This window comes from Micromesistius poutassou, assembly GCF_964030765.1.
Source record: "Micromesistius poutassou genome assembly, chromosome: 20".
In the NCBI taxonomy this organism is placed as follows: Eukaryota; Metazoa; Chordata; class Actinopteri; order Gadiformes; family Gadidae; genus Micromesistius; species Micromesistius poutassou.
Window position 1 is genome coordinate 14,636,740 of NC_140290.1, and position 52,500 is coordinate 14,689,239.

The following is a 52,500-nucleotide window of genomic DNA, read 5'->3' on the forward strand; positions in this document are numbered from 1 at the left end:
GTGTGTGTGTGTGTGTGTGTGTGTGTGTGTGTGTGTGTGTGTGTGAGTGGCTGAGTGGCTGTGTGTGTGTCTGTGTGTGTGTCTGTGTGTGTCTGTGTGTGTGTTGAGGGGTGGCTGTCTGTGTGTGTGTGTGTCTGTTACGAGTGGCTTTGTGTGTGGCTGTGTGTGTGTGTGTGTCTGTGTTGCGCATGCGTGTGTGTGTATGCCTGTGTTGCGCATTTGTGTGTGTGTGTGTGTGTGTTGCAAGTGGCTGTGACAGTGTGTGTGTGTGTGTGTGTGTGTGCGCATGTGTGTGTGTTGCAAGTGGCTGTGTGTGTGTGTGTGTGTGTGGGGGCGGGGGTTAGGGCGATACACTGGAGACTTTGCAGACTTTCTAACGTCGTTCATCCCGCGTTTTTTTTTGTCGGACAATTGAAAAAAAAAAATAAAGAATGTTTAAAACAAGCACATTTCTAGACCTCTACGGGCATTCCCCTACATTTAACGTCGGAGCGTACTACAGCTCACAGTAACATACTAACACTACTCTAACTTGTTCATCTCAATGCTTTAGCTTTATGCTACTTCCTCTACTAAAGTAGTGACGGAGTGTCCTCCGGCTCCGACCAATGAGGAGAGCCCCTGAGCCTCTGTCGAGGAGCCTCCGTGACCAGGTCTGTCCGTAGTGAGAGGCGTTCATGTTGCGGTGCACAGGGGTGGATTCGCTGTGATGAGGAGGAGGAGGAGGAGGAGGAGGAGGAGGAGGAGGAGGAGCCTTGTGTGTGGGGGGGATATACTGTATGAAGGTCTAGGGCGCCTCCAAGACTCCACCTCCCATGTAGAGACGCCGCTTCTGTGGACGGGGTGAGGGGGATGGAGAAGGGGGGTGGTGGTGGGGGGGGGGGGGGCATGCTTTCTTCAGGGGGTGCGGGGGGGTGAGGTCCAAAGTCCCGTCCATGTACCGGGTCAAGAGGGGTGTGACGGCGCCCCCCCCCCCCCCCCCTCTCTGGTTAACCCCCTGACCCCTAGTGTCTTGAGGGAGGGTCAAACGACGGCATCCTGTCCTTTGTCCCAGAGTCTCATCGGGTCGTTGAAGGTCCTCGATTGGGAGGTGGGGTTAGAGGTCGTTGGTAAAGGGTGGGGGGGGGGTTAGAGGTTGTGGTAGGGGCCAGAGGTTAGAGGTCAGTGGTAGGGGCCAGAGGTTAGAGGTCGTTGGTAAAGGGTGGAGGGTTAGAGGTCGTGGTAGGGGCCAGAGGTTAGAGGTCAGTGGTAGGGGCCAGAGGTTAGAGGTCATGGTAGGGGCCAGAGGTTAGAGTTCAGTGGTAGGGGCCAGAGGTTAGAGGTCAGTGGTAAAGGGTGGAGGGTTAGAGGTCGTGGTAGGGGCCAGAGGTTAGAGGTCAGTGGTAGGGGCCAGAGGTTAGAGGTCGTTGGTAAAGGGTGGAGGGTTAGAGGTCAGTGGTAGGGGCCAGAGGTTAGAGGTCAGTGGTAGGGGTCAGAGGTTAGAGGTCAGTGGTAGGGGCCAGAGGTTAGAGGTCAGTGGTAGGGGCCAGAGGTTAGAGGTCAGTGGTAGGGGCCAGAGGTTAGAGGTCAGTGGTAGGGGCCAGAGGTCAGAGGTCGTGGTAGGGGCCAGAGGTTAGAGGTCAGTGGTAGAGGTTTCAGGAGTGTGTGTGTGTGTGTGTGTGTGTGTGTGTGGGGCCAGGCTGGCATCTTGTTCTCCCGGCCTGAACCGAAGCGTCAATCTTCAAACGGGGGCCAATTCCTGCTCTGCTCTGAGTGTCTCTCCCTCCCTCTCTAAGCCCGGGGCCACGGGGTCATCGGTCCCGTGTTTCTAGGGGAGCAGGTGGAGGTGGCTGCCGCTGGGACTCTCACAACCTGTGCAATGCAAAGATACAAAGAGGTCAGGGCAGCACCCCTCACCCTACCCCCACCCCGCCCCCTAAGCCTTCAACACCCTCAAACGCTGCCCGATGCCAAGACCACGAGACGGGTACAAAGAGAGGAGCAATACTTATGACATAGTTTCTGTTGTTTGTCGAGCAAACCAATGGAAATGCATGGATGTGTTTCTTTATCGCGTCGAGGTGCCGATACGTTGCAGTGCAACATATCGCAAGCAGCAGCAGCAGCATCAGTGCTGGCAGACCGCAGGTCTCGCGTTGGTAACAGCTTAACACCGAGTGTGCTTTAGAAGAGAGAGAAGGAGGGTTCAGGCCGTACAAATGATCTGGGGTCAGACCTAGGGTTTCAGTTGGCATTCTGATTAAGCCAACATGCAAACTCGAGCCTATGGTGAACGGCCGTCGTTCGGGTGAGGCTGAGAAGAGGCTTCAATATTTCTCAGTGAGAAAGACCTTCAGTCAGCCGTGCGGGTTCTGCGGGGCCAGCTGTGGGCCAGATGTGATAACAGCGGACAACTGCAAGCTAGCTACGCTATTAGAAGGAAGGCTGACTATAAAAGGAGTTTTGTTGTTGTACTTCTTACACAGCTATAGGGAGTCAAACTATTCTTCCAGTCGCGTTACTTTGTATTAATTTTGTATTCATAAAAAAAAAAAAATACTTTACGCCCCCATCGCAAAAAAAATAAATGAACTTGTGATGTAATTAACGATTTCACGATACACTGCATCGTTTTCCGAAAGAATCATAATATCGTAATGGTGCTCGTAATCAAATCGCTGTGAGGTCACAGATGCACACCTCTTATATTTCCAATCGGAGCGGACAATTATCCGTTTGGGAACAAAACGCGTCGCCAATTCAAAGTCAGTCAAGAGTAAAATGAGAGACTTGCCCATATGTAAAGAGCCACACACGAACACAAACACAAAGAGATGGAGGTGGACGTCAGGCGCGCGCGGTCTAGCCCCGGAGGCTGCCTCCCCCGGAGCTGAGATAAAAGTGCATGTTTATAAAGAGTTCCCCGACACCTGAGATCCCCCGGCAGAAGGAGCAGAATAAATTGTACTGTTCATTACGTCTTAATGAACTGTGCAAATGTATGTGGCAGTCCAATAGTGTTGGGGTGTGTGGCGGTGGCGGTGGTGATGGGGGGGGGGGGGGCGGGGGGGCGGAGCAGGTATCACCCCCCCCCCCCCCCCCCTCCCACCTCTCCCACCTCTCTCCTCTAGTCCTGTGGCGCCGAGGCAGCGCTCCCCCTAATGAAGACTGAACTTTAATCATCAGGAGGATGTGGCTCCCTAGCGCCAGCAGCCCCCCCCCCCCACCCCCATCCTCCACCCCCCCAGACCCCCACTTACATCCACTCACGGACACTGAACCCTCCCCCCCTCAAACCCCCCCACCCGTCCATTCCCCCAATGCAGCGTTGCGCACACACGCACACACACACACACACAGACACACACGCGCACGAGGCTCACCTGACGAGGTTATCGTTGTCGCCGGGGCCCTGGCACGTGGTGCACTCGGTGCGCGTGTCTTCTGCTTTGGGCGGCTGCTGCTGCTGCTGCTGCTGCTGCTGCCTCTTCTGCAGTGCGGACTGCCGCTGCCGCCGTTCCCGTGGAGGCGGTTCCTATGGAAACAGCGGATCACCAGTGAGGAGAGGAGAGCAGAGGAGGCGCTGGCGTGGCTGAAGCCTGTCTGTCTGTCTGTCTGTCTGTCTGTGGAGGCCTGTGGGTGTGGGGGACGTTGTGTGGGGGGGGGCGTGGTGGCGGTGGTGTCGAAGGGGCGATGGTGGGGCTGCGTTGGCCGACGTGCGTGTCGTCTGCTACGTCAGTGCCCTGGACCAAACGCAGACGGCCGGGTGGACGTGCTATGTGAAGCATCGCTCTCTTATTCATCCTTTATTGAGCCAGGTGGATCCCGTGGAGACACTAGATCTCTCCTTCAGGGAGTCTGGGTCAACAACAACGGCACCACGAATAGTGACTTAGATCACGTCCAAACTAGTTCACATGACACAACAACACACACAAACACATCAGAGGAACGTCTAAAAGATACGACATGAAAGCTAGCCAGAAAGAAAGAAGGAAGAGAGGGAAGTGAAGCATTCGGGGCCAATGTTTGATGCTGGCCATGCGTCGAGCGGCTTCCACAAACCTCGATCTTGTCGTCGCGGTCCTCACACATGGGCGGCCTCTTCCTCTTCTGTCCCCGTGTCCTCTGAAAAAAGAACCACACACACACACACACACACCTTTTACAGCACAGGCAGACCCAGCCCTCACTCCCCCGTTCCCTCTAAGACCGCACGCCTCTAGAGCAGCGTGCAGACCCAGCTCTCCCCCCCCCCCCCCCCCTCACACGCCACAGTATTTGGATCTTTTGGCCGTCAGAGCCGGGACCTCACGCCTCCTCAGCGCTGAGGCGTCCCCTCACACCGCGAAGCCGCTGAATCACCCAGGAGGCTAAAGGAGCAGTGTGGCTCTGTGTGTGTGTGTGTGTGTGAGTGAATGCGTGAGTGAGTGGCTCCTAAGGGGCCTCGGCCAGAGAACGGACAGCTGCCATTGTGTGTGTGTGTGTGTGTGTGTGTGTGTGTGTGTGTGTGCGTGCAGCGCGGCTGCCAAGCGCCCGGAGGAATCAAAAGCTTTTCCTCTCCGTTCTCTTCAAAGACTGTTGGAAGAGGAAGGACAAGAAACAACAACAACAACAACAGTACCGCCGCCGCCGCCGCCACCGCGACGTCTTGATGCTAGCGAGAATGTGACGGAGCTTGGTGGGTTTTTAAAAGGGGGGGGGGGTGGTGGAGGGGGGGAATAAAATCGACAACATATTTAAACAGATTGTGAAAACAATTCCATCTGCCTCCTTTGGCTTGCCACCACTCACCAGATGGAGCACTTATCATTATGAACGCTAACCGTGAGAACTCTGCCAACTGGCTGCCGGAGACCGTTTCGCCGCTCCTCTCCAGAAACGGTTTGGTGGCGGCGGCGGCCAGACCGGCCGTCGACACCCGCCTCTTTTATCAGAATTACGCATTTAAGATATTTATGGACGACGTCAGCATCGCATGGGACGCATGAGTCAGCTGAAACACGTGCACGCACACACACACGCGTTCAGGTAAAGGCACTAAGACATGTGGGTAGTTCATAATACCGGGGCTAAAATAAATCAATCTTTTAATTAAGTACACCGTCGCATATTTAACGAGCGTGAGTCATTGCACGCAGGATTAGAGAAGTGAAACGGAGCGTGGGATCGGGGCGGTAACTAGCTGCGTCAACGTGACTCGGGTCATTTTTCATTGACAAATAGCAGAGGCAAGCTCCAGGGTGGCAGGTAGCGGTGCATCATGCTCAATTACTGCGGGTCGGGATCAAATGAATGGCTGTTGTTTCACCGGGTCGACTGCGCTCTTTAAACCCGCTGGTAGCGTTTCTCCCCCAGATAGATTTGTGTTTTGTTGACCCAGCTCTTATGCTGGGCAATGTTCCCTTGCAATGTCCCTGAAGCACCGTAACAGAATTTGGACATTGCGGATAGGTAATGTTTTTTTATGGTTTGCAGTTTTATGACGGTAATTGCGGGTCGTCATCGATCACGAATTGCATTGTACACCCGTTGGTCATGAAGCTTGGGCATTGTTAAAGAGTGCCGTGCCCACTTCTCAACCAGTGCAACCGCCGACTTAATAAACCGCAGAGGATGCTTTTGGCTGAGCAATGTCCAGCCCTTGCTTATCTGTCCACCTCCATCTTTCTTGGTTTCAATTAATGAGCAAAAAAAAACGACTGGCTTTGGCCGACGTTAATCTCAACGTCCGGCACCCGAGAGAGTCAAGCTCGGAGAGAGGAAGAGACGCAGACATCCTCCCATGATGCACTGGAGACTGAGCCGCGATAAGACGAATCATTAACAAGCTATGCTCCGATTTTCCCTTTCGCCAGTTTGCGCATTAAATCTGTTCGCCCGTGTGTAATTCCTCATGTAAAAAACGCCGGGGCGATATCCCGCCTGCGCGTGCCGACTTGAAGATAAGGAGTGTGTGGGGCGCTCCACACACATACACACACGCACACACACGCACACACACACACACACACACACACACCTCCCCTCTGCGCCGTACCGGGGGACCAGAGAGCGGCGACGGCGCGCGCCATTAACTCCCTTTACTGCTACAACTTCCCCATGTACGCGAAATAAAACCCGGCTAACAGGTGGACATTAAAGGTTCCCCTCGGGTGGCCCGCACCCACCGCAGGGCGTAAACACACCCTGCGGTGGGCGTGGCAGGGGCATGATGGGTACCGGCGGTTAGCCATGTCAGCCCCTAAAAGAGAACGTGTACACATTCCGCACGCACACACACACACATACACACCCACCAGCGGGGGGGGGGGGGCGCGATCAGCTGGCCCTGATAAATTGAAACACGGCTTTAGAGAAATGCCAGCGCCCGGCCCGCCCTGGTAGAAAGAAAGTCATAATAAAATAAGAAAGCATTAAACATGCAAAGCAGCCCCCCTTCAGCGGCGGCCGCGGCGCCGCCGCCCGCAGTCGAGGGAAATGCCGCAGTGAAGCGTTTGTCGGGAGGCGGGCGGAGGAGGGAATAAGCAGCTTAATCCTCCAGAGGACCCCCCACCGGGGCCGCTGGGCGTCTCGGGGGCCCGGGGCTCTCAGGGACCTGAAGCGGGAGGGGCCCGGGAAGGGGGTGGGTGGGGGGGGTGGGGGTGGGGATACATAAATCCACCATTAACCACGAGCGTCTGCAGAGCCTCACCTCTAGCGCGTGACTTTCATGTCAGTCGGCTCTCGGCTGCACTCAGACATCGTCCGGAGGATAAACAACGGTTTGGGGAAAGTTCGGCATGCGCAGTTTTTCAACCCAACTGTATTTATTGGTCGACAAGGTTTTATTGGTCATGCAATAAAGTCGTCTAATAAGACAGTAAAATGGATCCGTCGTTTCATTTTTTAAAATGAAAACATTTCAAAATGCTAGTCAAACTGCGATACGACACTGAATAAATGCATAGCATTACAACATGACATATTGCATTCTGTATAGCATTAGATGTTGCATCGCTGCCATAGGGTGACATATTGCCAGATTCTTGCCAACCCCCACAAACAAAAGACACACAAACAAAAGCCGGAGAGGAGAGCGCTCCCCCCACGCCCTCCCACCCCCCCCCCCCCCCCCCCACCCACCACCCCCCCCCTGTCTACTGAGATATCATCTGGAGCTCTCCTTTGGGAGGCATGGAGGCAGGTCTGTATCGTGGCATCAGAGCATGGCCAGCACCGATAAGAAGGATCTGCGGTGGGGTGGAGAGCCTGTATATCCAACCCCCTCCCCACCGCCGACACACCCTAAACACACCGCCTAGACACGAGTCCACGCAGTGCGCCGTGTGTGCGTGTGTATATGTATGTGTGTATAGGTAGGTAGGTAGGTAGGTAGGTATGTATGTATGCGCGTGTGTGTATATGTATGTATGCGTGTTTGCGTGCATGTATACAGATACACACGCGCATAGATACATATACACATATACACAGACACGCACATGCATGTATAGATATACACACAGACGGGCATGCACGTATGTATGTATATATGTATGTACGTATGTATGTGTTTGTTTCCGTGTATGCATATTAGGGCTTTGACTCCAAACTTCGTTATTCAAATATAATTAGAATATTAAAAAAATATATAATATTTGAACAAATATTAGGCAGCCCTTAATATTCAAACCTTTTATGGGCATTCTTTTTTGTAAACAGGACGTAGACCGACTCATTTCACGGATTCCTGTGAGACCAGTTTGCCTTAATTACATCTGTCGCATATTTAAGGTGAAAACTAAATGTCAAGGGAAAGCGGTGGTTGCAAAAAGTATTTCGATCGCTTATTAAGTTCACTCGTTGCTTATAATGGTTTATTCGTTTCCCACTATCATTTCCTTTATTTAGAAGACAGTTATGTTCATTTTTGAATTATAAATAAATAATAATTCTAAATAAAATAATTTTTTGAAGTTGCAAGTTTTTGAAATTATTGGAAGCGAGTCGAGCTGACCTTGCCTCCTGTACCCACGGCCCAAAATAAAGAACAGCCGAGACAATATCCTTAATTCAAACATGCCGTTTCATTTGGCCTCAATTGGCTACGGATGCAAACTTGGAATGAACATGCGCAACAGGGATTTCTAAAGGTTACTGTACAGTGGCGGAGACTAGCATCAGGAGCTGAATCATCACTACGGTAGAGCCAAGAAGGTTCTACGAGTGCTTCAGACCAACCTTACCAACGAACGACGTACGAAAGAGATTCGTAGCAAAGAATGTTTTGGGAAACACGCAAAATGTTAAGGTAGAATTAAAGAAGAGGTTACGAATACTGGTGCTTTTGCACATGGGAAGGCTATGTGCGCAGTGCACTAACTTTTTTTTATGAGATAGAGAGATCCCCTTAAAGATAAAAAGATAATTAGAACCCTTTGCCGGCAATTTAGCCTACTATCGAGTTCACTCACCATGTGCCTAATGCTTTACAACATTTACACCCTCTCCATCAATCAACATATTAGGCTTCAGTGAACTATGCTATTGCTTTTATAAATATATAAACAGTTAGGTTTAACAAAAGTTAGGCGCGGCGTGATACGGACTGATTGGACATCATAGCAGTTATGTATATGCCCATTATACAACAGTTAAGAACCAATCAGATCACTTGATTTAAACCACCTGTTTTATAATAATACATATTTGAATATATTCAAATATTAATAAAGAAACAAACTTTGAATATGATTTTTTGGGCAAAAGTCAAAGCCCTAATGCACATTGGCAATTGATTTAGGAAAAGTGAAAGAATAAAGTTCAGTCAGTACAAATATGCTAGAATAAAAACTATATTGATAAGGACAACACATTGAGACACTTTAGGCTACATACAAAATGCTTGCCATCTATAACTTTGTGAATGGAACTGAAATAGATCTTGTAACCATTTCAATGAGGTTATGGGATCACCATTGCAAGGTTTCAGAGCCAATGGGGAACTTGGTGATGAGGCCAAGTATTGTGTTGATGTCTGGTTCAGAGAAAGAATGAAACTATTTTTAACAATCTGACGCAAACGGTAGTCTGTCTGCAATAATATTTACACAGTTCCAGTATTCCAGAGTACAAACTACGCGCATTACAGTCTCTTGAATAACCCATAATGAATTTCGACAGGAGGATGACGTCTTAACCAAAACGTTGACATTTTATTTCTAACCGCTACAACCCTAGACCAGCAACCACGATTAACAGGGAGCTCAAATAATAATACATATACTATTGTATAAATAGATAACCTAAGTAAAGCAAAGTATCACAGATAAAATTAATGAGGTGGTTAAGCTGCTGACCATGCAGACATCAAGCACAAGAGAGCTAATGGTTTGGGTGTGATGGGGCCATGGGACCTAGGAAAACTGTAGCACATAATGTGTGAGTGCCCTGCTTGCACACACACTTTGGTTCCAGGGGAGCGACGCTAGAGGTCAAGCACTATGACCTTGGCACTGCACAGGTGACCTTGAAAAAGGAGGATCATCTCGAAACCCAAGAGGCAATAGAATTGGTCAAACCAAACCCAATGGGAAATGGATTGGTCAAACCAAACCCAATGGGCAATATAATTGGTCAAACCAAACCCAATATATGCATACATACAGTATATGCATGAAAAGGTAAGAAACACAGACTCTAAAGTCATATCGACTTTATATTTGTTGTGCACTTTCTACAGTTGTAGTAGTGCTGTAAGAACAGTGGTTGGTATGGAAATGAAAGTGAGGGCAAATTAATGCAGGGACGTGCAAGCAGGCAAACAATCGGAACAAATGAGATTGGCTGGTCCCCGGGTGATTGCACTATTGAAACACGGGCATTTGGAAGAAACGCAGCAAAAGGTCATGCGTGGAGAAAAGACTCAATGCAAAAGTGCATTCATAAGCTTTACTTGCAAATGCTGTATTTGCTTTCACCCAAATAAACCCTGCTGTATTCTTTTGTTGCAAAATTCTCGTTTGCAAACCATGGCAGTGAACAGTTGTTTGTTGCACAGCAGGAGCCTCTATGTTACGCTACGGTTTGCGTCATGTATCAAGATCACCTAAGAAAACATCCCTGTTACCAGGACCTCCCCGGGACATTCGGCGTCGTACATAGCGCGTGCGTACACCATACACCGCGAGCCTCACTTGATGTTTCTTGGGCTCCGGCGACATCTCCTGCGGGATGAATTTGATTGGTCCTTTTATCTGCCTCCTGGACCTCTTGGTGCCGTCGGGCAGCGTCTCCATGGCGATGTCCGCCTCGTCGCTGCTGGCCTGGTCACACTCGGAGCACTGCCTGCGGGAGGAGAGAGGACGGCGTGAGACCAGCGCGCTCTCTGGTACCACCTATTGATTCTGCTATCTCACACATCTCTGCTCTTCAGCGTAGTAAACACACTTTGATGGTGTCATCCTGATTGAAAAAAAGGGGGGGAAAAAAAACTCAAGACTTGGATATAATTCGGAAATAACAACGGGTATTGACAATCGGACCAAAAAAAACTAAGATGGTATCCTCTTTGGATGTATTTCATTAGAAAAATACCGTACCTTAAATGATACCCTCCGACCTTCAAGTCTGTGGTTTATTTTATTTATTTTGGTTGAATAGACGCTACTTTTTATAGGAGCAATGTTTGCCCGGATTCATGATGTCTAGGATCCCAATCAATGACACTGGTGTAACCTGTATTGTTTTTATTTATTTGTTTTACTATGTCAATAACGGCTGCACTGTTGTAATGTATTTTTACTGTTAAAGTTGTTGCATATGGACTGTACTGAGTATTACTTGTTGGAATGTGGATTTGATGTGGACCCTAGGAAGACTAGCGAACTGCTAGTGGTGAATGGTGTAGGCGTTGTGCCCCAGTGTACTGTCGCACTTGCAGGAAGCAGCATTCCTTTGGAGACCCAGAACCCTTCCTTCCTGCATGGTAATGAGGGAACGACAGGAGGCGCCTGCTTACAGGTGTCCATGACTCCCAACTCCCCGCTGCTAGAAAACCATCACCGTATATTCATTCATATTAGTGGGTGACATCATCCCGTAGAAGGACTCCTCAGCAGCGGGGTGGTGCGCTGGAGAAGCTGCCTGATGAGAAGGGACATTACGCCTCTCAGAGACGCTCGGAGGAAAGGGAAAATGAAAGCGGCACAGTGGCAAAATGAATAAAAAAGTGGTACTTTTGGACTTCTATCAGCACCATTTTGACAGTCCCTCACAGCGGATGATTGACAAGACGGATGATTACTGGATGATTACCGGTTAACACCTAGGAGGAATGTGTTTTGCTCACCTTTAATCATAGCATAAGAGCAAATGCTGTATCTAACGCATCAGAGATGGATTGGCCAGATATGCACCTGTGGTCTCTGGTATGCTTGGTTGTGGAGGATTGTTTTTACATTTGCTGGACATTATTACCCACATGGAGAAATTATTGTCCCCTCTTTCTCTGAAGGCTCTGCTTGTTGTATTGTTTTGTCCAGAGCTCTTTGCTCACCTACATCTCTATCAGCCTCATTTGGACCATGCGGTCCAGAAAGATCTACATATTTTTTGGTGGTTGAAGATTGGTTGAAATGACATGAAAATGTGTTTCCCTAAATAGATCCATTAGTTTACAGCCTGTGTTTCTGTGATCTGTGATCCTTTACTTCCCAGCCATGACTATGACGTGTATAAGTGTTCCCCCTGGGACCCTGCCTCCCTGGGCTCTCACCAGTAGCTGTTCTTGGTCTTCTTGGGCATGCGTGTGAGCGGGGGTTCCAGGCAGCCCAGGTGATAGTAGAGCTTACAGGTATCACACAGCAGCAGCAGATGCTGGTCCTGGTTCTTCTTGCAGATCCCACAACTGTTGGGGGGGGGGGGGGGGGGGGGAAACAAGTCTTCAGTCAATGTAGTCGCGGTGGGCATTTTGAAACGGGCTAGGTTTGAGAAACGTTTCAGAACGTTTTCATGGCCCCACGTGTGCATTATTTTTGCATGAGACTTGTGGCATTTGAATCCAGGCTATAGGCCTGTATTCTGCTGTGGTGTGTTGTGCTCCACGGCCGGGCTCCTGGTTACCTGTAGAGGATGGCCGGGAGGCTGGAGGACTTGCCGGGGGCTCCCCCGCCGCCTTCCTTCTTGTTGGGCTTCCTCTCTTTCGGGGCTTTCAGAATAGCCGGAGCGTTCAGCTTCTACAAAAGAGAAACAAACACAGACGAATGCTGCGGTGAAGCTACGACGTCCAGGAGGTCCTCGTCTCTTCCACCTTGAGGGGGTCTCTGACCGGCGGAGTTTGACGATGCGTAAATACAGTCTGATTGATTGACTTGCCAAGTAATGGGAAACTGGAAAACCAAATCGGACGCAGTATTCCAACAACAAACAAAGAACAATAGGTTTTTGCGTTTCATCAACGGTAGTCCAAACAGCTCCAAGCACCCCCCTCCATCATCATACGTGTGTGTGTGTGTGTGTGTGTGTGTGTGTGTGAGCTCCTTGACTTGCATGAACTACAGAATGCAGTAGAGTAAAGTGTTGCAGCAGTAGCTCGTGCTGGGTGGCCCTCCCCCTATATGCAGAGTGTATGGAGTCACTACACAGACAGCCACCTCTCTCAGAGAGCCTCTAATCAGGGAGCTCTGGATCTGCCGGCTGCCTGCTCGGGGGCCAGGCCTCCCTCAGAGGTGTCTGATAGAAGAGGGGTGCGGCGGGGGGGGGGGGGGGAGGATGGGGGGGGAGGATGCCCCAGGGAAGCACAGGGGCTATCTCTCTCCACTGTGGAACGCCAGGCACTCTCGCGTCTCGGGAGCTGGGAAAAGGGCTTCCGCAACCTGATATGGAGCCGCCTCATCTTTAATTAATCAAGTTTAAAGGAGAAACCCAGCATCCCCAATCCGGAATTTCCATTCCCGGGATTAATAACGTGTGATCTTATCCCGTCTTATCTTCAGTTCATCATCGTGGTTTTTAAACGTCACAGGATACAACTCGACGGCGAGGATATCGCAGGCCGTTTTTAATGAAGAGCCGTGTAAGCCTTCGCGACACCAGACTAGATATCATGTGGGATTTTCCCGGGCCATAACGTTGTACTTCATCCACGTCTCCTCCTCCCTGGTACATTACGGTGAGGTATGAACGCCGCACGCTGCTAGCGCGGGAAACAGTTGTTGTTTCACTTTCCCTAATACTGGGAGACCCAACAAAGTCACGTTGGCAATATCAAGCGGCAGGGTCGACTCGGAGGCCTTGCGATACCATCAGGGCGACCACTCAGTCATGGTACCGGGTACAAGCCCTCACTCAGTTCCATTACACGTACATCTCCCCGCTCAAAATACCCCTATCCAGAGCAGCATTGAGGGAGTCCTTTCCTCATTTATATGCAGTGGGAAAGGAAATGTTTCCTAATGTTTTCTACTTGAGTTCCGAGAGCAGCCGGATCTCCCAGGGGCGATGCGATGGGGGGGAAAACAGCCACTGTGCCGGCGAATGAAAGATGTGGGGCCCGGCTGGGGACATCAATAATTTCTGGTAATGCATGGGGGCCAGGGATGACAAATAGTGGATGAAAATGTATCAGATAGATGACGGAAGGAAAAAAAAAATAAAGCAAAGGAAAAAGCGCGTGGCGGTCCTGAGTGATGTGGCTACTTAAAAGCTTGCATGTTTCTAATTAGGTGATTTATGGCGCTCATTGGGTGGATTCACCGTCTCCCTTTCCCGCCGATCCACATCCCCCCCCTCTCGTACCCCTCCATTTAAACTGCACTGCCCGTGGTCTTCACACCACTCTTTTAATCAAGTCCCTTTATGCATTTGGGGGAGATGGATGTCCAGACGAATGATTACACGTGTGGTTCCGGGCGCTGGTGGGGGGCGGAGGCAGGGGAGAAGGTGTGTTAGCCTTAAATAACCTTCTGTGAAGTCCCGGCGAGGGAGGGAGGGAGGGAGGGAGGGAGAGGGGGGGGGAAACACACTATTACCTAGCTGCCCGGACACGCTGGCGGTGGGAGGATATGCCAACAGGAGTGCTGGTGAAATACGGCCCCGATGCAGAACCCTTCAGCAGGGCTGTCAGTCTGCCGAACGCCGCGGCGGTAAGACAATGGCAGCGCTGCTTTGTTGAGGTCTTGAGGTTGAGTGAATGTGACGGCGCGCCCGGTCGATCGCTAACAGACATTGAGTGGCGTGGCGAGGCACGCGGCGCTCGCAGTTCTGGCCGAAAAAAGAGCATTTACGGCTTGACTTGAAGACTTTCGGAAGACGGATGGAGTGCCACGGGTGGCGGCGGCGGCGGCAGCAGCAGGAGCCGTCTGACCGGGGACCAGGTCTCTGTCAGACCAATAGGTCAGAGAGCTGTGGTGGGGGTGTCAGCTGTAGAGCAGCTGCTACGTCGGGCTGAAGCCACCCCCCCCCCCCCCCCGTGATAACCTTGTTCCTAGGACCCCCTGCCCGTGTAACAATGCATGTCAGAGTCCTGGTCACCTCACTGCTCCTTCCGCTTGGGCAATTAACATGGTGACAAAGCAGAGAGCCCCGGCCATACCTCCACCGGAGACAGCCCGTCGTGTCTGGAGCAGGGCAGGGTCAGAAGAAGACCCCCTCAGCTCAATATGCTAATCACTGGCTCCACGTTTCAGACAGGACTCCTTTGGATCACTCCGCGAGAGAAGCAAGAGAGATTCTGCTTCCTGTCCGAATGCCTTTACTTTAATATGCTCGGAGGCCAATTGCTCTTTCATGTCGTCATTATTGAGGGGATGGTCTGTGACTATCAAGTGTCTTAACACAACGCTCGGCATATTGTTTTCGTAGTTCAGAGTTACTCGCTGTCAAAAAATGCAATTGTTTGACACAGACATACAATCGATTGTTAATTCACAGGTTCCCCCTCGAAAATGGAGTAAAGATAGAGAAATGCAAAGATAAAATAACTAAGAAAAAAAAACTGAGAGTTACGACTATTTCTGAAGATTGCATTTTAACTCTCATTAAATGACCCGTCAGCCGCCGTGAGAGATCTTCACGGTGCGGTTGCCATGGGAGCAAGGAAGCAGAAGACAGCTTTTACCTCCACAGTCAGGTCTGACTTCATGGCAAATGACAGGTCAATCAGTTAGTGCAAATGAAAGGATTTTTACAAACAGCAAGGCTATTACAGACTGCAGAATTACCCCCACTGCGGGCCTATGTGGGTTGCTACTAGCAATCTGGATTCCTCTCCATCACGAATCGTTACAGCGCTCAGTACGGATATGCAGAAAGGGAAGATTGTGCCTTCCCCGTCGCAGATTAGAATTCTCTTTTTTTCCGCCATCGCTTACAGAGGAAGCAGAGGAACAGGTGGGGACGTTGGTGGCCAGAGAACCACGAGCAGCCAGAATACGCGGTGCGGGGTGGCGGTGGTGAGAGACTTAGCTGCGGATGCGCTGGCCACCCTCCTAGCGTGTTCAACGCCACCACGCGGCTATGCTAATTAGCACCAAACCAGCCACACAATGAGTGACGCGGAAAATCATCTCCCATGGAAAATGCAACAAAAAAAAAAAAACACAGCGAAATGCCAGGACATTGTGAACCTGGGATTGTCCACGTCTGAAGATAAGCTGAGCGGTTATCGGGGCGTACCTGGCCCAGAATGTTCCCCAGCAGCGTCCACACCGTCTGGCCTTGGCTCCGGAGCTCTCCATTGACATTCAGCAGCTCCTCCAGAGACTCGCAGAGCTGCATGGCAGATAGCACGGCAGGAGAGCACAGATAACATTAAGGCAAGGACGCCCCCATTAAGACAGACACACACACACACACACACAGATGCATGCAAACACAAACTAACAGACCTACAGGCTGGCGCACACACACACACACACACACACACACACACGTAGACACAAGCAAAGACATGTGGGCACACACATGCAATTTTGGAATTCCATGACTTACATTGTCCTTTATTTAACACAATTTCACACACTTATTCATGAGCAAATATCATCATTGTTTTCCGAAGACCATATGGCATTTACATTTATTCACATAGTCTCCCTTCTGAAGCGACACACAGAAGAGGAGGCGTGGATGAGGGACGGGATGAGAGCCACAGAGGGGGTGGGGGTGGGGGGGGGGGGTGGTAACCAATATGTGCAGAAGAAGATTCTAGAGAAGGCTCTTCAAACCACTCCAGATCTGACGCTTGTCAGAACGGCGATGTGCGATGCTGAGTCAGAAGGCTCCCGTGCGTCAGTGCGGTGAGGACCACAGAGACGCAGCAGCAGCAGCAGGCGCGCACGGTGGAACAGACGCAGGGCCGCAGGGGTCAGAGACCCAGGGAGGCACTGAGGACGTGCACTCTGGATCTAACACAGGGGACAGAGTACGCTCCACCCCACAAAAGAAGTAGGTCAAATATGACACCGCAGACGTTAAGACGTCAACGTCAAGGTAAGGGTATTTGTCGAAATGCCAACTTCCTCGAACCGAAGGGCAATCTGATGAATGTTAACGTATTCTATAATGCCTGGAAGCATAATCACAGTCTAATGAAGAAAAGAAGGAATATTGAAAGAAATAAATAAATCGGACACAAAAAGAGTGATGTGTTCCGGTACATCGTCCCTTCATTTCTGTGTGTTTGCGGTCTAAATCTGAATCCCTCAACCACCCCCCCCCCTCGCACCCCTCCCACCCCTCCCCCTCCGAAGGCCGGGCCGTCTGCGTGGGGGAGAGCGGGAGAGTTGAGCGCGGCACAATTAGCAACCCACACTCCATTAATAACGGCTAACACGCACAAAGCGGACGACTGAACGCAACATTAACTCCTCTCAAACTTTTAACTCCACCGCATTCTCCTTAATACCCCCGGCGCCCCGGGCAGACAGAGCGGGACGTGGGGGGTGGGGGGGCTTTTCTTACAGGGAGGGGGGGGGGGGGGGTCCCAAGTCTTTGGCCGGCTTTATTACCGGCATATTGCCCCAGTGAAGCGGGGTTAATGTGGCGGAGCGGCGCCACTGCACATTACGTGGCCCCGTGCGCGGCGCGCTGGGCTGTGACCGCACATGCCTGACGTGGGGGAAAGATGATGGAGCGGAGGGCCAGTGTGTCACGTCGCTACGTTTGATTTGTTTACAACTGGATCAGGACGTGGCGTATGCGCAATACCGCTGGAGCGCGGCGCGGCTTTCGTTGGGACTACGCACGGGGGCCGGTGTAGGACTGGGATTGGCTGTTGGTGGATGGATAATAACAGAATAGGCTTTGCATCATTTTAATAGTAAAGTGGATGTACATGAACTGATAGGTTATTTTTTATTTTCAAGTTATGAAGTTTTAAGTTGATGATACAAGTTTGGAGACTTGCTGAGTAACAGGAACGCCACAACCACAACAATCATCTCAACAACCAGTCTCACACCTACAAATCAATACATATTATTTGTGTCCATGGGCCAAAACTTACTGTGTGTGTGTGTGTGTGTCTGTGTACGTGTGTGTCTGTATGTGTGTGCGCGTGCGCGCTAACCTTGTTGTACTCCACATGCAGCTTCTCCTGCTCGCTCTCCAGCTTGTCCTTCAGGCTCTTCTGCTCCGAGATGTTGTCCTGGATCTGGATCATGCGCATGTTCCTCTCTGTGAACGGACCCCGGGAAAAAAAAAACAAGTTCAGAAACGGAGACGAAAACAAAAGAAGTCAATACTGCGATCCCAATCTGTGTACAAGGGATAACAGAGAACCACGGGAGCATGTGAGCGAGCGCAGCGATGGCAGATAGGGGCGCGGGGCCTAATGGAGTGTGCTCCCAAGGTTACTGGCGTACCGCCGTCTCCTCCACATCTGGCAACATCATCCTTCATGTCGCTGGAGGTGGGGGGGATGTCTTTATGCGGCTACACGCTGAAAGCCCCTACAATGCTCCTTTTTTGTTTTTGTCTTTTAAAGGACCACTCAACCCAATACTGCTTTTTGGTTTGTTTTAAACGTGCTAACAAGGCTCATAGGATCGCCAACAGAGTGATGTACACCATGTTGTCACCGTCAATCAAGTAAGAGGACAATGGGAGAGAAGACTGGGGGAAAAAACCCTTGGTTCTGGCCCGTGCCAGCCGGCCAGTGTGTGAACGTTCTGCTCTGCTCCATCTTCATTCCGAGGCACTTCCACAAAGGGAGAGGTGTGAGCGGATGTGTGGAGCTGGACTGGGCACTGCTGGATGTGGATGGCCGCTTCCAAGAGGGTTAAGCTTCTCAGACACAGTACAACGCACAGTGCGTGTGCGTGTGTGTGTGTGTGTGTGTGTGTGTGTGTGTGTGTGTGTGTGTGCGTGTGTGTGTGCATGCGTGTGTGTCCATATGGGAAGCAGTTTATTTTGATGTCCAGATTGGAGATGGGTTCAGCTTCTCGGACATAAAGCATTATAGCATTAGGCCATGGTGTGTGGCTTCATCTACACTTCATAGGGAAACCAAACCCTAAAAATCATTTGACTTATTTTAAAAGAACCCGTCCTTAGGTAGGGCATCGCAGCAACACAGCCAGTTATCTGTGGATCCCTGTTCATAAATGAATGTCTCAACAAACAAGTGCATTCCAAGGTGGAGGGATGAGGTATGAGTCCAATAGAGGAGCTGAAAATAAATGTCACTCTCTTTCATATTCTGGGAAATGAATGCTGCGCACGTGTGCGTGCGTGCGTGCACAATATTGTGTGTTGTGTGTGTGTGTGTGTGTGTGTGTGTGTGTGCGCGTGTGAGTCACCACTGCTCGTTCTTTATCGTGTCTTGGCTGCGTTTGGTGTTTGGTTGTTGGTGCTATACGTCTGTTGGTGCTATACGTCTGTTGGTGCTATACGTCTGTTGGTGCTATACGTCTGTTCTATACGTCTGTTGGTGCTATACGTCTGTTGGTGCTATACGTCTGTTGGTGCTATACGTCTGTTCTATACGTCTGTTGGTGCTATACGTCTGTTGGTGCTATACGTCTGTTGGTGCTATACGTCTGTTCTATACGTCTGTTGGTGCTATACGTCTGTTCCATACGTCTGTTGGTGCTATACGTCTGTTCTATACGTCTGTTGGTGCTATACGTCTGTTCTATACGTCTGTTCTATACGTCTGTTGGTGCTATACGTCTGTTCTATACGTCTGTTCTATACGTCTGTGCTATACGTCTGTTCTATACGTCTGTGCTATACGTCTGTTGGTGCTATACGTCTGTTGGTGCTATACGTCTGTTGGTGCTATACGTCTGTTGGTGCTATACGTCTGTTGGTGCTATACGTCTGTTGGTGCTATACGTCTGTTGGTGCTATACGTCTGTTCTATACGTCTGTTGGTGCTATACGTCTGTTCTATACGTCTGTGGGTGCTATACGTCTGTTCTATACGTCTGTGGGTGCTATACGTCTGTTCTATAGGTCTGTTCCATACGTCTGTGGGTGCTATACGTCCGTGAGGCTGAAGTAGGCCTGGGCAATAAAACAATGAATTATCGTATTGTGATAGACTTCATCAATCGAGATCAATATCAACATAAAACATGTTCAATATGTTTTGTTATTACACGGCTCTTCTCAATGCTGTGGAACGCTCAGTTCACTTGCATGGGCCTTCCTGACTTCCGGTGGTGAATTATTTTTCAACAATGACCGTTGCTAAGCATATAATGACCGCTGTCAAGGAAAGTGGATTTCTTCACGTCTTTCATATCACTCAGCAAGTAGTCCGGTAACTTATCAGCCCCAGCGGATTCGGTTGCTAAGCAACGGCAACGTCTTTGGCACGTTGGCACGTGACTATTTCTCTGCTGATCAACACTACGAATGGTAATTGTAAAAAGAACCACCATGTGTATAATAAGCGGGATAACGTATAGAACGTCGCCAGTCATTATCTAAAATAAGCCCCTTCAGTCAGGGCCTATTTCCAGATAATGACCGGCGTTCTATACATTATCCCTTACATAAGAGACTGGACCACCGCATCTAGCAGCTGGGTTTGTTACACAAACACGGTTCCATACTTTCTACGGTTCTACAATACTTGAGCGTTTTTCATTGTTGTACGGACATTGGAGTATTTATCAATGAATAACAGTGGCAGGTCAAATTAAGTGTTAAACAGAAGTGTTTAAATCCAGCATGGTAATTCCTAGTCTTTTTAGGTCATTCAAATGATCTATAGTTATCGATATCGATCGACATGACCCCGTGATATCGTGTCTTGCAGCCCCGTGATATCGTGTCTTGCAGCCATATCGCCCAGGCCTAGGCCGAAGGGCCCCGCTGCCCAAGAGGATTCCGGAGCGCCTCACCCAGGTAGTAGTTGACGAAGTCCGCGGTGAGCGCCGGCTGCTTGTGCTTGCGCCGGCCGTCCATGCTGGCGTTGGTGTCGGCCGTGTCCACGGGGAAGATGTCCGTGCTGATGCCCATCAGCTCCGCCTTCCGCATCAGCTTCCGGATGGCCGAGGCGCTGGAGGTCAGGGGCCGCGGCAGCTTCTCCCGCGGCACCCAGGCCTGGGGCCGCGTGTTGCGCGACAGCTCCGCCTTGGCCCGGTACTGCTGCAGGCGCGTGGTGATGCGGGCCTTCAAGCGCCGACCCAACACCAACGCAGACACACGCACAGTGAGTTGACCCGCCTTGGTGCCCCGGGGGCTTGTTTTCTGCATGGTGACATGGGCGTGGGGGGGGGGGGGGGAGGGGGGGGCGGGGTGTACAATGCGTGGACACGGTGGGCGCTCTCTGCTCACCTGGGCTTCAGGGGCCAGCTGTTTCTCCCTCTCCTGCAGGGACACTTTGCAGTAGGACTGCAGCGCCAAGTAGTTCTTCCGCTTCCACTTCCTGTCGAAGCGGTCGGCGTGCTGCTTGCAGTAGGCGAAGAACGGGTCGGCGATGTCCTGGGGGACGAAAAAAACAACAACAACACCGCCTTTAGTGGTACAATTAATGACAAACAACCACAGGGACATCTGTTTGTAACCCCGTACCCCCCCCACAACCACACACACACACACACACACACACTGTTGTGTGTGTGTGTGTGTGTGTGTGTGTGTGTGTGTGTGTGTGTGTGTGTGTGTGTGTGTTATTGGCTATGTCATCTCTCACACTCCTTCCCATACATTTGTCACTTTGTCATAGACCACGACAAAACGCTGTTGCCATTTCCTAGCTGCAGGCTTTGTGAAATCGTTTAGGGCTTAAGGTGTTTTAGATGATGCTATCAGCCGTTTCACCTGTTGATAGTGGGGCGTGGGGGGGGGGGGGGGGGGGGGCTCGGCACAGCTGACTGGATACAGAGGCCTGCAGCCCCAGTGTTGATAGAGTGCACAAATAACGCAAGGGGGATACATGATGGGTGGTGCAGACGGCTGATGGGAACACCCGATGCCTTGGTGATTAATAAAGCCAGGCAGCCTCCGTCACCACGTCCAGCCGCCCAGGTCTCTGGCCGGTTGTACTGGGTAAGTTGGTGTCATTCACATCTTGTGTTTGTATTGTCTCCATGAGGAACACAGCATCGGGTTCAGGTCGGCCTGAATGCAACCATCTAGAAAGAAAACAGCCCTCATACTACGATTTCATAATAAAATAATGTGGCTAGTATATTTCACCGGGCTCCTAAAATAATGTATCAAATACAGATAACTGAAGGAGTTTGAAATAAATTAACATTTAGACTATTATATGATAATTTCAGCATGATTAACCCTTTCCAACGGGGGTTCACTTTGTAATTGCTTTCGCTTTATATATTCTAAATTTCACTAAACACTTCACAGCGCTCTGAAGGTCTGAAAGCTACACATCCTTGTACGTGAGAATAAATGGCCACTATCTTGGCATCCATTCTGACCGCGGGCCCAGTCTCCAGATCCCTGAGCACGAGCAGTGGAGATGTTAACACCTGTAAAACGGGGATGCGCTCGTTTGTTGGCAGTAGTGGGTGTAACGATACGTGTATTCGTACCGACATTTTTCGGTACGGGTCTAACGGTTCGATGCACGTTTCATTTCGGTACGTACCGAAAAAAAAATAAAATAAAATAAATTTATCAATAAAAAGTTTTTATTGAATATCACACATTCTGTGACACAGAGTGTCTTGTCTTGTCCTGATGTTTTGTGTTGAGGACCACAAAGGAAATAAGTCCTGGACTTTATTGTGTTTTTATCCTCAATTGAATTTGATGTATTTTCATTTGTGTAAGGCATTTGTTTGATACAATTTAATAAATCAAATCAAAATCAAATTGTTTAATAAAAATAAAATAATAAAAACTGCTGTACCGAAAAACATACCGAAATCATCAGTAGTGGGCAAGGCTACCTAGCCATGGCAGTTGGTATGCACATTGTTGTGTTGGACAAAACCAAGACACCGCTGTGTGTGAGCTGCAAGACACTCGTCGGAACAGAATGGATGTCAGTGGCCAAGTCAACGTCAATGGCCCAACTGCCCAAGAGATTTTCTGTTCTAGTGGAACAGAAATCATGGTTGATTTACATCTCGACCTCGTGGGTGTCAACAATCAACCTGGGGTCTCACCAAACCGGCCAAATGCTTCGACCTAACGACAGTATGAATCCCTTGCTCAGGCTCCCACCCAGGGCTAGGGATCACCTCCGGCAGGCGCGCGGGTGTCACTGACAACGGTTCAAACGGGGGCCAGGCCCTCTCGGGCGGCTCCACCTACCTCCTCTGCGGCCGCCTCCGACAGGAGCCCCTCCCTCTGAGCACAGGTGACGTGGAAGTAGGAGCGGCACATGCCTGCGTCACAGCTGATGCACACGCCCGTCCGGGCAAAGCGGGCGTCCTCACAGAAGCTGCACTCCTGCAAAACGGGAAGAATACGTCAAGTAACAGAAAGGACTATTGATTTGAGAGACAATTTGACTTCATAATTTGGGGGAGGCGCCAATTCCCAGTGGCTGACGCCTGATCAAAACTAGCTTAAAAAATGATTCCTTTCCAATGTCATCTTCTGAATCTAAATATCTGATACAAAGCACCTTATGATCAGACATGTCAGATATTAGGGGAAAGTGATGTTTTTCCCTAGAGGCATGCTTGAATGTCTATAGAGGAGAAAATGGTTTATATGCCAATCAATATAGTTCTAATTCAGATTCTAAATTGTCCAAATCTGTACTGTTCAGTACAGTAAGGGTAAGGTCATTGGCAGTACCATCAGTACCAAATCAGTGTTGTTTTTTTTTGGTTTTTTAAGTGCGGTCTAGCACTATGTGGCCCCAAGATAAGTAGTGACCTTGCCGTAAAAGTTCAAACAGTACCTTACAGTAATGAATTGTATTGCAAGGGAGTAAGTGCACAAAACATTGATTCTCTGATGTCCCTCTCTGGGATGAAAGGTTCCACAGTGAACCGACACACAACATCAACAGGTCCTAAGTAGAACTTGCCTTGGCCCCGTATTTTGAGTAGTTCATCTCGGTCAGAGTGACCGGCCTCAGCTTATCAATGTCCCCGAACGCCACTCCCGGAACGTAGAGGGCGCATACCACGTGCACCCATCTGAGGGGAGGGAAACACACAGCATCAGTTCATCACACCAGAGTAGAACATAAACAGAATATGGATTGTATATGTCAAATTCAATCCCGTTTTGGTTTCCCCCCCCCCCCCCCCACCTAACAGAATATCTTGTGTTGCTGGTTGACTGACTTTGGTCCAGGTGAAGTCACAAATCTTAAATTGATCAGAAATAATGGGGGTGACCTTTAGGACCAGGATTATGTCACAGTCTCTGAGAGCTGACGGTGACTCCCTTTAACATGAGCAGCAGTTCCTGCGCATAGGCCTACATGTTAAAAGAGAGGGGGGGGGATTCTTAGATTTCTTCAACTCCGAGACTCGGGGAGTCTATACAGTCTGGCGTGTGACACATTTTCAAATGCCGACTTTAGGGAAGAGAATTCGTAGTCCAATATAAAGATATCCATCTCTAGCAAGCAGGCGCTTCACAGTTTAATTTGCTGTGTTTTTCATGCTCTAGTGAAGTAGTAAATTCGGGTGCAGCCTGGCTGAGGAGCCACTATCAGCGATAACGTGGCTGAAGCCTCCACGCTCCACATAACACACTCTTTCTCCCCTTCCTTTTCTCACTCCTATTTTTCTATCTCTTGCTCTTCTTTCCTCCCTTCTTCTTCTCTCTCCCGCTCGCTCTCATTTCTTTACTTTAAGTCTCTTCCTTTCTCACTCTTTCTCTCTCTCTCGCTCTCTCTCTCCGTATCTCTGTCTCTCCCTCTTTCTCTCGGGCGTCTTTCCAATATTGAATGTATGCACAATTTAGATAGCTATGCAGCATTTCTTTTCCCACTGCAGAAGGTCAATAGCTTTATTTGTTTCTCAACACTTTCCAATCGCTGCGTCTTATAAAACGGTAACCGAGGGAACCCTGGGTAAACGCCGTGATGCCACGCCCACCTCCCGGCGTCCGTCTCTTTGAATATCCCGTCCTGATTGGGGCAGAGCTCACAGCTGGGGGTCACGCCGTTCTTGCAGGCGTCGCAGAACCAGGGTTCTGTCGAGTTCTCCGAGGCTGAGCTCATGATGGAGTCGCTCTCCCCGTCGACGCCGTAGCAGCCTGAAACAAACAAAATGGGAGAGATTATAAATCGCTGGCATGGCATTGTTGAGCACGGCGCTAGTAAACACGATTCATCATCCGAACCAGCTCTAACTTCATTCACTTGAAGGAAACAAGCAAAGTGTTGCACGGTTTGTGTGCGAGTTGCATTTGGTAACTTTGTACTTTACTTCTTTCCAGCTAGGAACAGTTTCCAGCAAGTGGGCACATATAAGTAAATCGCACTATGATGCAATTTAGCACAACCACCAAATGGAACATTTGACCAGACAGACTATGCCCGCGGACAAGCAAGAGGAGGAAACGACCCCGAAAAAAAAACCTAACCATTTCCAAGTTGTCCCTTTAATTTTCTGAGGTTGCCTAAACAATTACTTCTGCTGATGCACTTCCTATGGTGGCTATTACACCCGGAAAACGTGCTCCTTGCTACCAATGAAGGCAGCAATCAGCGCGCCGCCTCCATTGGGGGAGATAACGCACCAACTCCTAATTCAGTCCAACCAGCCCCCGGGCGCTCGGAGCAGTGGGGAGGACTCACGAATCAAAAGCTCAGTGTTCTGCATGCACGTCACTGTGGGCCACACTGGGGAATCAGGGAGACTATCGAAAGCAAACACTGGGGCAGATGGACTTGTTTATTCAGCTCCGTCCATTGGTTCAGCGCGCGCCTGTGCCTTGTTTTCTTGATCGAGGGGCGAACCCCATGCTGCAACTTGTGTGACTGAATTGAAGACGTTTTTCATTTTCTACCATGTGAAAAATATAAATTCAATATGAACTTAGGAGGTCCAGACTTAGTTTGATCTCTTACTCTGAATGAATATTAAAAATAAATAAACTATCCGAGCTAAACAGAACATTTGAAAGAAGCTCATCTTTGGCCGGGGTGAGGCATGTTGCTGAAGTATGCATACAGACGCTGGGGATCCAACCCCAAACTCTGGTGTGGAGATGAACCAGTACAATGTCTTGTGTTAAAGAAAGACGAATATCCAGAACACTAGAAATGTGAATGTTTGAAGGCTTAGGCATTTTATTGAAGGATTTTGAAACGGTATATATATATATATATATATAAAGACAGTGTTTCTCCTCAGCTTCTGAGCGTCCGTGTGCTTCTTCTTTGGGCTAACAGCTGGAAGTCCGGATTACACCAATCAGGCGGCTGATTACTCCAACGGGGCAATTAAGGCACAGCTGGGGCTTCATCCTGACCTTCAAATGGAAATAACCGCTTTGAGTCTTTACCGCCTAAAAAAGGGAACCAACACAATGCGCTCGCCTCCTCTCCTCCCACACAGCATGGGGGGGCCTGAACGCAGCCCCCCAGTGGGGCTCCACTCCACTTAATGCATTTTCTTTAAGAAACGTATTACTAAATATAAGAGAGAAGAAAAGGGTTGGAAGCGATGGGTACCAGGTTTGACTTTGAGCCAGGGATTTGTTGCGATTTTCTCCTGGGTTGGTAGACTGGGTTGGTAACCAACACAGGGGTAGAAAGTAACCAAAAGCCCAGAGAATCTTCCAGCATCTCTCTCTCTCTCTCTGAACCGCCACACAAAGCTCAGGCCACTGAAGCCCACGGGGTGGTTGGCTAATATGTGCTGAGCTGACAAAATGTTGACTACAGGACACCTTTTACCTATAATCCCCGCGGTAAGGATTACCCCTCGTCAGAAATGACGAACATGGCAGTAAAAAAATATATACCGGGGAAAAAAAAAGACAACGTATGGGGGAAGGAAGGAAGGGAGGGAAGCTGTTATCCCAGATCAAGATTGGTACCTTGCAACCGTCTCCACTGAGGTTTTCTGAGAGCCAAAGACCATCTAGCACAGCTATCATTACTGCGGCCAGCAGCGTTAGCGGCTCATGAAATGTGTCGCTAAATGTGTGGTCATGTGATAATACAAAGTGAGGATAATGAAGAGAGGCTTCTTTTTGTTGCTGCGATGAAGAGAGAAGTGATGAGCGCCTCATCACAGTGAGAGAACCATCTGTTATTCTGACAGCACATTGATGGTTCTCATTTGGTCTTGGCAGCGGTCTCCCACTAATAGCCTACCTATAGCGATCAACACACCCAATAATATGTCTGCCTCAGCTGTAGTCCAGCAAAGCAACATTTAAGCACTGCAGCCTATAGGCACGTCCATTATCAGTACTGGTCAATAAACAACGCTCAGCGCAGCGTGTTGTTAAGGCAACTAGTCATCTGTACAAAAAGTACTCAGAGGACCACACTGTCTGATCAAACCATGGTAATCTATATTCCATCCAGCACGACCGTTACTGTAGCAGGCGTGCTCGGAAACAACATAACATTTCGCACCTTGGTTTTTGTGATGAGACAATTTATAAACTATTTGAGGCGATTGCATGTATTTTGGTGCATAAACTTGCAAAACCTCACCTAAATAAGACAGTGGTGTATTGGTATTGTTAACATCTGTGGCGAGAGCACGCTCATGCTAAATTATCTTTGGTAGAATCAGTACAGCAAAGTTATTGTGACTAATTATTTGCAATGGCATTGCCCGTTAAAACCTATTTGATAAATATATTATTTTGATAGCCAACTCACGGAAGTACAGTGTATATTTGTTTAAAATGTTCTCTCGGGATCCAACGTCGGAAATTATACTACGCTACGAAAATGACAAAGTGCAATTCATTTCCTCAAACATTTCATTGATGGGGCATATGGGTACAGCTGATGGCGGCTATCTGGAAAGAGTCATGTTCCATGCTTAAAGGCAATCTCTATTGCACACGTGCGTATTGAATTTTACTTGATAGTCTTCAATTATGAAGAAGTACATTTATGAAGAAATGATGCAAGAGGAAATATTATTATTATCAAAAAACTGGTCTGCAGACGCAAAGACGATGTATGTGTTGAGTGTCGATAGAAAAAAAGTGTGCTGCTTCAGAAAGAAAACTCAGCATCACAGAGGCATGTTGGATCCGTTTCTAACCTGACGGCACCACAGAGAAAAAACAAACTATTGTGCAAAATAGTCATTTTCAGCACACACACAAACACAGTCTTTCACGTAGACGGTACGGAAACAGTGCGCTGACATTGTTTCCCATCGAGTCCTGCAGGTTTATTTGCAGGGCAGTCGTTGTGTTGTCGTATTCTATTTGTGCGGAATAGTGTTGGTGTAGTGCATCTCAACGAAGGAACTTAACAGCAACGTAAACAAAAACTCAAACATTCAGGAAAGCTGTTAAGTTTACTGTCCAGAACTCATTAAGACCGGGACAGAAGCGACGCTGCACTCCCTTAATTGACGGAGGAATCAGTCAAGAGATTGGTCCGGGGAGAGATAACCAGGCACTTGACCTTAACCAACAGAGCACAGCATTACACTTTAATGACAAATAAGACTACACACTAAAAAAAAAAAGCCTGGCAGATATCTATTCAACAAAAGGCTAACATAAAAAAGCCAGTTATGACAAGAAAGAAACTTAACAAGCATTGGGGACCAAAGTAAAAGCACTGAGAGCTGTCGGGATGTCTAATGATGTCCGCTTGGGAAGAGACGCCGGAGAAAAGAGAGAATAATCAGCGGCACGTTGGCCGGATACAGCACCTCTTCTACAAGGGAGTGCACACAGAGAGCCCGGCTCACTGCTGCTTTTGAACATCCCCCCCCTCCCCTGCCCCTCTTTCATCTCCATGTCGTCTCGTTTGTTAGGGAGCGTGGCTGACTAGATGACGTGAACAAAAGAGTGGAGAACGGTGGAACACACTTTCATGAGCTCCAGCAAACGCCGGCCCCGTCTCTCATCTGTCCCTAACCAGCTCCTTCAAGTTGTTTTGCCCATTTCTGAACCACCCTCTGCTATTGGGTTTTCCAGCTCGCCGTGGGTATACAAACTCCATCTCCCTAACAAAATAGTTGAATTGACGATGTGTATATTGGTGTGAACGAGTGGGGCTGGGTTTCAGCAAAATGTTGTTGCACGGAGCACACCCGCTAGAAAGCAATGAATTATGATAGCATCGATGCCATCTGGACAAAGAGCAAAGGAAGAAAACAATGGCTGTTATGGGGTGCCAAACAAAGAAGCTTACGTGAAGCCACAACACAAGCCTGTCATCGTTTGCAGGAGTTTGGTTGGCTAAAAGAGTGAGAGGATTTGGGAGCCACACGCACACACCGTTGCTGGTTTGCTGAAACAGTCTGTTGATGACGTACATGTACTGAAAGTAGGGCTAGACCATAAATCTATATTAATAAATGAGTAATCAGTAAATACATTTTTGATATTTCTGATTATATATTTAATAGCATGAATAATTGAGTCAATTCAATTCAATTTCAATTCAATTTTATTTGTATAGCCCTTAATCACCATTACAGTCTCAAAGGGCTTAACATGCCAAGGATTTATGACACCCCCCTGACCCAAGCCCCCACACGGGCAAGAAAAAACTCCCTTAATCAGCAAGGAAGAAATCATTGTCAGTGCCATGGGTTCATGCATAGAACAACAGGCTAGTCGGTGTGTGATGACGTACACGCACGCAGCACCCCATAAACACGGGAAATCCCCATATGGTAATCCAAGTACTCCGGGCTCCGTTCAGGTAGTTGACGCATGTTTCCAGCCCCTCTCACTCAAAACCACACAGGACGACCTCCTGTGTGGAGTAGCACTAGACTACTGCTCAGAGCGGGGGCGAAACAGAGTGCGAAGAAAGCCGAAGACAAAGTAATTGTACTTCGAGATTCAAGATTCAAGAAAGGTCAAACCACTTTGGTTATTTGGAAATGGTTGGGCTCCCTGAAGTCTGACCAAGCTCAGACTAGCATTAGGTGCAAAATACGTTGGCGACCACTCGTTAATAGCAGAACGGGAAAACCCCACCAACCTCTTGCACCATCAGAAAGGTTCCACCCCATAGAGCAGACCCAGAGAGCTAGTGTCAGCCTCCCCAAGTAGTGGCAGACCGCCTAGCCCGACTGATAGTCAGACTTCCAACTCTAGGTCTCGAGTCTTTGGTCACAAGTCCGGGTTAAGTCTCAAGTCATTGGTCACTAGTCCAAGTCAAGTCTCAAGTCTTTGGTCACTAGTCCAAGTCAAGTCTCAAGTCTTTGGTCACTAGTCCAAGACAAGTCTCAAGACTTTGGTCACAACGTGACGGCATGTAAACAGAGAGCACTGCGGTCTAGTTTGGAGTGGACTAGTTAAGGTAAGGAGCCATAACGGATAATACCATAGACTGTAAGGATCATACATCCACCATCCATTCAACCCCAGTTAACAAAAAAGTCCCATGTGATATGCTCTGTACATATCAATATGTACAGGTAGAGAAACGGACAGCTACGCTGTTCTCTACCCTGTACCTCTACTGTGGTTACTAAGCTTGGAAACAAATTACCAGTCAGACAGTTCCATTCTCATTAATGCATTGTGTGTTTATATAGGATAAATTATGATTTGACTGCATGGTTCTGGATTGATAATGAGAATCAAAAAATGCTAATTACACGGCTTATGCACCCGAGGCCTAAGGTTACGCAAGGAAGGATATTCATCTCCTCAGACATTTCCTTAAGGTTAATATGCCCAAAATAAAATAAAGAACATTCACAAGTCCCACATCTCACGCCGAGAGTCTTTTGACTTGATTGAGGACGAGTCTCAATCAATCAAGTCTCGAGTCAGTGTATGTGTGACTTGAGAGCGACTTTCGCCCAAGTCGCAAACTCAAGTCCCCCTCTCTCTCCCCATCTCTTATTGTATTCGTTCAAGGCTCGGAAGTCAGACCAAGGTGGAACTTTCTCATATCTATTCATAACCACACTGACCCCAAAAAACGGTTCAAATGTAATGATTTATTAGTATGGTTGAAAAGCAGGCATGTTATTTAATATATGTTTTATTATTATTCCTCCGCCTCATGTAGCCACAAGCCATACACTTTTGAGGGATCATTACCATTCACTATCATTATCTCTGTTATATTATTTATTGTGGATAACGTGAACATCTTGTAGTTGTCAAATCTGGCCCATATGGAAACTGTCAGGAAGAAGGTCTCCAAGAGGTTTGGTACCGCTTTGACCACAGGGAGTGCTATCAGTAAAACCTAATGGATCTGCCCCCTGGCCCATTTGAGGAAACTTGTTAAATGTGGTATATGGGTCTTGTTTGACATACTGAATATTTTTGCCTCAAGGACCAAAAAAGTTAATCTATATCGATTTTTCTGTAGGGTTAGGGTTATCACCAGCTTAATCGCCTGTCAAGTCAAAGGTTACATTTATAGTTTAGAGGTCCATATCAATAATATGATCCCTTTTATTATTAATTCTAACAGAGTCATGTACAGTTTTGTAGAGGCTATTTTAACCATGGTAAATGGGTACAAAGTCAGAAAACAACAGTATTCAGAGATGAGCTCTGAAATAGATATAAAATAGCTCAAATTAGTGCCAGACATTATTGCCATAAGTCTGTACATTGCCTCATAAAAACAACACTATGGGCCCACTGATGGCATTGGCCACCTTCCTATATGCGATCGCTCTGTAGGCACCACTCAGTGGAACAAACTGGTTTTAGTTTTTATTATAAGTCTATCAGGACAGGAAATTTATCAGGAATCTCTCTCTCTAACCCCCCCCCCCCCCCCAAATAATTGTATTGCAGGTTTACACAACCTTCAAAAAGGCAAATTTTGCTGAAAGGTGAAAGGTTTGCATGCCTGATACTATCCATTGTACATACTAGGGCTGGCCCCAATACATCATTTCAAGCTTTGAATATTTGTTAGATTCCCAAACGAGCTACTTATATTGAGGGTTAAAAAAAAACAGCAATTCAATGCAATTTATAGACAGCATTTAAACATACGTATACATGAGGGATATCCATACACATGACACCCATGTGAACCTCATTTAAAATGCAATAGTACTGAGTTCAGGTGACAATATGTCGCCATGAAAGCGATGCACTCCAATCCCTCCCCTTACCCATCCACTCACCCGCCGCCCAGCTATGCATCCTGGGGGTTTTTGGCACTAGGGAGCAGCTGGCACATGAGGGTGTCAGGAACCTGGCAGAGACCGGCCGTTTCAGATAGCACAGCTGTCCAGCTCCCCTTAAGATGGCAGCAGTGCTGGCTCCCCCCCCTGGGTAGAAGTGTCTAGATCTTGCAACTACGCCATAGCAGCGATGAAGCATCATTCTCCTAATAGGGTTATAAATTAGATCAACCTTTGTATGGGCTGCACCCACAGCGCTGCATGCAGCAGAAATCCATTGATGAATGTGAGGCTGTATATTGAATTTAAGAGATGTATAAACTAGGGATTCACCAATATATGAGTTATGGTTGGAAATGTACAGACATAAGTGTTTGGTGGCTTTCTTGTCCAGTCTTTTTCTGTACTACTATAACTCCAGTACTAAAGTAATAAATGCTAAGGTGATGATGCTCCCACCTGCCCTGCCTCTCTGCCAGCATTGTGCTTGCTTCATTTCCAAGTTGCTTATTGTGGAGGTGCCAACTTAACTTTGCTGCTTTGTTTCGAAGACATACATCATTGCTTTTCGAATTGAGTTATTTCTTGGTAATGTGGATTTCTTTTTGAGTTCATTGATAATATATAAAAGTTTGTTGTTTGTGGTTGCTTGCAGAAGCAATTATTCACTTTTTTTTTTTTATCAGCCACAATAAGCCCTTTCATTATCTTGCAGAAACAACGTTTGATTAACAGGAGGAATCAGGAATTAGGTGGTGAGGCCTTGTCTTAAAAAAGCTTTCTTTATCAAAATGTGGTGGTGCTTTCATGTTGGCTCCGTGTGCATTTGGTTACTTTATACTAGCACGTTGTTGCTGAATACATTAATCTGATGCTCAGTGAGCCTTAAGGTAAAAGGTCCTTTACATCAAATGCCATCACTCATTGAGATTTCTTCCCACTCCAATGAAACAATTACAAATCATGGAGCTGAATGGTACCGTACACATACAACGCCATTTCAGTTTTGCAAAAAAAAGTGACGTTAATTTTATTCGCATCAAGTTCGATTTTGAAAGGCAGTAAATCAGTTTAACCAATCAAGATCAGGTATCTTTGTCCCAGTCACCATGGTCAATGTACATATTGAATGACCAGGAGTTACAGCCTGTTTATGTTTTTTTTACAACATACACAGTTCTCTTATTGCATCCATAGTGGTAAACTACACTTATAGACCTAATTAACGCTAACTGTTATATGATCAATTTATATATATATATATATATATATATATATTATTAATCTAGATAAAAATCAGCTCTACAAGCCAATGTTTACTTCACCTAAGTATAGGTTGCTTTTGATAACATGACAGTGTGCCGTTGTATGACTAGTTTTTTTTGAATACCAACTTTCTTCCAAAAAAATGAGAGCCAACTTTTAGTTATCGAAGAGGGAAACAACCTGAAAAACCATCGTCTCCAAAACATGGATGTATGAAAGAATGCACACCAACTTATCATAATTCCCTCATCTGCAAACTGCCATTCACTACACTATTTAACAATTGGATAAAAAAATGTAAACTCTAATAATTGAATCCTGTGAATACAGAGGATATTTGTTGAAAAGACAGAATAATCTCATCTTCACATAGGTTGAATAGTCCATCTGTCACATTGGTGTTCTGGCTGATGGAAATGGTTTGGAAGCCACAATTTCGTCTTTTTCGACTTGGGTAGAATAGTTTCACTCTCTGTATGTTGCTCATGAGATATTATGTTGGTCTGTGAATCTATATTTATTAGACAAAAAAAACAAACATTCATATTCTCTTTTCTTATTTATATCACCCAAGTGTACCAGCATTCTCCTGAAAAGAGGTGTGGATTGTTGGGTTGTATCTTGTTCTGCGCTGACATTAGCTGCCTACTGTTCTCTCATATGTTGCACCACAGGCAGGAATGCTTGTTACAATTAAGGCTATTATATAAATTACCCGGTCTTTGTCATGCTCAGATATTTATCACTTGCTTGGGTGCAGCAGGTCAAAGCATATTAGCATTTCTCTCAGCGAGAAAGCTTGCCGAAAAATAAATATCTGGGTTTATTAAGGCAACTCAAACACAGCTGTTGATAAATACCTGGTTCTTGTCAATTTGTAATTGGTTGTGCTCTGTACACAAGCCTGCCTTTGTCCCCTGTGCTGCCCATGGGAGTGCAGACACCAGGGGCTGTTGTCCATGCTTTCTGCGTGATTGGCTTACAAAGCTTTTAGCTTTTACCACTGATCAGTCACTTAGACGCACCGGAGAGGCCTGCACCCATACAAAGGATGAGGACATGTGCTGGATTAGTCTAATAACATATTTTTTCACAGCGCTAAATCATGCCAGGAGATTCCAGTTCCATACTGTGTGCGTGTGTGTGTGTGTGTGTGTGTGTGTGTGTGTGTGTGTGTGTGTGTGTGGTGGACCCATGTAATGCAGCTGTACGACTCATACATCACCACATAACCTTTATACTGATTCCAGCTAATGGCATCAGTATATAAAAACAAGCTGCATGGTACAACTAGAAAAATATGTTTGCTATTTCAAGGAACTTACTTTATTAATTAACTCATTAATTAAAAGTATAATATATTTTCTGCGGCTAGGGGTATCTCAATCAAAACATATCGCACTAGCTGTACAACAGTAAGAAGCAGCTAAAGAACTGCATGGTCAGTGTAGCTCTAGTGTGGTTTTAATACACATTTACTGTATAATACAGGCTCAACTGACTTAACATAGACTGTATATAATACAGGCTCAACTGACTTAACATAGACTGTATAGAATACAGGTTCAACTGAGCATTGAACATTTTTTTTCCATTTTTGGTATTCCTGGCATGCCTTATACTGATTTGTGAATTCTGGATTGAATCCATTAATGAATTCGGCATCCGTCTTCTCAGAAAAAGCCAACAACAATCATTATTCCTGTGCATGGTCATGTTCTGATTCAGAGCTGGCACGGAGAGGAGAGGCTTTCTACAAACGGGTCTGTTGTCAGTGTGTTGGTCAGAGACGAGAGCGACAGCAAATCAATGGGTTGTGTGCAGCTCCACAATTATACAATTTTACCCATTTAAAATGGTCAATGTATGGGAATCAGCGATTGTGTTCTCTTGGACGGATACGTATTAAAAACAATGTCTTTGCGTGGGAAACACTGCAGCAGTTTGGTGGCTGGCGTGAGCCACCTGTCAAAAGGAGGGCATCGTAGTAATCTAGATCGATATTGAAATATCACATCAATAAACAAGGTCTCTACCTGATGACTGTATGGGTGTGTTTCCCCGGAGGTTAGGGGTAAAGGGCAGAGGACGCCATTTACACGCGGCCAACTGTAACGGACCGTTACCGTGGATACAACTACAGAGTTCTCTGGGATTCAACATTGTTGGAAACAATTGTGATGTTATTTTATTATTTATTATTATTCTTGTGACATTGTTGATCTCAAGTTCCCTTTGGATGAAATATGGACAGATACAAAGAACTAGGAAGAAGTTGATCAACTGCACAGCCCAGCCCGACAGAAGGCATTGGGGAGCAAATGTGACACGCAAGAATCTATTCAAAATATGGATACATTTTCTGTAGTATTTTATATTGTAAGAGGCACAATAAGTCGAAGCCATGGGCTAGTGAATGTATGAGCCTGCTCCAGTCTTTACCTGCTCTAGATGCCGGTGAAAAGATAAATCACTTTATGGATCCTTTCACCTTACATTGCATTTCACTAGCTGTCCCGATTTCTGATTAACTTTTTGACACACAGCGGAGTCAACTCCTGCAAGGCAACAAACTGACTTGTCTGAAGGAATTACTTTGGGTTATCTGTCGTACTCAAGGACAGATTGACACTTATTTCAGGAGAAGACAAGGTTTAAACCCAGCAACTCTGTAGCTGGAAGAGAAATGACTCTGAGAGAGGTGATGTGCAAACGTTTTTTTATCGTATAGATTGACACATTGCTATTTAGATAAATGATAACAAATAAAAAGAAAGTTAGCATCACCTGCGTCCCATGCTGTTCCATCATGCTCTTTTAACGCTGGTAAGCAGTTCAACCAAAACTCAACAAATCCTTGTCAAGCAATAAATAAACACATTGTAGAGAGGACTGCTACCATTATGAACAGCTGGTAAGCTGGCAAACATTTAACTATATGGCAATTTGGTTTATACATTTATAAATTATGATAAAGGAAAATGTCAATCCATTCAAACTAGGTCTGTAACTTGAACTAAAATTTAAATTCTGTATTTACACTTCTCCAATACAGAAGTTTTTGTATTCTATTGGCACTCACTATTTCCTGTTGAATCTAATATTTTTGTTTTAGATGTGAGCTTCTGTGACTTCTACATTTCCCCTCAGGGATGCACAAAGTATCTGTGTATCCATCGATCTAAAAAACAAAACGGTATCTAAATAAAAATGGTAGTTGGTAACGTAAAACCTATCTGGACATCCATGAAGGAGGAACTAATGGCTGCCATGCCAACCCCATGCAAGGGAAGCCCGTGATGCATGTGCCCGTCTCAGATAGCGCGAGTCGACAGGTGGCCTCTCACCTTCATGCACCGTCACGCCACAGTTGTCACACTGGATGATCTCGTCGGCGTCCTCGCTGTTGTCTCCCAGACACACGCAGCAGATCAGGATGTGCTCCATCCTCTGGGAGCTCCAGGTCTGGGCTAGCTCCAGCGAGGGATCCTGCCGTAGACCGGGGGTGGTGGGGGGGGGGGGGGGGGGGTAGGGAGGGAGAGACAGCGAGCAAACCAGTGAACCACGTTGCACCGCGCCCCCCTCGCGTAACCCCCGATTTGCTGACCGCACATTGGGCGCTTGGCTTTGGGTAAATCCCATCCACAATGATGATGGACACGGCTCTAAGTCGATTAGCGCAGAGAGCCCCGGTTTGTCCTCCCGGGATTGTCCCTGATACCATCCAAACTTTCACCGGGATTAGGAGTGGACAACTTTTGTGCCTTCGTTTGTTTGTGTGTGTGCTGTTATGTGCTGCCAAACAAAGTAGCTTACGTGGAAGCCATAACACAGCCTTGTGATCGTTTGCAGTAGTTTGGGTTGGCAGAAAAGGGGAGTTATTTTGGCAGACACATGCAAACCTTGATCAAGGTTTGCTGAAATAGCCTGTTGTCTCCTGAAATGTGAATGGGTAAAATCCTACACAAGATATTAGGACAATGAAAACCTGATATATATTTGCATCTATTATATCTAGTAATGTAAAAGAGCTTGTAAATGCTATCAGCTGCTTGTTCAACTCTGAGGAGATGGTCTACCGGTACTTATCTTTCATGAGCTTTTGAGCTTTGAGAGAGCTTTGCTTAGTTGTACCACCAACAAAGGGTAGAGTCAAGCTCATCAAATAAAATACACAATTACACAATGCACAATGCGTGAGCCATAAGCAACGGGACCAATGGGATTGGTTTCCCACCTCGGTGAACGATTCACCACCTGATCTAGTTGACATCATCTGCTAGCCCGGGATCACACTCACCTTGTTGCCTTTCTCTTGGGACGTGCTGTCATTGGTCAGCTCGTCGTCAAAGGAGCTGTTGTTCTTGGCCTTCTTCTTGGGTTTGCTCATCTCCTTGTCGCTGTCGCTGCTGCTGCTGTTGCCCTCCTTGTCCTCGTCCTTGTCGTCGTCCTCATCGTTATCCCCGTCTTCGTCGTCATCGTCGTCGTCATCGTCGTTGTCCCCGTCGTCATCGTCATCATCGTCACTCCCGCTGCCCCCCTCCTCTCCCTCGGCGCCGCCCCGGCCTTTCTGCGCCACCGCCTTGTTGTTTTTCTTCTTGCCCGCCGCCGGCCGCCAGTCGTTGTCGTCCTCGCTGTCGTAGTCGTCCATCTCGTTCAGGTCCTCCATGGTGGTGAAGTCCAGGAGCGGCCGGTTGCGCCGGAAGTTCCACTTCTTGGGCTCGGCGGCGGCAGCGGCGGCGGCGGCGGCCCCTTCCTCCGGGTGGCCGTCCGTGTCCCCGTTCCCCGAGCCCGACGCCGAGCCCTCGCCGCCGCTACCCGCCGCCGCGGCCGCCGCCTCCGGGTCCAAGCTCTTTCTGCTCTTGCGCCGGCTCTTGGCGGCCATGGAGGCAGCGGGGTCTTTGCCGGAGCCGTCCGAGGAGGGCCTTCCCTTCTCCTCCTCCACGATCACGCAGTCGGAGGTGACCGGCTCCTTCCCGGCCTCCTCCTCCCCGCCGTGGTGGGCGGACGCGGCGTTGTCCGAGTCGCTGTCGGAGCCCCCCGCGCTGCCTTTGGAGCCCTCCTCGTCGCTCCCGATGCCCGTGATGTCAGAAGCTGAAGAGGAAAGGGTTTTAGAACGTCTCCCTCTAACCATATGAACAAGCCTATGCTAGCGTCAGTGGAAGGCCGTGGACACAGAGCCACAGGTCATCCGGATCGGTCTGCATCGGTCATTGCCTTGTAGTTCCGAGAGTTTAGCAAACGGATGCCTTCAACCCTTTCTTGTCCCAGGCCTCCCCATTGCCCAGGTTTCATGCAGTATAAAGAATTGTGTTCCTTTCTTCTGGCAAAATATTACAAACAAATTGAAACATGACACCATTACACAACCTAAGTGAGTGCACGAGATGAAGGAGGCGACAATAAAAAGGAGAATCCATGTGAGCTGAAGTGTTAGGAATGACACACGCTGTGGTTTACCTGAGGCATCGCCCACTTCAAAGTCACTGTCATCCGAGCTGTCATAATCCAAGGTATCCAGCAGTTCGGCGAGGGGCTTCACCTGCCGGCGCTTCACGCCACGGTCCACTAAGTCAGGCAGAGAGACGTTCAGTGGATGAAATGCAGCCTGGCAGAAACATACAGCACTCCTACTCTGCTGTATTTAAATATCATCGGAAAAACATGCCCAAGTGCAAAACATCTGGCTCGCAATTAAATGGCTGATCATGCCTGCGATATTCTCCGATGCTGAAAGGATGCCCTGAGGTTGCGTTGCATTACACACACACACACATTAAGGCTAAATGTATGCATTTTCATATGTTTAATATTTCTGTAGTCTTAAAGATCAGCATGTATCAGCATATGAGTCTCACTTTCTTAAATATATCAGTGGTCGTAGAAATGTGAGGAAAAAGTTACTTTGACCAGTTTCAGAGGCTAATTGTTGTTGGTTGTTGTAACATGTGTATGCCATGCACATGTTAACTAACACACAGAAAGCAGATGCATACATTACAGTAGCTGCCTTCTAATTTAATAACACTAAGGCAACCTCCCTGATGTTTGACTTATCTTAGTAACGTTACAACATTGAATGCCTCTCAATCATCCTCTTATTACTATTAGGTATTCTATTATTATTATTATCAATGTGACATTCCTACTTATGTGGTTGAAATATCTACTAGTGTCAAAACGTAACCATGTATTTATATTGTACATGAATAAACCGCAGTGGTTTCTGTGCTTCATCACATCCTCATTTGTAATTTAGTTGTAAGCTTAATGGAGTAGCATCATGTTTTGGTGCCTTTAGTGTTGAAATAGTACATCCTATAGTGTTAATGCATTGAACGGCCCTATGCAGCATATCGGTCACCGTCTATAGAACGAGAGCTCGTCTGTGTGACTGTAATCAGCTGCTAGCAGACAAAGAAGCCTGTCTTCTGATGTTCCTCGCAAGCTAAAGACCGCTAACAGACCACGCTAACATAATGTGTATGAATCTACATGTGCATGAATCCACCGGTTTAACCACTGTGATATACTGACACACGCCGTTGTTAATATGCACTGAGGATAACCGGGTGAAATATCGGAACGTTCAACTTTTACATGCAGCTAGCACTAGCCAGCGTAGCTAGCGCCGCTACCTAACCAGCTAGCCCTGTTCGACTGGTTAATGGGCGGAGCGGAGCTAGCCGAGCTAGCTTAGCCGCTAGCATGCTAATGAAGCAGCAGAATGCCTGCAAATAATGTCACGCTTTGGAATGAAAAGACTCTTCCGTTGAATAACGACACGTTTCATCTCCACGAAGAATAATAATATCGAAAGCGTCACTCACTTTGTCAGTTTTGTGTCGTTTTTACTGAACGGAACAAAGGAGGTCTCCTTACACCATGGTGTGTGCACAGCGTAGCATAGCATGCAGCATCCCGACGTCCAGTCAACTGGAGGAGGTTGTCATGGAGACGGAGAGGATGTGTTGTCGTTTTTTTCTCTCTCTCCAGATAACAGTGAGTCATAATTCATTGAATGCTAATTAATAACATAACAAGTCTCGTATTCTATTCTGCTATAGCGACTCTGCCCATCTCTGCTCCAATAGAGACTTTTTACATGTTGTGGTTGTGCATCTCATTCTCAAATAGTACTAGGCCAAGGTATCAATCTATCATAAAATATCAATCATACATATTTTTAAATAAAGTGTATATATATATATATATATATATATATATATATATATATATATATATATGTAAAAGATTAGGTTAATCTTTTACATTTGAATTGCTTATATTATTATTATTATTATTATTATTATTATTATTATCAATTCTAATTGATATATTCTACAAATAAAACATGCCGGTCAGCCCATACAAATCTCTTTGTTTAAGAGAATCTCACTATATACTATATTGTGTGTACAAATAAATAGACGTTAAATGCCACTAGATGAATGGATGAATATGGAAATGAAAGCCGGTATGCATCATGCGATATAATAGTGAAATAAGTATCAGATAAACACTACTCTAACAGTTATTTATATAAAGTAGTGCATTATGTATAGGGATTTGTACACTCGGGTTTCCAACTGGACAACAAAATGTTGATAAAACGCCTGGTCAGCTGTACCACTCACTTTGCTCTCTTTTTACCCAAATTGTACTATTGACACCCCTCCCCCTCACGCCACCCAGCCAACCAGCCTAAACAGTTCACAGCCAGTGAGCAGACAAAAACTGTTATTGACTTTTTGAATTCTGAAACCTGTGAGGAGCTCAATCGTACACATTGCAACTTCAAAGGTGCTCTAAAGTTAGATTTAAGAGCTTTTATTTGAGTGCAATATGTAAAAAATGGCTTAGCCAGCAGTCAGTTGTTTGTGAGTGAAATGCCTGTGAGAATATCCCTTTTGAGTTGACTACAACTGCCTCTGAATGAGCCAATTTAGCTTTAAGACCACTTTCAGTTAATTTCTGACCAATCAGGACTCTTCCCTGATTGGTTCTGGAAAATGTATTGCCTGTCAATCACAGGTGCATGAAATGCAGCCTTTGTTTCAATGTCTATCTTCCACTCTTTTCTGCTCTGTCTCTCTTTACATTCTTGAGTCATACCTACAGCAATTTAAATTGTATTATCAATTTGATTAAAATGTCATTGCACACTCGAAAATATTAGGAAAACCAATTTCCCAGTGCACCAAGTAAATGGGGTCTGAGTGGAAGACACTTAACCCATTCTCAGAAGGACACGTCTACCATGTCCAATCAGATGCAAGAAGGAGGAACCATATCTATTTGAACCCTTGCTGATGTCAACCAGAGCCTTTGGTCCACAGGATGCTGTCCAGGGTCCTGGACCCTCTGATGCCGCTCTTCACCATACTGGGATCTTTTTCAAAGTCATTCACTTGTTCACTCATTTCCTATTGCCTATATTGTGGACACTATATACTACACTATTTAGGAAAGAAGGAAGGCAGGGAATAGGGGAGTTTAGAATTAATTACTAATTATACATGTGTCTGTTATAATCAAACAGACACGTGTAGATGGCACTGGATGTATGAATGAATAGGAAATAAAAATTGGTATGCATCACAGGATTTAGTGGGGAAATCAACACTACTTTTACAGTAATGGATATATAGTAGTGCATTATGTATTGGGATTAATAAACTACAAAATGGTGTTGCCCCAAACAGTACGCTATACAGGGAATGAGGGAACTATATAGGGACAGGGCCTTGGGCTCCACAGAATATCATGTGCTTGGTGTGGCCGTCCAGGCGTGGAGCGTTGGCTTAAAGGGCATTGAAGCCGCCCACAGCCATTATTCCTATTGGACAGGTAAGAGACGGACTCATTTAGCTAGATTGACAAGCTGTTTGTTACAACATTGCATCATAGCCATCACACCAAGAGGCAAAGCCATCGTGGTGAACCTGAGATAGGGTCCTTAGCCCTATAAAGAAAACAATCAAAACAATAATTCTGTCTCTAGCATGGTTATATTCTGATAAAAATTTAAATCAATGTTTTTGCCGCTGGCAAATACTAATGGCATACAAAACCAATTTCACTGTGACAATTGGACTTCAAGCATAGCTCTTTGTTTAGGTTAGGTTTGTTGGAATCCATTTTCTCATCGATGCCAATCCCAAAAATGTATCTACTTACGCTTATAATGAAAAACATCTGTTTATCGTTAAAAAGTCACACTGCAAATTAAGGTTACTGGTTTAGTTAGTTAAAAAAAGTTTTGCTCTTTTTTCAATTGTTTGCATGTGAACCAGAATAAATGGTTCTAATTGGTTTCATTCTGTTTCTTATCGTCACGGCATGGAATCATTTTGAGGGAATCCTGTGTGTGAAAGAGCTTGAATAAAAGTTAGTGCAGTAATTAAAAATATTGAGTGATTTGGTTTTTTGGTGTGTTGCCAAAAAAAACATGCGCTTTACTGCAAAGAAATGCAGATCTGCTAGTGCACAGCATGTAGATATCCAACGGCATAATTACTGAATGTGTGTTTCCTTTCACATATTGATTTCCTTGAGTCTGTGTTTTGCTTAGTTAATATTGTTGAAACAGCTTTTCTATCCCATGTGTTGTGCCAAACAAAACTAATACAAATTTAGCGAACACTTTGTTCACATATCATTTATTGCAGACTGATTCATTCATTTGTTATGGTCACATGTTGTGAGATAATGTAGCATTTGAAACGTATTTATTCATGCTACAATGTAAAATTTTGTGTTTAATATTTAAGTGTGTTTCGTTCTCTGAGCAGTGTTAATACAGTTGGCTGTAAAGAAACTCACCATATTGTGTCTATTTTTTTGTTTGGATCTTCCCCTCGCTATTTTGCACCACTTTTGACTTAGAGGTTGTTGGGCTAACAACAATGATGTGCAGGATATAAGAAATACCGAAATACCTCCCATGGCTCACTTTCCAAATTAGCCTCTTTGCTATTGTCCTCCATTGACTTTGCCAGTTTAGCAAACACGAGACAATTAAAATAAATGAGGCCAGATTGATGGTGATACAGGCTAAAAGGAAGACGGATGACGAGGCCAAGCAAAAGGGATGATAACAAGCGTCCTTATTTGATGACAAATGGCGCTGTTTTGTTGCCAAAGAGTTTGAATTTCCTTTTTATCACCTTGCCATCAGAACAATTGGGTGCTGCCGTATCAGTGTACTCATCGAGCTGCTTATCTGCACTGTCATTTTTATACTTTCATTTCTGATCTGTTTTGTAATAAATCACATGCCAGAAGAGCAGGCTGACAGGTAGTGGCTCTGAAATCACATCCATTATAAAAACAAGCATGGCTGGTTCTGAGAAGGAAGCATCCATGCTTAGTTTGCAGTGTTGTTGCAAACCGAATAATGGCTTCATAGTGTTGAGTAAGCCCTTTCAATTAATACAAAAGCTGAACGCTTATAAACTGGAAACTTAGAATATACTGGGGGGAATTTAAAAAAATGTATCCCGAAATAGAATTGTGTTAAATACTTTGTGTTTCCTGTCAAAGCGACGTCTCCGGCCTTTGTAGTATGAAAACGGAAACCCCCACTATCTTCAGGATTACCACTGAACAAATTGCAATATCCAAAGTGATGTAGAATGGCAGTGTGGGAGAATAGCTGTCCATGATACAGAGTGTGATTGTGGTCTGTGGACGTAGACCAGAACAGGCCCAGCGATTTATAGAGCTGCAAGTTATTTTTTCCGAGGGGAAGTAAGGAACGCATCAATAAGCATACCTGTGTTTGGAAAATAAAACTTCAGCTTGTCTGTCCGGATGGCAGAGGTTGGCTGGGTCTCGAGATGAAATACAACCACTGATTAAACTTCGATGGTGACTTACAATTTAAGAAGAGGAATCACAGATATGAGGCATCGCCGGCCCACAGATCTGTGGAGGATCTCCTGCGCTCTCCTTCCCGCACTGGATATCTGTCAGCTCAATGAACCGGTGGACAGATGCAATTACGCCGCAAGAAGAATATCACAGGGGGTAGGAAATCAAAACATGAGGATGTCCACACGTCGGGGGTAATAGTTAAGAGCACATCTGAACAGAAGTCATTATACTACTGTGTTATTTACGAGCTCAAAGGGTGACGTGATGTAACCAAACGGTTTCTGTTGATCAACAGCCCGCCCTCTACCCTGCATTTTGCATTTAAATTGGCCCATTTATTCATTCCTATGGTGTAAATCATGTGTCACCATGTTGTGCATCTATCTTTTCTGTGTGTGCTTAGACTCTCTCCCTAAATTAGCTCCCTGGGCTAAAACTGGGGAGAGGTTTGAGTTGATTTGTCCTTCAACCCCACCACTGGCAGTGTGTGTGTGTGTCTGGCAAATACTTCATCATTTCATCATCATCATCATCATCATCATCATCACTCACTTAAGCATTGACAAAAAAAAAAAACAGTAGGCATACCATTATAATGTGATAATTAAGGGCTAAAAAACAACAACCACATTAATAGTTAGATGTCCCCATGCGTGGATTCTATAGGTGCCGCTGACGAGATGCAGCCACTGCATCGGAGGAGCCATGCTGGAGGCTTCCTGGTGGGATCTTAAGCCTTTCAGGGCCTTGAGAGTCTGGAGCAGGGGCTTCTCCTTCTCTGTGGTGTGTTCTGCCGCTCACGGTGCATGTGCTGAAGATGAAAGCCTGCGATGCCTCCCCCTGTGCCCCTTAGCCACCACAAAGCTACCCACAGCTGGCTCGCATTCTCCACAGCAAGGCAGTACACTTTGAATCAATGACTGGCCACACGCTCAAATTGATTTTATTTTATTTACAGCGGGGAATTAGACACAGTGTGTGTGGGACGTCTTTTGAAGTGGTTTTAACTTTGCCTCTGATGTTAACAGCTTTTTTGACCACTGACTCTTCCCCGGGTGTGGGACTGCTTAAAATTGATTTCATTACAGCGTACTGTTAAAATCACAGTATTTCATTGCTCTTTGCTCTTTTATTTCCCATACCATGATGTGGGGTGTGTGGCTCTCTCGTTTCAATTTGATTAGATCTATTAGTTGAATGACATTTCCACTTGACATCGTGTCTAACATCTCGTGAGGTGTGCGTGTGTTGTGTACGCTCACAGCGGCGGGTCCACGCTGTATTGCTCCGACGTTGAACAGGTCTGATGTTAATGTGAGAACGCCGTTGTTCATTAACTAGATAATCTATTGCCTGAAGGCACTGTACCAAGAACATTCTAGAGCATTTTTCGCCGTCAACTAAACTCAATGCAGCGTAAAAATGTGTTGTCTCTTTCATGGCGTGACAATCACTTTTACTAACATAGAATATAGGCTCTTGACCTTGACAACTAGCGCTTGCATAATGAGGTAAAATATGATTGTAATATGTTTTATATATTTTATGCAGTATATTATATCGTAACATCGTTATCATCATTATTATTAAATATATCTATATATTTATATCTATACATTGTATAATAGATGTAATGATATAAATCATAATTCTTAATAATATGCTTCCTCTTTATATGCCAAGCTATGCCCAATCCTGTCCAGGGAGCTCTGGGGAACTAAAAGGCGCTCCCCCCCCCCACACCAACACTGATAGAAAGGTGGATGGCACATGTCTGACAACTTCCAATTTCCTTTAAAAATGCGCAACTATTTATAAAGCGCGCGGCCGCCTCCTCTCCATGCTGCCGCAGACAGAGCCTCCATTCCTCTGATGGATTGGCTGTCATGCGGAGACAGTGCGGTGCTTCTTTTACTTTATGGCCGTGTCCCCACTCCTCACTGTGGAGTGCACACTATCGCTCCTTCTCCCTGCCGTTATCCTTTCTCTCCCCCCCCCGTTTGAATTCCTGGACAGGAAGGTACACACACAAGCAAAGCAAATTAAATTATTTGGAAAGGATTCGGGGGGGGAGGATTGAGTTTTTTGGTGTGATGTCACTTCACACGCAGTCACTCGCCCACAAGTGGTGCGCATGCACTCGCAACGCAGACACACACACACACACACACACACACACACGCTGTGTTTTTAGGCAATTACCATCGCCTATGGTCCGTCTAAAGGTTAATGACTACACTTCATGTGGAATTGGTTGTCCAAAAGGGGCAGTTCACAGTCGGTTCTGATGATGCTTGTTTGTGTGAGTGCGCGTGTTTTTGAAAGATTATTTGACTAACTTAACTGGTTTAGGTAGGCATTTATTTTGCATACATGAATGCATGAAAGTAGGTGTGCAGAAATATTTGTGTGTGTGTGTTCTGGTGTGTTTAGCACAGATATGTTTGTATGAATGTGCACGTCTGGTGGTCTGTATGTGTTCATGCAAATGCATAGGTGGTGCGTGTGTGCGTGCATGTGTCTGTGCACGCCGATGTCTGTGGGTGTGCCTATGTTTGGCCTAGCCTCGGTCTCTGTGAGTGTTTGTGCCTGCTTCTGTCTGTCTGTCTGTCTGTCTGTGGGAGAAAGAGAGAGAGAGAGAGAGAGAGTGAGAGTGTGTGTGTGTGTGTGTCTGAGAGTGTCTGTGTGTCTGTATCCGTGTGTCTCCGTGTGTGTGTGTGTGTATGTGTGTATGTGTGTGTCTGTGTCCGCGGCGCACATGTGTGTGTGTGTGTGTGTGTGTCTGTGTGTGTGTGTGTGTGTGCCTGTGTCCAACCTAGTGGACATTGTCTTTCTAGCAGATCTGGTCCCTGCAGCGCTCCTGCTTGCGAGCAGAAGCTTATCAGCTCCGACCAGAGACGCCCTCGTTCCTCAACCACCTCCACAGCCCGCCAGCAGAAAGAAACTGCACCCATGCAGTTAATAAGGAATAAGAAATATTGTGAGTGAGTCCCGCGCAGCCATTAAACAGCCCATAGAGACGACGGAAGGTTAGTGGGTTTGTTCGTCGTTGGGTGGGTTTTTGGAGTGTATGTCTGTATGTGTTTGTGTGTAGATAATGGGCAGGCATATTTTGGTGTGTTTTTTTGGGGTCCCGAGTGCACGTTTGTGTACATTTGTATGTTTGTGTGTATGTGCGTATTGTGTTGTTGTGAGAGACAGGGTGAATGGCAGGGGGTTGGCTGGGGTTGTTTATGCGTACGTGTGTCGTCGTTAGTTCTGCATCAATGTGCGTGCGTGTGTGCGTGTGTGCGTGTGGGGCGCTTTTGCATCATGAGACATTTCCATGGCTCTCATGATGAACAATATGAGGTGGTTCCCCTTCCATCGTGAACAAACATATATTTCCTCTCACGTTAGCAGAGCCAACAAACATCCTGGGCCGTATATTGAATTCTTTGACAACCATGTGGTGATGTCTGTGGAAGGTAATTACATATTGAATGGACTTTCTTCATTCATTTCCGGGGAAGGGAAAATCCATCATTTGCGCGGATGGATTTTTGCGGAGAACCATGTTCCCTTCACGTCTCGAATACAGGCATCTGCATCAATACCAAACAAGTTAAAGCAATGAAAATATCTATATTTGTCGCCATGCTGAATTAGCGTCTTCTCTCTGACGAACACCACATGTATTTTTCATTGAGATACGGAGCAAATTGCATTACCCTGCATTGAAAATTTTTAATTGACGAAAACGACGAAAACAACCTTAACTTTTAGGTTGAGCATGGGGCGGTTTCAGAGTGGGTGGGTTTTTTGTAGACGGACAAAGTATTCACAACACAGGGTCCAAAATGAACACCTGCCACCGGCAAACGACAGCTAAACTTGACAATTAGACAGGTACAAGATTCAGGGGTACATATTTATACAGTTGCTAGGCCGGTAGATCTTTCCACTGCAGGGTTAAGAGACTAAATCCTCAAAGTTCATTTTGAACCCTGATCACAATTCATCAGCATTGTAATGATTTGAGGCACACGAAGATGGACAGTAAAGGGTAGGCTAAAGGATAATGAAGTCACAACATATGGGCTGGAGCCGCTCCAGCTTGTTCAGACACTCTGCGTGGATCCCTGCATCAAAACAGCTGTGTTCCCTAATATGTTAATAGAATCAGGTTGTTTTAAGCTTCACTCTGTGTATCTTTTCTGCAGAGCATCACCTAGCCTCACCAAATGTTATGTTATAAAAGATGCATAATATATACATATAATATATACATATATATGTATATATATATAACCACCCCCCATTCTTAGCCATCCTAGAAGGCAGATATAGGGTAGATAATAGTTTTAGTCTTGTATATTTAGGATTTATATTTATATATATTTAGGAAACCATTTCTTCAACTTAAGGGCTGGATAAATAAATGTGGCCTTATCATAATTTCCCTATGAACTGTTGCTATTCTTTTCACTCGCCTGTAAACTCATTGCCTCCCATTCTTATGGCGTCCAGATGCAACCAGAAAAACCTCACACTCCCCCTACCTCGACTGTGTGTGTGTTTGTGTGTGTGTGTGTGTGTGTGTGTGCGTGCATGCCCGCGCTCTGTGTTTGTGTATTTGTATCTATGTGTATGCTCTATGTATGTGTACGTGTACATGTGTGTGTGTGTGTGTGTGTATGTGCCTGCGCACACTCTGTGTTTGTGTGTGTGTATGTGCGTGCACGCACTGTGTGTGTGTGTGTGTGTGTGTGTGTGTGTGTGTGTGTGTGTGTGTGTGTGTGCGCACGCATGTGTGTGCGTGTAGCACCCCTCCTGTCAGATTCGAAAAAGAAAGCCATTGTTCTCGGATGTAAAATCCTCCGCTTTAGCTGGCAGGATTAGCGCCAGTAATGCCGTGTCTTGGCGAGCTCTTGCTTTGGTCTTTACTGCACTACGCCACGCCGCCCTGTTTGGTTATGGCGCTCCTCCCAAGAGCCAGATAGGTGGTGCTGGTGGGGTGGGCGGTGGGGTGGGGGGGGGGGGGTGATGGGGTGGGTTCAGGGGTCTTAAATTGGTGGACAAAACTTGGCTCCCCATGTGTCCTCATGCATGTTACGCTACAGCTGCTCTGGGGCTCGCAGGGAAAGAGCCACCAGGGAGGTGTGCCGTTCCCACCCCCGTGGCTACGAGCAGCACGGGCCGGCTGACGGAGGAGAGGACCACGCCCCTCAGAGAGCCTGACCCCTTGACCCCCCCCCCACCCCCAGCACACCGGGGTGCTGGGGATCTGCTCTTTATTAGCTAATGATGTCATCGAGCTGAAAGTGGATTCACAAGTCACTCGGAAGGTATGGTAACCACGACTACTGGACCCCCCATCAGCACCACTATCAACCATTACTGCTAATCCCCATCACCACCAGTATTCACCATAAGTAATATACCCCATCACCACCACTATTAAGTTAATAGTGGTGGTGATGGGGTTTAGTGGTTAATAGTGGTGGTGATGCCGTTGAGCAGTAGTGGTTAATAGTATTAGTATTAGTATATTAGTATAAACCCCCATCACCACCACTATTCACCACCACTAAACCCCACCACCACCACTATTCACCACCACCACTAAACCCCATCACCACCAGTATAACCACTACTACTAAACCCCACCACCACCACTATTAACCACTACTACTAAACCCCACCACCACCACTATTAACCACTACTACTAAACCCCACCACCACCACTATTAACCACTACTACTAAACCCCACCACCACCACTATTAACCACTACTACTAAACCCCACCACCACCACTATTAACCACTACTACTAAACCCCACCATCACCACCAGTATAACCACTACTACTAAACCCCACCACCACCACTATTAACCACTACTACTAAACCCCACCACCACCACTATTCCCCATTAGTAATGAACCCCATCATAGTCCTGGAAGTGAGGAAACTAAAGAATCCATCTATCGCGCATCAAAAAAAACGATATTCCGTTTAAATGATCCTTGATTGTCCCCAGTGCGTCCTGCCCTGGAGCCCTCTGCTGTATGAGGACATGTCTTCAAGAAGTTTCAGCACGAGGAAATGTTCACCAGGTGATAGACCTGGTGCTCGCCATGTAACTAACAACTAACCTCCCAGTCCTGATGCCAGTCCAGTCCTAATCCCAGTCCTGATCCCAGTCCTCCCAGTCCTGATGCCAGTCCAGTCCTAATCCCAGTCCTGATCCCAGTCCTCCCAGTCCTGATGCCAGTCCAGTCCTGATCCCAGTCCAGTCCTAATCCCATTTCTCCCAGTCCTGATCCCAGGCCTCAATGCTTTTTTAACTCATCAGGGGATGCTTATACTCATTATTGTTACATGTATTCACTTGTTTGTGAACTTGTACACACACAGATCCATTGCTTAGAGGCCATGTAACGTCTTTAAACAGGTGCTTACGTAACGTTCATTTAGGATTTGACATTACTTCAGCTCTCTTGATCACAAAACGGCAGGTTATCACCCAAAACAATCCCATGATGCACTCTGATCAAGCATTCAAGCCCTTTCATCTGTGTGTTCTATTGCATTAGGCGGTTTGATCGATACAATTCTGATCACCTTGTGAATGCAAAATAATCATCGCTTGTGTATACATTGATACATCTTGTTATGTTTTTATCTTTTTGTTTGGACACTATGAGTCTATTTTTTTTTATTATTATTATTATTATTACATTACCGCCTGCACGGTCTTCACGGACCAATAGTTTCTCCCACATCCCACGTGCCCATCCATTTAAATGGCTCGTGATGATGATTGTCTCACTGGTGAGCAGTAGCAGCTGATGTTCACAAACGGAACGGCTCCATTCTCTGGATGTCTGAGAGTAGTCGCACCTCATCTGAACCTCTCCGGTCGTTCACTCTCCAGTGAGAGAGAGAGGACCGTACCACGGCCCACCTGACACCGCAGCGCCGGGGCGCCGTGTGGGCTCGTGAGCAGCGGCCGCCGCCGACGGGACCGGCGCGTGGCGCGAGGCGCGAGGCGCGAGGCGGCGGCCAACTTCTTCAGGTCGTCTTCATTTGCCGCTGATGACGGCGCCGTCCCCGCGTCTGTCTCTGTGATCAGTGTCACGCGCGCGGGCCCCGCCGGGGCCAACTCATTTCGGAGTACATCATAAACAATTTACACGTCATTAGTTTTGTTTGGATCATATTTGTTTGACAAAATGTCTCCCCGCATGGCACGCGCTGGGGTTATTTACCCCATTTAGAGGCGGAGGAATCACCAGCCACGCGCTGTGTGCCGCAATGCATTGTGTGATTAATTAAGGCTTCTTTTGAACAACTTTGAACTCGGAGGAGAGAGCGGAAAACATTTGAGTTTGATCGTTTGTTTACCCGCACTTACGTGTGTGTGTGTGTGTATGTGTGTGTGTGTGTGTGTGTGTGTGTGTGTGTGTGTGTGTGTGTGTGTGCAGCATACACAAACATGCATGCATACATGCATACATACAGGCATACGCGCGCGCGCGCGCGCGTGTGTGTGTGTGTGTGTGTGTGTGTGCATACTCACATAAATACAAACATGCACACACACATACATGCGTGTGTGTGTGTGTGTGTGTGTGTGTGTGTGTGTGTGTGTGTGTGTGTGCGTGTGTGCGTGCGTGCGTGCGTGCGTGTGTGTGTGGTGTGTGTGTGTGTGTGTGTGCGTGCTTGCGTGTGACAGACCGCGAGAGAGACATTGGGTTTGTTGTTGTGTATGCCCTAATTTGACCTGCAGAGGGCAGCAAAGATAACAGGTACTGGAGGGAGGAGGCGACCGGCTTGGACACACAAACCAAATACAAGAGCACATCAAAACTCACTCCAACCATCCATTTAACAATCATAATATCGTTCAGTACACATGGCAGAATTGATTTGAAATAATATGGCATACGTGTTTAAAAACGGTTTCTTGCAACAAAAAAAAACTAAACGTAAAACATCAACAATTCGTTATTTATTATCAGCTGCAAAAAAATAAAAATGTAGACATCTAAGTAATGATTCTGACTTTTTATTATTCATTATGACTGAATATAAATATTTTTCTTTTAGATAATGCTGTATCGTTTTATGCACTTTTTAGAATGCCAACCATGTCTTTGTCGAAACAGACCTGCAGGCTTTTTTAACCACAAAGAGGCAGGGCCACCTCAAAGAGACACAAATATACAAATATACACAATAAAGCTGTCGCTGTACAAGTCCATTTGACCAACTCTGACCCTGCAGGCCCATATCACTACCTTAAGTCTACAAGTCTACCAGGCCTATGCACTTGCATAACACGTTCGAGTAACTCCAAACAGCCTGAACCATGTGACAGTTCAAATGGACCTGGAGAGGGGGACAATACCCGTCTGAACTGGCTTCACCTCGAATCTGTTGATTCCCGAAATCGATTGGAGGCCATAATCAGTTCACCATCTCAGCCGATCAGTTCTATTTAGTATTAGGAGGGACTGCTGTGTTATTTATGGAAAATAAATGAAAGGGTGTTGACAGCACCTACACAAAATATATACACATCTAGCAGCTTAGCCCTCAGCTTATCTCATATCTCACTGTGAAGTCTGCTGCCGCCATATCAGGTCTGTACTCTTCTCCGTAAAGGACCCGGAAAAACCACAGAGAGAGAGAGAGAGAGAGAGAGAGAGAGAGAGAGAGAGAGAGAGATGTAGAGGGACTAAAT

General features: G+C 46.6%; 1 protein-coding gene across 3 annotated transcripts; it reads right to left on the bottom strand.

Moving 5' to 3' along the window:
* Window positions 1-1,429: 1,429 nt before the first annotated feature.
* phf14 (PHD finger protein 14) lies at window positions 1,430-39,804 on the bottom strand (the record flags this gene model as incomplete). Of its 3 annotated transcripts, XM_084484998.1 has the most annotated exons (17): window positions 39,722-39,804; window positions 38,352-38,459; window positions 37,192-37,985; window positions 36,239-36,380; window positions 24,447-24,606; window positions 23,423-23,534; window positions 22,696-22,833; window positions 20,749-20,895; window positions 20,313-20,583; window positions 17,528-17,634; window positions 15,637-15,732; window positions 12,085-12,197; window positions 11,738-11,869; window positions 10,158-10,308; window positions 4,045-4,107; window positions 3,363-3,514; window positions 1,430-1,851 (listed from the first exon to the last, which is right to left on the bottom strand). In XM_084484998.1, coding segments are annotated over exons 1-17 (2,694 nt in total). In that variant the 5' UTR covers window positions 39,723-39,804. The 3 variants fall into 3 exon arrangements, with proteins under 3 accessions (XP_084341124.1, XP_084341126.1, XP_084341125.1); XM_084484999.1 differs by lacking the exons at window positions 1,430-1,851; window positions 3,363-3,514; window positions 4,045-4,107; window positions 10,158-10,308 and having other exon boundaries at window positions 11,734-11,869; XM_084485000.1 differs by lacking the exons at window positions 1,430-1,851; window positions 3,363-3,514; window positions 4,045-4,107; window positions 11,738-11,869; window positions 12,085-12,197 and having other exon boundaries at window positions 10,164-10,308.
* Window positions 39,805-52,500: the final 12,696 nt, after the last annotated feature.